At 34.8% G+C, this 72,089-nt stretch overlaps 2 protein-coding genes across 3 annotated transcripts; both read left to right on the top strand.

Annotated features, from left to right (window-relative positions):
* The first annotated feature begins 44,463 nt into the window (after positions 1 to 44,463).
* On the top strand, positions 44,464 to 71,739 carry Pdrg1 (Pdrg1 prefoldin-like subunit). 2 transcript variants are annotated; one of them, XM_085806764.1, is made up of 4 exons: positions 44,464 to 44,615; positions 56,004 to 56,168; positions 56,255 to 56,367; positions 71,409 to 71,739. In XM_085806764.1, the coding sequence occupies exons 2-4, from the start codon at positions 56,038 to 56,040 to the stop codon at positions 71,570 to 71,572; spliced, it is 408 nt and encodes a 135-aa protein (XP_085662890.1). In that variant the 5' UTR covers positions 44,464 to 44,615; positions 56,004 to 56,037; the 3' UTR covers positions 71,573 to 71,739. The 2 variants fall into 2 exon arrangements, with proteins under 2 accessions (XP_085662890.1, XP_085662891.1); XM_085806765.1 differs by having other exon boundaries at positions 44,470 to 44,615; positions 56,024 to 56,168.
* LOC146993723 (G patch domain and ankyrin repeat-containing protein 1 homolog) lies at positions 44,622 to 46,105 on the top strand. Its single transcript, XM_085806763.1, has one exon. The coding sequence runs from the start codon at positions 44,846 to 44,848 to the stop codon at positions 45,875 to 45,877; it is 1,032 nt and encodes a 343-aa protein (XP_085662889.1). The 5' UTR covers positions 44,622 to 44,845; the 3' UTR covers positions 45,878 to 46,105.
* Positions 71,740 to 72,089: the final 350 nt, after the last annotated feature.

The raw sequence follows: 72,089 nt of genomic DNA, 5'->3' as shown, positions 1-72,089 counted from the left end.
GCGACAGGATGAAATATAAGAAATATATTCTAAGACCTTTTCAAAACTATGTCGTTCCCCCGAAAACGCAATATCTCATCGTCACAACCCAGAAGAGTCTCTTTCTCGTCGATCGGTGCTCGTACTCTCTTTGGAAACAATTGAAAGAGGAGATTTCTTTCCAATCGCCGATGATGTTTCAAGAAAAAGAAGTAAAACCCTCCGCCACCTTTACCCATCCCTTCCTTAGATGATAAGAGGAGCTGGACCAAACCGTCATGGCCCGAAACAAAATCGACCCGGCAACGGAATGAAATTGAAGTCATCACAATTGAAGATGAGGAGGAAGAAAAAAAATTACCTCTTAAAAAACGGTCGACTTACCGGAACCTACCTGGCGTGCAAGATCCGCTTCAGAACCCAGAAGCCTCTTCTTCTTCTTCCCCGACTTGTTCAAACAGGCAACCTCTTTTGGACTCCTCACAGACAGAACCTCTTCCAGTATCCTCTTCTTCTTCTTCTTCTTCTCCTCCAACCTGTCCCGACATCGTAGAGGTAGAATGTCAGCCGGGTCCACAAGTTCCAACGGGTCCAGAAATCATGGAGGCAGAATCACAGCCGGGTTCACAAGTTCCAACGGGTCCAGAAATCGTAGAGGTAGAATTTCAGCCGGGTAAACAAGTTCCAACGGGTCCAGAAATCATGGAGGTAGAATCGCAGCCGAGTCCAGACATCCTAGATCCCTCCACTCATCCCAAAGAGACTCCAAGTGTTTCAAGACAGCCTTGTGAGGATTCAGCCCTTCCCGTATGGAATGATTATATGGACTTACAAAATTTGGTGCAACAGGAAGGAGAAGAAAATAATCATACGGATGGGTGGGTCAAAGACTGTTTAGATCATTTAACCTCGAATGAAATTGAACTGTTATGGAATTGCATTTCTGAAATCACATCGGAAATGGGATAAAAACCAAAACAAAAAAAAACAATTTTTTTTAATAACAAATTGGAGGAGGGTCATTATGTCAATTAAAAAAAATATTATATAGAGTCCAATCTTGGTGGTTCACTTCAGTTTTCCAGCATGAGGTGATCCACGTTTCCCGAAATATGGATCCCATTCCAAGAGAGATTGTGTAGAGTCTTCACTTCAGTTCTTTTTTTTGTACCAAGAGGAGAGGGTCCCCAAAGGGCTACCCATGTCCAAAGAGAGAAAGTGTAGAGCGTTCATTTCAGTTTTTTTTCCAAGTTTAGGGGAGGGAGGTCTCAAAATGACACCCCCCATTTTCAAAGAGAGATGGTGTAGAGCGTTCATTTCTGTTTTTTTCCAAAGTTAGGGAGTTTTCAAATGACTACCCATTTCAGTGAAAGAGAGAGAGAGAGAAGGTGTAGAGCGTTCATTTCAGTTTTCCAAGGTTAGGATGGTGGTGGAGAATCCTCCAAAATGGCTACTCATCTCAAAGAGAGAGAGAGAAAGCGTAGAGCGTCCATTTCAGTTTTCCAACATTAGAAGGTCCCAAAATACCGTCTGAATTCAAAGAGAGATCGTGTAGAGCGTTCAGTTCCAGTTCTCCAAGATCAGAAGAAGAGGGTCCGCTTTTCCCAAAATGGCTTTCCGCATTCAGAGACAGCGAAGTGCAGACTTCAGTTTTCTCCCTCCCCAAGAATAGAGGGTCCCGAAATGGCTTCCCAAAGAGAGAGGGAGAGGCGTTCATTTCCATTCTCCAAGATAGGGTCGTCTGCTTTTTCCCAAAATGGCTTCCCAATTCAGAGAGAGAGAGAGAGAGAAAGGGTGTGTAGAGCGGTCATGTTCATTCTCCAAGATAGGGTCGTCAGCTTTTGCTCAAAATGGCATCTCCCCATTCAAAAAGAGATCGTAACCAATTTTTTCCAGTTTTTTCCAAGATGGGGGGGGAGAAGAAAACCTAGGATGGAATAACACGACACACAGAGAGAAAGAGAAAAAAAACGCCATCTTGTCATTTTCTGATAGGGTACCGGTGTTCGAATACTTTTGTGACCGACTGTACGAAGTTCCTTTTTATTTTTCTCAAATACGAAATTTCCCCTCTTTCTATATACCTTTCCTTCGCACCTATGCTTGATTTTTCGCCCATCGGTGCAGAAAGACTTAGCGGGTGCAAAACAAGACATCTGTCTACTTTGTCTGTCTGTCTGTCTATTCACCATTACTAAACACACACCTGTGAGACACTATTTATTGTAAATGAAGACAGTTTCTTCTCCTTTTAACTACACTCATGGACACAATCGTATTTTAGGATATTTTCTACTTCTTTTCCTTTTCTTTCTAAAGGCCTTTTTTTTTTTTTTTTTTTTTTTTTTCGTTCTATTATTTTTGGGCCATTTATTTTAAATTTTATTTTGTCCCATCTTTTCTTTCTGGTCTTTTGAACTCGTACAAGATGTACGAAGTTCCTTTTTACTCTCCTCAAATACGAAATTGCCCCTCTTTCTATATACCTTTCCTTCGCACCTATGCTTGATTTTTCGCCCATCGGTGCAGAAAGACTTAGCGGGTGCAAAACAAGACATCTGTCTACTTTGTCTGTCTGTTCACGTGCTGTCTTTGATGAAATTATTATTATTCAGTGTGTGTGTGTGATTATGGCAAAGCCTCGAGGGCTAACTGCCTAAGAGGAGGGATGCCTTCGTGAAGGACTTTCTAAGGAAACTGGCTCGTATACACGTTACACATGGGGAAAACCACGAAAACGCCCATGCAGCCAGCCCGTTCGCGGGATTCGAACCTCGGACCGAACTTCCAGTGTTCAGCGACTTTACCGCTCGGCCGCTGGTGGGCCTTATTATTATTATTCAAATGGGCTAAGTAATATCTTTTTTTTATTATTATTCTCAATCCATGGACATGTGAGCAAACGACGTGATATGCCCAAACATATTATTTTGCATAGCACTTGTGGGAAAAGCTGATATCTTCCAGATTGAGCTGAACGCGTGTAACTATAGGCATATTTGTAAATTTAAAGATATGCCATGATATTTACATTTTTCAGTAACTATATTATACTAATGAGCTAATAGTCAGTTTAGAGGTTTCGCCAGTAATCTATTGTCACATTTGTGAACAGGTGGTGTGGCTACAGCGGACGTTGCTAGAGCAAACACATACAATTTCGCGATCAGAGCGGACACTTCGTAACTCATCGTGGTTAGAGCTGCACATCTTTTCCCCGTCTTAGAGCAGATAAAGGGTGCAGATAAATAAGTAAATAAATACTTTTAAAAATCGCAAATATAATTTAAAACAGTATTTTAAGTGGCAAATCTCTTTTACCGACGTTTTCTGTTTTTCCACTCGATTATCGAATTACAATGATAAATACATTTTTGCCAATAATATTTAATTATTTATATGTTTTTAAATTGTTATGATATTATAGTGCGAATGCATTTTAAAAATAGCGAAATGTAATAAAAATAAAAACTTTTGTGTAAATATAAAATGTAATAAAAATAAAAATTTCAGGGATTTTGTGGAAAACTGTATTTTAGAGTCAAATATTAGAACAGGTGCAGTTACCATAAAATTAATTAGCTGCATTGTAAGTAAAAATAAATATTAGAAGTAAAATATACAAAACAGATACTAGTAAATAAATACTAGCTATCCTTTATTATAAAGGCATAAATATAATTTACAATTTAGTCCAACCTAGTTACAAAACTTAAAGATTTTAGACATTTTTCTAAATTGTTTGATGTTTCGAATTCTTTTAGGATGTTTTTAATTCTTTCATCCAATTTTACATATGCTTTTTTCCTTGTTATTTCAGGGTCGCCTAATTCTCTGTCTTTCAAATTAAAAGACACTTTTTTGTGTTTCTTCTTTTAGTATTTTAACTAATAAGTGCACAATAGGCTGGTTTCTGCCAGTGATTGTGTTTAATTTAGAATTCCACCTTTCAACAGAATTATTTGTCCTATGATACTGTCCATGTACATTCCGTATTTTAATGGGCATATTTAGATTTTTCATCCACTGCTCGACAAAAGAATCAATGAATGTGGTAAGTTTGTTAATGCTGAAAGCTTTTTCCCATACAATGCTCTAAGTATCATCTACATGTTCTATTGGGAAGTAAGCTAAGGCAGAAATCATTCTACAGACATGTCTTATATCTTCGTTCTCTTTATATTCCTTTATTACACCCATTTCTCCCCATTCATCTTATGTCACAAACATTGATTAAAATGAAAGTTACAACCGGATATAGTCGAACTGGGAAATTCTAACGTACAGCTATTGATGGCTGCGGCTTCAAAATCAAATTTTATAATGTCCGGCTTCTACTTAGGGTACCAACATTTCACTTCCTGAAACATTGCAACGTACGTTGCTTGTGTCTTATAAGGCAGAAATGCAAAAAGCGCTGGATAAATATTGGTCTCAGTTGCTGTACTCCTTAAGTTGATGTTCAAATTTCAAAACACTTACTATTTTATATATTGTTGAAATAATTGATTAGGGCAATAATTGTATTCGTGTTCATTAAAAAAAAAAAAATTCAGTTGCAAGCTGATATTCTAATATCATACCATTGTTTGCATGGAATTCATATTTAGTAGGTATAAAATAATATAAAATTTTCTTTTCAAGTTCATATAAATGAAAAACTTTATTTTGCATATAGTATATATAATTTTTATCTCCTAATTATCTTTTTAAATTATTTCAGGTAAATTATTGCAGGGGGTGGGAGAGAAACGAATTTTGCAAGATTCTCTTCGAGAGATGATATTGAAACAAAACAGTTAATAACGAGAAAAGACCTGCATAACATTAAGAGGGATTTTGGTCTGAGCATTAATTCTAAAGGATTAATTTTAACAGATGATGAGACAAGTGTTTGGTCCTGGGTTAATACGATGTCGCAAATGAAATTCAACCCCATTCTGATGTATAAACGTCAAGGAGAAAAATATGCAACTGTAAACGAAAATCATTTCATGTTAGCAATAATGACAGAATTTAAAAAAAAAAAAAATTGATAGAATTTGGTAATGATAGAATCTGTATTGATTTTACACATCGAATTTCTGCTTATGGATTTGAACTTGTAACATTGCTTGTCGTTGATAAGTATGAAGAGGGTATACCAGTTGCTTTCTTAATATCATCAACAGTATCAGAAAAAATTTTGATAAACTTTTTTAACTGCATCAAAAAGATCAGTGATATCAAGCCAAAGGTTTTCATGAGCGATGATGCTCCCATGTTCTATAATTCATGGGAGCATACATTTGGTTCTTTCCAAAAATTATTATGTGCTTGGCATGTGGACAGAGCATGGAAAGGTCATTTGAATTCTGTGCCAAAACATAAAAGACAAGCAGTGTACAAAACTTTAAAAACTTTAATGTATGAATTAGATGAAAAAATGTTCAACAAAATGTTAGAAACATTTTCTGAGCAACTATGTGAAGATGAAGACACGAGAGAATTCCATAAATATTTTATGACATACTATTTTGAAAGAGCCAAAATGTGGGCATACTGTTTCAGAAAAGGGGCTAAAATCAACACCAATATGTATGTTGAAACATTTCATCGGAAATTAAAATATATTTATTTAGATGGGAAGAAAACCAAACGGGTTGATAAATGTATCATCGAGTTAATTAATCTTGTCAGTGATCAAAAGTTTGACACTTACATAAAATATCAGAAAGGAAAAATAATGAAGAAGACAACAAAAACATTTCAATGTCATAAAGCTGCTGAGCTTTTAAATGCTAACTGTGTAAAAAAAGATGATGTATGGGAAGTTTCATCAGAACTCGGAGAAAATTCTTATAAAATTATCAGAGATCATGTTTGTAATGATTTATGCCTCATAACTTGTAGACTTTGTTCATGCTGTTTAAAAGCTTATAAATGTACATGCCATGATTATTCTATTTTAAATAATATGTGTAAACATATACATTTTGTAATCATGTCTGAAAAAAAGACAGAACCTTATATAGGCCCACTAAACAAAATACCTACTAGGAATAATTATGAATCTTTAACAGTAAGTAAAACATGCATTAGTGAACTTATTCAATCTTCATTTTCAATTTCTGAAAAATTAAACTGTATTGAAAATATGGCTACACAAATAAAAAAGCATTTAAATGCAATTGATTAATTATTAGAAGTTCCTTTGTTAGATAAAGCACATGTTTCAATTTCAAAAGAACCAACAAATAAAAAAATTGTTCCCCAAAAGAGATTTTATTCAGTTAAAAAACGAAAAGTGTGTAAAAAAGTACAGTTTGGAAATCCTTCAACAGCAGAAAAAAATAATACCAAACCTATTTTATTAAATCAATTAATTGTTAATTCAGATCCCAGCTATGATCATTTGTATTGCAGTGAATTGAATGCCAAAAGTTTAAAAGAAAAGTCACTAAATAATGTTTAAGAAAATTATGCTATTTAAGTACTTTTAAAATTTGTGTATTTATAATAAATTATTTGATTTTTATGTAACTAATCTGGATGTCTTATTTTAATTTAATTATGTATCTTATTATAAATTTAAAAAAAATTGTTATAACTGTTCTACTTTATATCTAAGCTATGCATTTATCCTATACTTAATCTACGCATATATTAAATCTATTTATAAAGTCATGTTTTATAATAACTATTCTACTGTAAATGTGAATTACACATTTATCATATACGTAATCATTGCCCAGTTAGGTGATAGGATTGTTGATGTTTCTTTAAATAATGAGTCCAGATAAGCAGGATGGTATGAACAGTTTATTAGGAGAATAGGCACAATACTATTACACACAGAATAAAAATGGCTGAAAACAAATCAAGGATCACTTCTCATATTCCTAAATCACTCTCTCAGGATAAACACTAACTTGTAATTCAGCTAACTGCAAAGTCTGGCACCTGATTCACAAGCAAACTCTCTTGTTCTCAGACCCGTATACTCTGCAGGATGCGTTATGCAAGATAAATGCAAAGTTCGTTATGACACGAAAACCTATTTTCGAAGCCCTGTGACCAATTCATCCAGAAGTTTCTAGAGCCATGCTGCAACAGGCATCTAGGGATAGATAACGTAAAATGCTTATCTTTACTGTCATTAACTATATCACATGACAGTCCTGAAACGTTTTTGGGCTCTATTTCTAGTTCTCCTCCAACTGCGTATCTCGTCAATTGTTAGCAGTTTGTTTAAATCAAAGAGCTTGCACTTCGCTTTCTTTCTTTTTGCTTTTATTACTGAGATGGATATTTAAACATATCTATATTATATAGATATTTAAACAGGCTGTTTAGTGGGCCTATATAATGCAAATCTTGCAGTGTGTCTTTCTATGTGATGAGATATTTAAAAGCACATAAACGTATGCACAAAGATACCGTCGCTAAAGTTACACCATATTCATCATCAATTTTAAGCTAACACAGAATATGCATTCATAATGTAAAGTGAAAAAATATTAAATTCAGTGAAGTAGGATGTCTAGAACTGTTTCTCACCACAGGAGATTTAAGATCTCACTTTTAAGTGAGTTTTAAGTCACTTTAAGATTTAAGATTAAAGACTCGCCATAATTATAATAACATGATAAAATGTGTGAAACTTGGAGTTCCATAAAAAGCAAGGTTTGTAATGATCTTTTCCTTATTTTGTTCTTTAGTTCAATTATAAATAAGCAAAATATATTACGTGACTTCTGTATATAGCCCTTAAACTTTTTATATTCAAATTAAATAGCTTAATGAATACGGTGTTATTCATTAAAGCTATTTCAGCACACACATTTATTTGAAAAAACACCATATATATGGTATTATTAATTTAAGCTGTTTCAGCACATAAATATACATTTATTTGAAAAAATTAGCATACATTAATTACTATAAAACTTATAATTTCAGAACACTATAGTTTTAACAACTAAGATTATTTTTCTGTGTGGGTGCAATTTGTATATTTTTATTCTAATGTCTTATAAAAATTTAACAAAAAATGCAACTTATTTTTTTTTATCTACTGCCATGTATAATTTGTTGTACTACTTGTTCCTTAATATGGAAAAGTTGTTATAAAAGTGCACAGTATGGCTCATAATTTGATTTCAATGTCTCACTTTAACTTTTTTTTTTTTTGTCTTTTGACCAGGAGAATTTATTATGAATTATTATTATTGTTTTACATATATTATTATTAGTTACTGATGAAGATCAATAATGGTTTTGGTTTGGTTTATTGAATTATGGCTATCTGCCTAAGGGAAGTGATGCCTTCGTGGAGGACTTTCTAAGGGAAATTGGCTCGTATACATGTTACACATGGGAAAAACCATGAAAACGCCCATGCAGCCAGCACGTTCGCGGGATTCGAACCTCGGACCGAACTACCAGTGTTCAGTGTCTTAACCGCTCGGCCTCTGGTGGGCTATATGAAATAATGAAAATTTGCTTTATTTCCAGCATAAATGCAAGTGTTTATTTTAGGAAAATAAAGCTGAATAAAATTTGTATATTTTTGCTAATTTTTTGAAAGATAATTTTTAACTATTTCATTTGTATTATGGAGAATAACGAGGATGAAACAAGTAAAAACCTTCATCAGATAACAAATAAGCGAAGATGCCAAATTTGAATATTAAGCGATAAAAAATTTAGAGAGCACACTACTCATACTTATCTCAGATGTTAAAAATCTGTTGGTTTATATAAAAAGTTGACTAATTCTTAATACAGAATACTATAACAATGCAAGCACTGACATAGTTTTCATAACCCTACCTTTTAAAAACATTATAATTTAAAGATATACAGGGGTGTTTGTGGGACCCCAAAAAATCTCCTGAAACTTTTACGGACTTACTAACCGACATTTTGGAGTTTCGAGAAGGGGAGGGAGAGAAATGAAAAATTACTATTATGAAGTATTGAATGACCTAATTATAAAAGTTCAATGAATTACTTTTTTTGCAAAATTAATAACCATAAATTTTCAAACATATAAACTACTACATTTTATGTAAATATTTTAAACTACCTGAATTAATTCTTTAAAAAAAAATTATCTAATTTCTGCTGCTTTTTTTTTATTTTCTGATGTTTGTGGGCTTGTCTTTCTTTTGTGGTGAACTTCATAATTGCAGGAAGGTTGACTTTTATTTTCCTCATTTACAGTTGAAGAAATTTCCTCGAGAACTGCACATGCAGAGGTAGAAGCAGTTTGCTTTTCTGCTAATGTAGAAGGTTTTTCAGAGACTTTTATAGGTGACTCATCTGAAATACATGTTTTTAAGTCCTCTTGATATGTTTTCCAACTTCTGTTCATATTCAGTAAGAGATCTTTGTGAATTGGATCAGTCATTGGATTTTTTGAGCCATATTTCTCACATGAGGTTTCTTTAGAAGCCATTAAATCATATTTAATAGTCTGCACTGCATCTAGGGAATCAATCTTAAGAGAGGTTCTATAGTCAGTGACAAGTGTATCCATTAAGTTGAATGCACTTTCCACTAATGGGCCATGGAAGCAGCTAAGGCAGGCTTTGGCCAATGTAGGATACTTATAATCATTTGTGAAATCATCTTTTAAATTAAAAACTTTAGACCAATATTTATCAATTGTATACTTGACTTGATTTCCACTTTCATCAGATGTGTAGAGCATTTCTTTGGTGATATCAATATCACTCTGGTATAACCTTATTTCAGCTTCTACTTTTGACTTTTCATTATCACTAAAAATATGGGACATAAAAGATGATAATTTTTCAAAAGCTAATATTGTACTGGTTTTACCTCTTAGCTCTGGATCTAATGCTGTTAAACTAATTAGATATGAATTTTTAAGGGGTAATTTCTGTTTCATATGCTGTGCTGTATTAGTATAAGCTTTCATCAGAGAAATTTGGAATTCTTTTGCTATTGGATGATTTTTCAATAAACGAAACGAAAAATTTACACGTGCATCAATAAATGAAACGAAAATTTTACACAGCGGAGAAAAAAAAGTTGAGAAGCGATCAATGACAAATAGCTAATACGGCGAAAAATCCCCCTTCTCTACTTATTGGCGCTACGCCAGGAGCGATAAGACCTTTGAACTCAGAGTCACGTGATCGCACATCTGGTCGAACGAAGTCCTACTTGCCGAAAAGAATCCAGAAGAGAATGTCCGAGAACCGGGGTAATGAGTCATAACTCGCGATGAGAAAAGAACAAAAAAGAAGTTTTTTCCCCCTTTTCACGCATTATCACTGCCTTTGGAGAAAGAAAGGAAAGGTTTTCACCACACACACTGACCTCGCGTTTTCTGCTTTCGAAGCAAACAAAATTACCCAGATCAAAATAAATAATTCATTATTATTCCTACTTCCTTTTGAACAACGATCCCCGGAATTTCTGGGTATCGAAGTTCAAAATCCCCGGAATTCCGGGTTTCCCCGGAGCAAAAACACTCCTGGATATATAACTGTGAAAAGTATTTAAGATTATAAAACCTGTAGCTGCTTTTCCTGAAAATACACCATAAAGTACCACATTTAACCAATTTGTTACAAGCTTGATACCGTGTGAGCAAACTTCAAACTGCATATCAGTTAGATTAAAAATGAAGAACAAGAACTGAATATGAATAAGCTACTAAATTTTTAAAAGTCTATAATATAAACAGGCTAAATGAAATAATGCATAAGTGTATATTTAAGTATTTATGGTATTAATTTTAGAAAAACACCTATTGACTCAGGAAAGTTTTGTGAAATTTAAACCAAGTACTGAAGTTGCATTCATGCCAAAATGAAACCACGCTTTTTATATGCTCATATTTTATTGTGGAATGTAAATACAAGTAATCGGGAATACAATGAATTCACAATATTAAAAAGCAGCAATATTAAAAAATCACAGGTGAAGATAAAGAATAATCTTACGAACACTCTATAAAACTGCTTTTAATTTTTATACAACATATGAAATTACCTTGAATTATAGAAGAAAGGTAGTTGAACAAATATGAAAATGAGATTTCATAACCAGGATAACTTCATGCAAAATTAAGAAAGCAGCTGCTAGAAATATTGATACTCTTCTGTTATGAGGATTTATTGTATGTATGTATATACATGTGCATGTCTATTTGTGTGTGTATGCATACATATATATTTTGCACATACAAAATATATATATCAATTGTGGCCAATGTGCGGCTCGCAAGCCTTATACGGCTCTTGCAGGTAATTTGTGCGGCTCATGCATATAAAATATGGTAAACTAAAACTATTCAGTGTCCAAAAGGAAGTAATTAATTAGTTTAGACTCTTTTTACAAAGTTATCAGGGATTTCTTTCTATTTAAAACCTCCTCCACTACTTCTATAATGATGTAAATATGAACTTGTGGCTTTTACGTGCTTACTAAAATGAAGTTTGCCAACCCTGATATATACATTTCTGAATCTGGTTCCGATAACAGAACAGGGCCAAAATATCTTGTGAAAGAATATATATTGAAATGCCTCACATTATTTATTAAGTGAAATGGATTTGAAAGAAAAAAAAAAGGTACAAAAGTTGTATCTTCAAAATAAATATGTTAATACAGTCAAAAGTCTTTAATCCGGACTCGTCGGGACTTCGGCGATTCCGGATTATCGATTTTTCCGGATTATAGATCATCAGTTTAAATCTGGTAAGATGGCATGCAGAAATTATAAAATTAAAAATATGAAACCGTAATTTATAAAATAATGAGCAATTATGATCTAAAGGGTATCCAAATTTACCAAAAAAGAAGCCTAATATTTATTTGTTTACATTATTAAACATTTCTTTTAACGCGCGGATGCGTAAAGCATACCTTACTCATAGCCGAAATTAGAAAATTGCAACCAGAAAACTATGTGATTTGTATTCGTGATATTTATAATGACGAGGAATTTGATTTAAATCATATCAAAGACGGAGTACATCGAAATTAAATACTACATTTAGTAAGGAATTATAAGCCGACTAAAATAAAAACATCTGCCCTGAAGATAACGATAGTGTTGACAGATCAACTTCCAGTTCATTGCGCGCCGCGACGTGCCCCCCTACTGCGCAGAGCAGCGTGAAATTGATAAACAGATTTCGGAACGGTTAGATAAACAAAGGATATGCTTTTATCCATTTTTTGTAGCAATTCGTTTTTTGTTTGATGGACATCGAAACATACTTTCGTTTTCTAGATCCTTTGGGAGCTCCAGCATCGGAAATTCTATTTGACATAATCGAAAGTTCAAGCTTACTTTTAGAAAATTGCTCTTACAGTCTGCAAAAAATAATAAGCCGGATCCAATTTGAAGATTAAGGAACAACGCAATTATCAACAATAACTGAAATAGATAATTAGATAATTTTAGCTTTTACCGTCCGTTATACATTAAACGCGCACGCGAAAACGTATTCTGCACTTGCGCAGATGCATATGCGCAGTCGTAAATGTCTTGCGCGCACGAGTAAAACGCCTATGCGCATGCGTCAATGCGGCGCATGCGCAGAAAAATTTTAGCTTTGAGGTCCGGATTATAGATCATTCCGGATTTTTGACTGTATGTAATTCCTTAACATGAGAAAACATACTGACAAATCATCAATAACATAAATGATATTCTAATGGAAATTATAAGTAGATACACTTATAACTATTAAACCAGTTTGCAGTTATAAAATATAGCAATTTTAATTTTGACATCAGTTGCAAAATAAAAGTTAGCAGAAATATACTTTAATTCACAATGGCATTACCATAATATTCCTGTCATTGCAACTTACTTATTATAATACAAACCCAAAACAGTTATTTCAAATCAATTTCTATATAATTCCTGTGTAATATAGTACTTCAAATATACTGTTTGGTATGTCTGTTCACACTTGAATTCTTAATTTTGTTTTATAATTCTTTAGTTATGACCGGAGAAATGCATGCAAATAATTCCATATGTTATAAAATGCGTTATATATTCCATTTTAATGTGATCATATCTTTACTTTGAACATCAAAATATGATTTTAGTCTTTGAAATATATTCATCTCATAAAGTGGTAAACAGCACATCGCAAACATATGAACTACAATATAATATAAACAGTGTTAAATAAACAAAATGTTGTATTAACATTTCGGCCTGACTCTGGCTCACTTTGAAAAAACTGACACCACTTCTGAACCTTAATGTAAATTTTGGTTTAATCCTAGTATCCGGTGCACACAGGATTTGGCGACTTTATAATGAGCAGTAAAAGCGGGACATTTACGATGAGTAGTTAACGACAGTAAAAGCGGGACATTTACGATGAGTATTCAAAGAAAATGTACAGTTAAACATAGTATATACTATCTATATAGTATATATACATATAGTATGTGTGTATAGTATATATATAGACGTTCTTTGAATCATTTTTGGTGTTGGCGATAATTTTCAAAGTCGCGCCAAGGCTGCACCGTATACTAGGATTTTACCTAAATTTTTAAGCAAACTGTTGCTCCTTTTAATATACCCCATCTTACTAATGAATTATTTTGGTAATTCATCACAAACGATGCAACTAGCAACTGTGATATGGCGTTTTTATTTTGGCGATTCTAAATATTAAATTTTCGCCAAAAGTGGTAAACTTACACAGCTAAGTTCTAGTGTTAATGCTCAAGGTCCAATGCTGACGTCCAAAGTAAAGAAAACCACGTAATCTTTAATAACCAATCAGCATTAGGTTACGCATTTTCCTCTTCTGGTCTCGAGCAAAGCTGTTTCAAAATTTACCTTAAAATGGACATAATTCAATGCTGTACACATTAGAGCAATTTAGAATATCCAAAGTGAAAATGGAAAAAGCAATATTTTCATTTCCATTTACGAAATAACAAGTTGAACATTATTTTGAAATAACATTTACGAAATAACTGTTGACAAATTAATAATTAATTTATTTTTTATTTTTATCAATACATTAAATTACGTTGTTTGCAATATAGAGCATAAAAAATGACAGCTTTACAATAGTAATATACAATATGAATAATAAAATAGTATAATGGTTTAAGCAGTAGGTTAAATGAAAAGAAATATCCATGAGGAATATGCACACAATGTTTACAACAGAAAGAATATATATTTCACACATTATTGTAGCATACTAACCATGAATACATAATAATATGAAAAAAAAAAATAACCCTCAGCAATTCACACAAAGTAGCACATACACCCTTTGCTTTTAATTTAGTTAATTACATTTCTATTAATGTTTCCCCTTTTGTAGTTTTTTCAGATCTGTGTTATATTTACTAATTTTTCTATTTTTTTCCCGAAGATGAATTTTTTAAAAAAAAGCAGAGGCAAAAGATACAATCTTCTTTTTAACATCATTTGAATGAAGTTCACAGCACAAAAACTGAAACACTGGTAACTGTGATAACACATTTTTCAGATTTTGCAAAATGTTACATATTGGCAAGTGGTGGGAGAAAAAATTATTTGCTTTTTGAAGAAGTTCAGCAATGCATTTTGTCATGCTTTCTGACGAATGTGTCAATCCTCCTTCCGTTATATCCTGATTTTTATATTCTTTAAGGTATAAAAATAGAGTATGCTGCAGCATTGGCTTTGTTCTGTCTGTCAGTGAAATACTGCATATATCACACTCATTAAGATTCAAGGAATATAATACCTTTCTGGATAAATATCCACTCAGATAAGCAACAACATTTTGTGACAAATTATCAAGTCTTTCAAAACATGCATCCTGACAAGGGGAATCAAAATCAATGACAAGAGAGTCATCAAAATCATCATTACTTGTAATTTGTCCTTCTTTCACCTCCTCCTTCTGTACTTCATTTTCCTCAATTGTAGTTGATGGTACTGCAGACAAAATGAAAAACATAAATTTATCCCCATCTGGCTCACAATTTGAAAACTTATTTGTGTTACGGAAAGAATTTACACATGCAATCTTGAAAAGTGAAGAAAATTCACAAGCAGATGGATTTGTGCGATTGCCCCCACTCCCTCGGATACGACTGAAAAAATTTTCAAGACAATCCTGATTGCACCTCTTTGTCATAAAATATTCCCGTTCATGTAACATTTCTTCAGAAAGTTTTAGTATTGCTCTGAGAGTTTGCAACCAGCCTATTCTGCTACGTGGTCCTGAAGCATGCTTTCTTGGACCATCTTGGTTTTGTGCAAGCGGTTGCAAAAAAACCCATGATTCAACATATGCTATCATCTCTTTGCAAAAATTAATATGTGCAGAACCTTCTTTCACTGCACAATGGAGCTGTTTTCCTCTTAAAGTATTCTTTCGAGTTCCATTCATGGAGTCAAACAAATTGTCAATCTTTAGAATGAACTCTACTGTTGGAGCAGCACTTGCTTCTATCAGTCCAGACAAAATACACAGGTTCATTCCTGCTGCTACTGTGTGGCTGAACACTCGTGCAGCAAGAGCAACTTTCATGGAGTTTAATCCCATTGTATTTAAGTGTGCATCAGTCATTTTCGGTGCACAGCGGATAAGCAGTGTTTTATCTAATTCATGGAAGTCTCGAATGTATTTGAAAGATACGAATCCTTTACTTGTCTGCAGGTCATACTTCATAAGATTCCTCCTCAAATTTTTCAAAAGATGTGGTGGATCAAACAAACAATAAATAGTCTGTCCATTAAAATCAAAGAATGGTTTAAGAGAATCCACTCCTAAAATTCTAAACAACCTACTATTATTTCCCCCCCTGGTCACAAACCAGAGCTTTAACTACGGCATTAGCATCCGATAATTTTGTTAAAGCTTCTGTGAGTATTTCTCTCAGTCTTTCTGCATTTATTGCATGGTTGGAGAAGTAAAATCCAAGTGGAAGTTTCTTCTTGCTGGTTAAACTTCTCAGCATTAATACTAGTACATGATTTGCAATTGAATCACTGGGAAAACCACCTAAGTCCTCAAATCCAACTATGCGATCATTTTGTTTATCATGCACTAGACAGGGTTTCAATGACATCTCATCAAAGATCAATGCAAACATTCTTTCGTGATTTTCCTTATTTTGTAAAACTTGTTTTAGTGCTGATATGATATTTGCACTGATTCCTGTACATGACAATTTTGATGAGACAAAACGTTGAAGAGTTCGTTCAGCTGGAAGTTCAAGGAACTCTTTCAAAACACGATAAGCTGCCCGACTTTTGCTGTAGATGCGGTAGGCATCGATTTTATCTGAATGCGTAAAACGTCTTCTTTTTGTTTTCTGGGTATTCAATGTTACCTGGCGTTGAATAAAAGAAGATAATTTTTTACTAACTCCTTGACTGGAAAGGGTTTTTTCAAGAGAATGAGCTGTAGAAAATTTCTTCTTAGATGACACAAATTTTAATTTCAGCCGTCTTGCCATGTCACGATATTTTTTAACTTTTTTTGACAATTGTGATTTTCTGGGTGTGTATTTTTTCCCAGAATAATGTGACTTCGGTGTGCTACAGCTCACTGGTGTTGAAAATGACTGCTGTGGAATGAGAGACATTAAAGATGCATTACAAGTTGAAAGTTCAGTGCAGCAGACATTTTGATAAAGATTATTGGGTCCTTGAACATTGGATATTAATTCCTGTTGAAAATCTGACTGATGATGTTCAGAACTTGGCACTGTGATATGATTTATCTCGGGCATTTTATCTCGAACTGAACCATTTGTCACAGAATTTGGCACTGTCATGTGACTTAACTCAGGCACTTTATGTGGAACCAAACCCTTTGTCACCTGGAGTTTTGTAGAACATGGTACTGCATTGTGTATTAAACGATGTTTAGTAGTGATATTAACGAAGCACCAGCCTTCAAAATGTACCATACATAGATAGGCTCTTTTGTGTAGGTCAGAGGCAGGAACACCCACAAGCTTTTCATTCTGCGAAGCCTTGACCCAAGCTTGACATCTAAAACAAAAAAAGATGGAAAATAAATAACTATACATATTAACTGCATTAGTTTAATGTATAATATAAATTGCATTAATTTAGTGTTCTGGAGATAACCCTAATACTGCCCCCTCTCCATGAAGCAATTTTACTTTTTTAAGCATCTATGAAACACCAGCATACTTTTAAATAACAGATAATGAAATATTGATTAATGTGAATTATCCCTCTCCCCTACATTTAAATTGAAGCCTGTATTTCCTGAAAAGATGAAAGCAAAACTAGTGTCTTCATTGAACAATTAATTATAGGTTTGCCCCCAATCCTCTCCATGAAAATGTCATACGGACTAATACGATTTTTTTTTCCTCATATCAAATAACAAAAATTAATAGAAAAAATAAATTTGACAATATTTTTTTCAATCTAAGGGGACCAAAACAGCAAATTTCATGGCCCACGGGAATCATCACGTTCACACAGTAAGAGTCATTTACTTTTTATCACTTTACTTGGATAAAACAACTTCATTATTCTATTGATACCCATTCTCCAATTACGTAATCGTTTACCTGTAATTTGGACATCCATATTTTGTTTACTATTGTAAACAGTGCATTTTGCCTACACCTTTATAATTCGTAAACTATTCCTAAAAGTAGATTTACAAACTAAAAGCATGTTCTTTTATCAATCATTTCACCTTAACAATCAAAGATCATTTTTTTTATTATTATTATTATAATTCACGCCAGTAGCTTAGTCTAGCATGCAGTTAATGTAAAAGTACTGTAATGTGTTTTGTTTCAAACATTTCTCTCTTAACACTTTTTGATTATCCAGATCACACACAAAAAAAAAAAGCAATACATTAACAACTTTTAAGTTGCTTCAAAAATAACACCATTACTTTTAACAGGGTTAGGTGGCTATAATGTGCCAAACCTAAAGGAACTGTAATATAAATAACTCTGGATGTGCAATATTGCGGGAAGAAAAGGTCTAAGCTTCACTTTTTTTTGTTTCTGAACCGGCAAATAAACGCCAAACAAATAAATGGGCGATTCTGCACTTAAGCCGAATTTTTAAATATCAATTTTTGTTTCCGAGTTTGAGGTACTTTATAAATTTTTCAGCAAAAGTTCAGGATGAGATACAAATAAATTACATTTAACGAAATAATTTTTTATGACAAAAGTGGAAAGAAAGCATAAAATAATTTAGTACTAACCTTTGTTCTTCCTTGGGAAATCTGTAGAAATGTATTCCATCACTTTTTGATTCAATCTTTCTATTACAGCCTTTAAATCTGCAGTAGCGATAAGCCATTATGTCAGAAAAATGAAAATAATAATGAAATTAGGTCTGAAAAGATCCGTTTGATAGAAACTGCAAAGAAAAATGTACGTGAGTCAAATCAATGCAGAAGCTCTTGAAACCAGCATGGGCATTACGTTCAAAAACAACTGTAAATGGGGAGCATGCGTAGTTCAATTAATTGTGTTTCCACAGCGCAACCACCAGGAGCGCTGCGATCGCGACAAAGCGCAGGGGCGCAGGTTCGTCCATTGAGCTGACGACGCTTTATTACATATACAGCTTTGGTCTCGAGACGCCTGTTGCCGTTATCGCTAGACAAGCGTCTAGCCCTTCAGATGGCTAGTTTCCTCCTGATTCCTCCTTGATCGTTTGCGCAGATTCACGCGCAGCGTGTTTACCCCAAGGAACTGGGCGTGGTCAAAGCCGATTTTTTTAAAACGCCACGCCTTTAAAACGTTACGAACTTGGTGCGCATTACTGAATGTAAATTAATTAATTTTATTAGTTTTTCTGAAATAGTTTTCTTTTTAATTGGTATATATATTTATTTGTTTAGATGTTTTATTATAAATCTATACATAAAGGAAGAATTCCTGATTTATTCATTTATTCACGTACAGATCATCGCCCGAAGCTATTAGAGATACAGATATCAAAACTTAGGAGCTTATTACTTTTGTATCGAAGATGTTATTTAAGAAGCGATTTTTTAAGATTTGGCGTGCAAAACATGTTTTTATGTTTTTTCATATAAGGAAGAAACAGATGTACATAAGATTCTTGCTTTAAAATGTATGCAATATGAATACATAAAAACCAATTTCAAACGTTTTCAAAATTCGGCAACGAAGGGGGGGGTAGAACGTGTTCTTCACATATTCCTTCATACCTCAGATATCCATAAGACACACTTATGAATTATTGCTGTAAAATGTAAGGAATACAAATAAATGCTGACATCAACATGTGTGGGGAGGGGGACTGATTGGCATAAAATACAAGTTTACATAATGTACAAGTAAGCCTTATTAAAGGTGCAAACCAGATATGTAAAGCTAGTTAGTATTAAAAAAACTTAAGGTTTCTATTATTTAATGTTATTAATAATTAAAACCCCAAAATAAAAATGTAGCAGCATGTGGCAATTCACAAAACTGTTATGAGTTTATTACCATGTTCAATTAGTTTTAAACAATTCTATACATAATAAAATGGCCAGTGCACAACATGTGAATGTACATGGGGTTGAATAATTAGAAAATAAAAAACTTGACAAATATTAAATAGCAAGTATTGAATAGTAGAAAATATTGCTTACTGTTCAAATTTGGACAAATATTAAATAGCAAGTATTGAATAGTAGAAAATATTGCTTACCGTTCAAATTTGGGATTGAATCAGTTTCACCAAAATATATTTATCTACATTAAAAATGTTTGGTAATAATCTATTGACTGAATACTTTAAAAGTCAATGAATGATTGATTGTATGGACAATATTTGGTATTGTTGCACTTGGGGGGGGGGAAGAAAGACAGTAATGCAAGAAGGATGAACAAAAATAGACTTACTCATTAATCACAGAATATATCAGCCTATCACGAGGACCTGAGATAAAGGTTCAAAACCCTGTTCTGACCTTCTACATCTGTTCCTGATCATTTTAAGGATTAGAGTTGGAATTATCTTATTATTAAAGAGAAGTTCTAAAGAAAGAGATAGTATTATATAAATAAGAAAAAAATATCATCTGACACATATAAAACACTTACAGGCAGTTGAAAGATGTTTTAGATGATAAAAATGAACAAAAGGAATTGTGAATAGGTACTAATGACTATTGTTAAAATATATATTTTTCAATAGATGTATTAAGTTTCTTCAGTGGAATTATGTGTAAAATTTTTGTGATCCAAAATAATTTTTAGAATTGTATTATTGTCTTCATTCTGTGAAGTTATTGTAGAAGTTTTTGTCAGTTTCCTTTTCGTTTTGTATTTGAGAATCTTTTGGGTATTATATTTTTATTAGATGGAATATCTTTATTAGCAGTTGGGAAATGTATTTCGGGTAGAGTAGACTTTAAGGTACCCCTTGTATTTTGGCGAAGTTGTTGTTTGATTTATCGCCAAGTTGTTGTTTCATTTATGGTAGCCTGAATAGTTGAATGTTATGGAAACCCTATTGTGACGTAATCGGGTGCATGCATGATTCTGGGAAATTTTTAATCGTGGGATGTTTTGTAAGCGTTTTTGTGGTGTGTGTTTAGACGGTAGAATGGCCAAATGTAGTAAGATTAATTTGAAGTTTCTGTACGATTTGGAGCAAAAGGGGAAAAGAGCTTTAATTGACTGGTGTGTAAATGAAGGTTTACTTAGTAGCCATTATAAGTGTCCTGTATGTACAGGGTGATCAGCGAATAAGCCCTGATTTCAAAATTAAATATCTCTACAACAAAAATCGCTAGAATTATGCGGTAAACTGTACATTTATTAGCAAAACTGTAAAAATAGTGTACAAAAGTTTAGAAAATTTAGTTACGAAAATCGTTAACAGATGGCGCTCTGCATTGAAAATTATTTCTGAAAGGAGTCAAAAAAATAATTAAAAAAATAAAGCAGCCCTTGCAATCAAAATACAATTTTTTCAAAATGTTCACCATTCGAAACAATGAGGTGGCGTAAATGAACAATGAAATTTGACATCACGTCTTGCAATGTCTCGACGGAAATGGAATAACATAACACTAATGAACACTAATGAATGAATATAACACTAATGAACGATTCAAGCTCATCTAGAGTAGCAGGATTGTTTCGATAGACAGTGTCTTTCAATGCGCCCCACAGAAAGAAGTCACATGGACTCAGATCGGGAGAATATGGAGGCCAAGCTATTCCTGTGTCAGTAAATTGAGGATAATCTAACGCAATTACTCTATTCTCAAAGTATTCATGAAGAAAGTGAAAAGCTTTATTTGTTCGATGTGGTCGAGCCCCATCTTGCAGGAACCAGTCGATACCTGGTCGACCCTCCAACACTAGTTGAGTGCTGACAAATTGTTCTAAAATTGTAACGTAACGTTCAGTAGTTATCGTTTCTCATATGAAAAAGGGTCCGATAATGCCTCTGGTGCATACCACAGCCCATGTTATAACTTTAGGCGAATGCAGTGCTTTTTCTTCACACAATGAGGATTTTCAGTACACCAAAAGCTCCAGTTTTGTTTATTAACGATTCCATTCAAATGAAAATGTGCTTCATCTGTGAACCAGATGCAGCTCCCATCAAATCTGTCGTTGTTGATCATTGTTAGAATCTGATTCGCAAAGTCAACCTTTTGTTGCACAGCTTTCATGGGTATGGCCTGATGACTTTTTTATTGGATTTTGTATGGAAACAGCCGTAGGCTATTTTTAAATATTTTTTTGTGTGCCCGTTCAAACCTGTCTCTGATGCTTTTCCTAGGATTTTGCTGAACAAATCCAGAAGCTTTGGTTGCATTTTCAGGAGTGACTATAGTTTGCTTAGGCCCAACGTTTCCCTTTCGATCATCAGCCATGCTGCCAGTCCATTCGAATTTCGTGAAGAGCATGAGAATGTTTTTCGCATCGGGTCCAACTGGAACATTGAATCGTGGAACTGGAATGAAATCTGCAACGTGTTGCCATAGGACTGTGTTCTAATGGGCGAAATTCCAGAACCAAAATACACATTGTTCAATGAAATACATTATTTCACTTTCTACGCTAGCGTCTTTTCACTAGCCAACAGTTGTACTGATCACTTTCGACTTCGAAGCACATTTTAAAGGCTATTGTTAGGTCATTGCGATTACAGCGCCATCTGTTAGCGATTTTCATAACTAAATTTTATAAACTTTTGTACACCATTTTTACAGTTTTTCTAATAAGCGTACAGTTTACCGCATAATTCTATTGATTTTTGTTGTAGAGTTATTTAATTTTGAAATCAGGGCTTATTCGCTGATCACCCTGTAGGAAGGATATGCGTCTAGTCGAACGTAAACACCGCTTAGATGTATGTGAATGAGTTTATAGGAAGAAAGGTTCAGATGGTCACTATGTGAAGCGTACGATCAGAAAGAGTACTTGGTTTGAAAAAAGTCATTTGAGTATAATTGATATTTTGATTTTTACGTGGCTCTGGGTGTACGAAGCGAATTCAAAAATCATGGTAAGCGAATATTTGCTTTTGGTAGTGCTTAAATGTATAACATGTTTTTCCTTTTTTATGTTATTTTATTGTTTGGTTTAAAATGTATTTTATTGAGATTATGTCTTTTTTGTTTGCCTATATTGTAGAATTTGGTACTCCTTTGACTTTTTAAGTGAAAATATATCGATGTGTACGTGGACAAAGTAAAGGGAGAGCGCAATGCAAGTTTGTGCAATTCTGGGATTTTTTATCAAGTGAAAATAGGTCGATGTGTACATGGATAAAGTTAAAAGAGTGCGCAATGCCACTCTTTTAACTTTATCCATGTACTCAATTTTTGAGCAATTCAAGGAATTATTTTTAAGTGAAAATAGGTTGACGTGTATATGGATAAAGTCAAAGGAGTGGAGTGCGCAATGCCATTTTTATGCAATTCAAGGATTTTTTTTTTAAGTGAAAATAAGTCGATGTGTACATGGATACCGAGTTTCTGCAATTGTTTGTCTTGTTATTTTCGGCAAAAATCGCCGCTTCGCAAGCCAAAATTAACGAGTCAAAGAATTGCACAAAATCGGTATCCATGTACCAGCAAAAATCACCGAGGGGCACCCTAAAATATACTTTTGCCTGTATTTCTTGTGCATTTAACATATCATATATTATCTAGTTGTAGTGGTGCTGATTTTAGAATCCTGTCTAACACGTCACATTGTTTGTCAGATTTTAATGAATCTACTTATTCTAAACATGTTTGATTTAGTTCATTCTTTGTGTTCCAGTGAGAGGGTCTGTGATTTTTTTTTTTTTTTTTTTTTTTTTTTTGGGCTACTTAATTCAAAATTCATTTTTATCATCTATAATAAGTGGATAATTCATTATGTATTGTAGTTGTAGTATAAGTAGCAGTATTTCTAGTGTGCTGATGTCAGTAATGTATTTAACAAGTAGCAGTATTTCTAGTGTGCTTTCACATAATCTACATAACTTATAAGGTATTTCTCCCGCCTTCTTGGAGTGGTGATCTGCACACTGGGCGCATATTCCAGAGGTCCACAGTTCGATTGCCGGCGAAGGCATTGCTAATTTTTCATTCTCTCTTGCTTCCAATGTAAAATTCTAATGTCTGTACAGTGGCACCCGAACTAAAAGGGTGTTAGATGATTGTTCTCCACACCCAGGATTTGGCGATTAATTCCCCTAAAAACCTCAGTCGCCCTTTAAAAGGAGGAGTATATAAAGTATTTCTCCCACCTTCTCGGCATGTCTTCATGGTGTGATGTGTATCCAGAGGTCCGTGGTTTGATTCCTGGCAAAGGCATTGCATATTTTTCATCTTACCTGCTTCCAAAAAAATACCTAATGCCTCTACAAACTGATGAATCAATACAGCTGCATATATATCAATGAATGCATATCAGTGCACTGTATGTGACATGTACAAGTTTTGTTACTTTCATGTATAGTGTATATTTCTGCATTATGTGTTGATGAAACAGACCACCCATTCTCAACTACATATAAACAGTGTTTCATTTGTTTTATGTTTGATTCTTAAATTCCAAATCTTACTTGTTAATTTACCTTTATTTGCTGTAATTAAGCGATGAATCATTTTATCTCTTGCAAATCTCATAATACCATGTATAGTGTTATCCAATCTCTTAACATTTTTTCCATGAAGGTAAATATATTTTAATGTTCGGTGCATTCGTTCAATGTGCATGTTTGTGTTAACACCACTGTGAAGTCTAAAACAGTATGCCCAGCTAGCTGTATTTTGTAAATAATATGTTTCAAAGTAATTTGCAAATTCAATAATGTCCGGATCTTCTTCAAGTAATTTTATTGCTGCTTCTTTCAGTGTATGAAAAGTATGAATGTCTTGTTCTTCTAAGTGAGACCTACCGTATTTGACGGCATATAAAATGCACTTTTTTTCCTAAATTTGGTCTCTAAAAAGTTACCTGCGTCTTATACGTGAAGGTAATTGCATTCAATAATTGTTTATTTGGCTTTTAGAAACGTGAGAACTAAAAGAAACCATGCTATTGAAACTTTTTTCCTTGTGTGTGGCCATGTAAATAAGGGTGCGTCTTATATGCCATCAAATACAGTAATAATTTTATATGTTTTTGCCTGTTTTTCAACACCATTGATTTTTTTTAAAAAATTGTTTCTCCGGGTTCTATCACCATGCCATGCACAAAAAAGATGTTTCTGTAGTAAACCCATTTCAGACTTCCAAGCATTAAAAAAAGATTCAGCCATATCAGACATAAATATTTGTGGTTGTATTTGCCCAACTTTTTCTTTAATGCATGAAAAAAAAATTGATAGCACAGGTTGGTCACATCGATTAGAAATTAAAAATGCACACAGGAATCCTTGGTGCAAATCATTTATTGTAAGTTAAGTTATGAGTTCAAATCTGTATGCATTAACTCCATGTGTACCATCAATGCATATACAAGTCAGAACTAAATTTTTTCACTATCTCTCTTTGTGCTTCTGTCATCATTATCAAAAGAAAATCATTTCCTTTTAGAAATTAATATTGTGTACAATATTCATTCATGCTATGTTGATCCCTGGGTTTTATAAAATGAAATGCATTGATGTTCAGAATTTTGCATTTCAGGTACCCGTGTATCTACACAAACCCAATCATTTTCATGTTTAACAGAATTAAAAGACAAATTGAAAGATTTTTTGATGTTATGTAAATCTTGTTTTGTAAGAAAAGGAAACCTCTCAAGCCGGGCATCTCATAGAGAATTTCTAATTTCATCTAAAATATTATCCAGAGAAATTTTTGCTGCTATCTTTGATGCAATATTTTTTATTTCATCTGTTGTTAAAAATAAGTGACCTAAATCATTCCGATGCCCAGTATGTATTTTCTGATATGACACTACACGTTTGCCATCTGTATGTTCTGTTACTTTTAATGCAGCTGCACAATATGTATTTATTTTATTGCTACCAAGGGTTTTTAAGTGACACAAACCTTTACTTTCTGATATAAAATTTCCTGAACAGTGGCATTACACCATGTATATTAAATATGCTTACTCCATAAGAAATTTTGACTTCGTACTATTTTCAATTTCTGCCTTCCATGCCAAAAAAATCATTAAATGAATTAAATTCTAGTTCAGTATGATTCAAATCAACATCATGAACATTATTGAAATGAAATATTATTCCTCGCTTTTAAAAATTAGCATAACATACAGGAAGAAGTATGAATTGTTAGAAGTATGAATTTTATTTTGATGATATTTCCAATTTTTTAGGTCACTAAATTTCAGATGGCAGTCCTCACATTTGTAGTTTGGTGATTGACCACTTTTTAAAGAATCATTAATGTAGTATTATTAGAGTGTAATGTGTTGGTATGGCGTTTCAAACTGCATTTATTATGGTACGTTTTTAAGCAATCAGAACATACAAAATTACTCTCAGCCACACTAAAATTATTTGCACAATCAACCATACTATTAGAACTTGGTTTTCAGAGACTTAATTAATGTAGTATTATTGTACATATGCATGGCGTTTCAAATCGTATCTATAGTTGAAAGTTTTAAACAATCACGGCAAACAAAATCACTCTCAGCTATACTAAAATCATTTGCACAATGAACCTTATCACTCACAACACAATCAGAATTATCACACAGGATTACACCTTCCTGATTTTGATTCGATTCAGAATCAAAAATACCTTCTGGGGAAACAGAAGTACTTGGCCATGAAATAGGCAGTTTTTCTTGATTTTATGCAGAAGATATAATAATCGAAGCAAAATAAAAAAAGAGAACTGCATCATCAATCACACTTTACCACAGCAGTGCAAACAGTAAGAGTAAATAACGGTAAATACGACGCGCCTTCAGGGAAATGACGACATGCGCAGTAATCTGCGCAGATGTTCAGGGAGGAACCGGGAGGAAACTAGCGTCTGAGGGGCTAGACGCTTGTTTATCGCTAGTAGTGCTGTAGAAGTAACGAGAAATTGTGTACCCGTATGTATTCGTTACTCGGTGAACCAGTACTCGTTACTTTCGTATCGTTACTCGTTACTTTCGGTAAAATCGATCGGTATTCGTATCCTGAGCCTATTTTATCGGTATATGGCCCTATGCGATAGGAAGTTTCGCGTCGTATTTTTGGATACAAATAATTCACCTCCTTTTGTGGTGTCTCAGAAGTCAGAAGCGCCTATGGAAGGCCGTCAGGAAAAAATAAAATAAAAAATAAATAACGAAATAAAATAAATATTACAATAATAACATTAATTAGTAATTAAAATACTAAAAAATTACTTGTTAAAAAACTTAATAATTAAAATAATAAAAAATAGTGATTAAAGTAATGAATAATTAAAGTAACATAATAATTATCAACTGAAATAAAATACTTAATAAAATAATAAAATAATACTTAATAATAAGTAAAATTTAACAAAAATGTAAAGACAAATAAAAATTAAAATAATTCTTAAATTTATGATGAATTGTTAAATTATAAAGTAAAATACCAGACCTTGTCTTATTGGCTTAGTACTTTTTCGTCCTTTCTCATTTCATCCCAGCTCCAAAAAGTGTCATTTCGTTCGCTGCCTTTCCCCGCCAATTCCCTCTTTTCCGTTTCATCCGCTGTTTGAAAAATAGGTGTTTACTTTACGATAAGACGAACGTCTGTTTACTTCAATTAAAATGGTTTAGAAGAGATGACTGTTTCTACTTCGACTTAGCTTTTGATTTCTAATACTATTTATTATTTTATGCAGACGAATTATGCTGAGCAGAAGAATGAATTTCAGACGTGCTCAGAAGGTGTTGTATCTGAATATAATATCGTGGTCTAAAGGTGATGTTCACTACGAATGTTTGTTTATGTTCTCAAAAATACAGATTTCTTAGAAAGTGACCTCTTAGAGATGTCGTAATTAGATGATTTGCTATAACTATTTTCTAATAGTTAACGGAATTAATGTAATTTAGTGTCAATAACTCGAAGAAGCAAGTTTAAATACGGTGCAACAAAAATACAGAAGTATTTTAAATGACTAAAATATTCATATTTTGTCAATGTCAAATTTTAAAAAGAATTAATTTTGGACAAATTATGAAATCTAACTTTTAATGTTGTCTTCTGGTTCCTATATTTATAGCTGGAAATGTTTTATACTCGTTATGAAAAAATAAAAATACAAGAAGTTTGAGTCCCGTAGACAGAGATTGACCGGGAAATTTAATTTCAAAATTTGCAGTGTTTGATGCCATTTGTAACTTGCCTTCGGGTATCGCTTAATTAAGTTAGAATAATTCGAGGAAATAAATTTAAATGAAGTGCAGCAAAAATAAGCATAATTTAAAAAGTTATGCGGTAGCCATATCAAATTTCACTTTTCATAATGACAATAAAACTTTCCCAAATACAAATAAAGAAACTGGATTGGTGTTGGTGTATTTAATTATGGCAAAGCACACTAGGGCTATCTGCCTAAAGGGAGGGATGCCTTCGTGGAGGACTTTCTAAGGGAAATGGCTTGTATACACGTTACACATGGCGAAAACCACGAAAACACCCATGCAGCCAACCCGTTCGCGGGATTCGAACCTCAGACCGAACTACCAGTGTTCAACGACGTTACCGCTCGGCCGCTGGTGGGCTAAAGAAATTGGGAGACCGCATTAAAGATTAGATTTTGTTATTTGTCCGTTATTCGTTATTTCGTTTGCTGCTGCTCCCCATTCCTTTCATCAGAACCGCTAATGACGAAAGGGTGAATTTCTAGTAAAGCATGTATATTAATGTTCATTATACATTTGTCACATTTTTGCTTTCTTTCAAAACAGCGATAATGTGATTCTATTGCTTTAGAAATTAATAAAATGGACCCTATGTTATAAAAACCTAATTATATTCAGATACACGCCTTTTGCACATGTTTGAAGTCCATTATTCTAATCAGAATGCTTACAGAAAATATTGAATCAATATTAGAAATCAAAAGCTAAGTGAGAATGAAGTAGTAAGAGTCATGTCGTATAACCTGTTTTAATTGAAGAAAACAGGTGCTTGTTTTATCGAAAAGTGAACACCTATTTTTCAAACAGCGAAGAACCCACCAGCGCTCGAGCGGCAAAGTCGCTGAAGACTAATAGTTCAGTCCAGGGTTCAATTCCCGGCTAACGGCTGGCTGCACGGGCGTTTTCGGGGTTTTCCCCATGTATAACTTGCATATGAGCCAGTTTCCTTTAAAAAGTCCTCCACGAAGGCATCCCTTCCCTTAGGCAATAGCCCTAGTGTGCATTGTCGTAACCAAATAATCCGAAACCGAAAAAAAGGGAATTGGTGGGGGAAGGCAGCGACGAAACATCGTTTTAGAAGAATAGGCTACATAACCAAATTTCTATCTATACTCTGGTAAACAGTACACTATTTGCTCATCAAGGGCCTAAATTTAGCTAATGCTTGGCTTGGTTCTTAAATTTCAATTTCAGCCACAGCCCCCAAACCAGACGATGTCTGGTATTTTATTTCATTACTTAGTTGTTCATCATTAATTTAAGAATTAATTAAATTTTCATTTGTCTTTACATTTTTATTGAATTATAATAATAATCATTTAATATTCTAGTTGTTAATTATTTTATTATTGCATTAGTTATTTTATTTGTTTTTTATTTAATTTATTTATTTATTTATTCATCTTTCCTGATGGCCTTCCATAGAGCTCCAGCACTTCTAATTTTAAAAATTAAGTCCTGACTACAACCAACGATTGCGAAAATAAAAACCAAGTAACTTACTTAGTGATAAATAAATAAAATAAAAACCAAGGCTTTTATTTTTGCCTTACTTGGCTTTTATTTTATATTTATATACATATAAATGTGTGTGTACTTTACATTTAATTACAATGATATATATATATGTACTTTACATTTAATTATAATTTATTTAAAATATACATATTTACGTTTTGTAGTATTATCGATTGCAATAAAAAGGGAGGTGCACATCTAGATGTTATAATGGGCTCATATACAAAATTTCTAATCGTTTTTGAGTTATGTGAAATGCATATATACGTACTTACACATCACGAAAAAAATCCCTTTCAAGTATCAACTTAATCATAATCATTAGTCATAAGTATCAGCTTAGAGTAAATATTACATTAACAATCCGTTTCTGGGGAAAAAAAAAATTGTGTTTGTACGTACAGACGTCACCCAAAAAATAGTTCACATGGATTCCGTAATCGTCAAAAATGGATATTTCCGTTGAAATATGATACCCCAAAATTTTTCTCGATTACAATACTTACTCCTAAGTAAAGAACTTATATTAACCTACATATTCTTATTTAAACAATACCTAAGTGCAGTATATAAATAATTCAAATCAATAAAATCTCCCTATGGCACGCTCAAGAAAAAAAATCAATAATCATCTAAATTTTCAAATTACAGACATAATATGTGCTATAAATCTAAATGTAAAAAGCAAATACAAAATAACGCTTCACGCTATCAAAATTGATCATTTTCTTAAATATCAACAACTAAACAATATTTCAACTAAAACACATAATGTAAACAAAAGTTTGCCCGATGAGTTAACCAAAAAAATTCGAAATTATCAATGAAAAATGTGGCACACGGGTATTGTTAGCAAATGTATCATTCGTATTCAAACAGCAACCGCATCATTCGTATTCGCATAGAAACCGCATCATACGTATTCGCATAGCAACCGCATCATTCGTACTCGAATAAACCGCATCGTACGACAGATGCGAGTAACGAAATGAATTTGTGAGTACCGAATCGGTACTTCGAGTCAACCGTTGTACCCGTTACTCGGTAACGAATACATGCGGTTTGCTACAGCTCTAATCGCTAGCGTGCATATACGCTGCATGATATGTTTTTGTAGAATGTTCTTTTTTTTTCCACTATGTAAATTAAAAATAAATGTGATTGATTGAATAAGTAGCTTATTTGTGAATACACAGAACGCAACCTTGTCGTAATTGGTGACCTATGGACGAAAAATAAGTTACGTTAATTGGTCACATGCTTCGCTAAGCCTTGCTGTGGTAAGCCTATCCCACTGTGGCGACTTCGCTTTCTGGATAATTACGATTATTTTGTTTCTGCTTTCCGGAACTATTTCCACACACTAGCGATGCCTCCACCCGATCAGCAGAGCCAAGTAGCGAAAGTTGCACTTTGCATTCCACCTTTCTGGAAAGCTAACGTGCGGTTGTGGATCGCATAATGTGACAATGCCTTCATTTACAGCGGAATTACGAGTGATGAAACGAAATTTTCTGCTCTTATAGCGAATATAGATGCGGAAACTCTGTCGCACGTCTCGGACATTGTACTAAACCCTCCGGACTCGGACAAATATAAAAAACTGTCTGAGAGGCTCATCAGTGGATTTGAAGATACTGAACACCAGAAAATTAAAAAACTCCTCACTGAACTCCAGCTGGCGATGAGTGGCCTAGTCATCTCCTGCGGAAAATGAAAGAGCTTTCTGGGAAACAGCTTAATGATGACTTTTTGCAAAATTTATGGATGCAACAGATGCCAGCCCATATCCAAACAGTTCTGTCTGCTTCTTCTGAAACACTTGATCAGCTAGCAATTATAGCTGATAAAGTCGCTGAGGTTGTTCAACCTAGTGCAATCTGTGCTACTTCTGGAGCTGGAACATCCTTGGATCCCAATGCCATCACAACTGAAACCCTAGCCAGGCAGATCGAAGAACTTACACGCCAAGTTTCTGAACTTTCCCATGATCGGAGGACAACTAGGTTCCGGATTCGCTCAACCTCTCGCTCCATAAAAAGTAATACTTCCAGTAATGTGTGTTTCTATCATAACCATTTTGGTGATAAGGCATGCAAATGTGCTAAGCCTTGCGCGTACCAGCAGCAAAAAAACCTGTAACTCCCGTCATAGCTGGGATGACGGAAGTATCCAAAAAGGCCCAGTCGATTATTTCTTCACGACAGGAAGACTGGTCAAAAATTTTTGATCGATTCTGGTAGTGAGATCTCAGTGTTACCTCGTTCTCCTAAAGATAAGAGAAACTGTTGTGAAACATTTGCCCTTTTTCCTGCCAACAATTCTAAAATTCCTGCATATGGATTTGTGCGCAGACAAGTCGACTTGGGTCTCCGGAAGCCCTTCTCATGGACATTTGTGATTGATGTAACTTCTCCTATCATCGGTGCAGATTTTTTGAAACATTTTAATCTTCTTGTTGATTTGAAACAGCAGTGTCTTATAAATCCTGAAACTTCACTGTTTACTTATGGCAATGTTGCTCACAAAAGCCAACCTTCTATTGTCACAGTTTCTGTTAATTCAGATTATGACTCCTTGCTTTCTGAGTTTCCAGATATAACAAATCCTACTCTAATTAAGCAGACTGTTCCTCATAACACAGTGCATCATATCTTGACTCGTGGACCACCTGTGACTTCAAAACCGAGACGACTCCATCCGAAGCTGCACGAAGCAGTGAAATCTGAGTTTGAATTCCTCCTGGATCAAGGGATGATCCGTCCTTCCAAGAGTCCATGGAGTTCACCATTGCATGTCGTCCCTAAGCAGGATTCTACAGTTCGTCCGTTTGGAGATTACCGCAAGCTGAATTCTGTGACTGAATTTGATAGTTATCCTATTCCGTACCTTCAAGACTTTGCTCATTCACTCTACGGTAAATCCATTTTCTCAAAAGTAGACATCTTTAAAGCATTTCACCAAATTCCTATTGCAGACGCTGACATTCCTAAAACAGCAGTGACAACCCCATGGGGTCTCTACGAGTATACTCATCTGTGTTTTGGCTTAGTGAATGCACCCCAAACCTTCATGCGCTTTATGCACGAGGTCCTAAGGGGTCTCCCGTTTTGTTATGTTTATCTTGATGATATATTATGTTTTTCAAATGATGCAGTGGAGCATAAGAAGCACTTGCATGCTATATTTCAAAGACTGAGTACTTATGGTCTCAAGTTAAATGTTTCAAAATGTGTGTTTGGTGTCACTGAGTTGGAGTTTCTTGGTCACCATATAAGCCCAGAAGGAGTTAAACCCTTGCAAGTCCAAGCAGTCCTAGATTTTAAGTTGCCAGAAACTATTGGTAATTTGCGTAAGTTTCTAGGCCTAATGAATTTCTATCATAGGTTTTTGCCTCATGCAGCAGATAACCAAGCTTTGTTAAGTAACATCCTAAAGGGTTCTGGTAAGAAGAATTGGAAGAAACCAATTATTTGGACTTCGCTTGCAACAGAGGCTTTCGAAAAATGCAAACAAGCACTAGCTAATGCCATGTTACTTGCTCATCCTTCTCCAACTGCCCCACTTGCCTTGCATGTAGATGCATCTGATCATGCTATTGGTGGTGCATTGCATCAGGTTGTGGACTCCAAATTGCAGCCCTTAGGTTTTTTCTCGAGGAAGCTCAGTACAGCAGAAACTCGGTACAGTGCTTATGACCGGGAGCTCCTTGCTGCTTATGCATCCATTCGCCATTTCAGACATATGTTGGAGGCTAGAGACTTTGTCCTCTATACTGATCATAAGCCTCTGATATATGCTTTCCGTCAAAAGAATGACAAGTGCTCTCCACGCCAGGTGAGGCATTTAGATTTCATCTCGCAATTCACAACTAACATACAGCACTATCCAGGGCCTGAGAATATTCCTGCAGATGTCATGTCCTGTATAGCTGCCTTAACTCTTCCTGCAGCAGTTGATTATTCTGAAATAGCTAAAGCACAAACATTGGATGATGAGTTGAAGTCCTTACTGTCATCAGACACATCCCTGCAGTTACAAAAAATTACTCTCCCGGAATCAAACATTGATCTATTCTGTCATGTATCGACTGGCAGAGTTCGTCCCTATGTCCCAACACAGTTTCGCCAGGATGTTGCCTCATTACACAACATGGCGCACCCTGGTAGAACACAACACATTGTGCGGTCACGATTTGTTTGGCCTAAAATGTTATCAGATATAGCAGAATGAACCAAGTGTTGCATCCCATGTCAAAAGGCTAAAATTCATCGCCATTCAAAAGCACCTTTGGCAAGTTTTAAGCAGCCTTCTCAAAGATTTGACCATGTTCACTTGGACCTTATAGGCCCTCTCCCTCCCTCAAATGGTTATTCTTACTGCTTGACTTTAATTGATCGTTTCTCTCGATGGCCAGAAGCTCAACCACTCAAGGATATCTCTGCTCAAACTGTTGCAGAAGCATTTTTCACGTGCTGGGTCTCCAGGTATGGGGTGCCCTCTACTGTGACAACTGACCAAGGACGCCAGTTTGAAGCTTCACTTTTTCGCTCTCTCACTCATCACCTGGGAATTCAGAGATCCAGGACAACTAGTTACCACCCCCAGTCGAATGGGTTAATAGAGGAATTGCATCGACCCCTTAAGACTGCTATCAAGTGCCATGCCACTGAGCGGTGGACTGAAGTCCTTCCTGTGATTCTTCTTGGTTTTCGAGCTGCTTTGAAAGAAGATTTGGGTTACACACCAGCAGATTTGGTTTTTGGCACCACCATTCGTCTGCCTGGGGAGTTCCTGGTTCCTGTTCAACAACTGGTTGACACCACAGATTTTGTCAGCCACTTACGTGCACATATGCAAACACTTTGCCCCATACCACCCAAGAGACATGGTGATAGCAAAACCTTTATACACCATGATTTAGCCACAGCTACCCATGTTTTTCTTCGTCATGATATGGTGAGACGCCCACTTCAACCTCCTTATGATGGACCATTTTTAGTTGTTCGTAGAACAGAGAAGGTCTTTTACCTAGACATAAATGGCAAAACTGTACCTGTATCCATTGATCGTGTAAAGCCAGCGGAAGCACTTCCGCAGAGAACCCGGTAAATGTAAACATCGCCAACTTTGGCGCTAATAGTTCAAACTTGGTAACCCATCGGATTTATCCTATTCGCTTGTTCGAAGTTTCCAACCATTCCTCTTGCGTTTATTTTGTTGAATTAACACTGTCGTTGTTCGCATTTGCAGATTTATATTATTCTTCTCTTATTTATTATTATTTTTTCTGAATTTTTAACAACGAATAGATAGAAATATTTTCTTAGATACATGCCGGTTCTCGGTTCGGGATGAATGCTAATTTGTAACACGGCTGTTCACGTTGTGTTTTTAATTAACAGCTCTAAGAACCATGAGGTTTCCAAAGTCTAAAATAATTTGATTTCGTAGACCGCAAAAATGTGCATGTGCATTTTAAATGATTAAGTAATGCTTTTATTTTTATTATTGGTTATTGTCATCTAAAATTATGAGAATAAATCAATTTTTATAAATAAAATTTTAACAAGATAATATATTGTTAATGCTTTTCTAACAATAACCTTTCAGAGGATGGCAGGTGTGACATAAATAGATGATTAAATTGAAATAAAAAAATATTATTAATTATCTAAGATGACAGAATAGTTTGATGCATCACCATGGTCATCAAAATTAGCAAACCACTGCTGGTGTAAGGAACATATTGTTTTCTGTGTGAACTGGAATTTAAGACAAATTTTGTTCGTATATCACGTTTAACTGGTTAATTTCAGTATATTAATACTAATTTATATTTTTTAAATGAATTTTTATTTCCGTTATAAATGCTTATATATTGTCTTATGCTTAATAATATATTCCTTTCTGTGCTAACTTGAATTTAATACAAATTTATTTTCGTATATCACGTTTAGTTTTACATCTACATGCATATTATCTGTGAATTTTTACTACCATATGCTTAATATACTGTTTTATCTGCTAACTTGAATTTACATGCACTAAAAATCACGTTTACAAAATATCACGTTTACAGCTCGGCTCATCGTCGATGAACCGTGAGCTTGGCGAGTAAGAATGCAAAGATGCCAACGGGTTCTCTGCGGATGAAAACCCAAGCCAGCTTATGTTCTGAACAGGGATAAACCAATCGCTCCACCACCAACTTCACCTCACCGTTTGCAGGGCACTCTGGTACATGATTTGCCACTTAACCCAGATACCCCATCAAATGAGTGTTCATCTGATATCACCACTTCAGCACAGCCTGCAACAAAGGTGCAACCTAAGACTACACGTTCTGGGCGTCATGTTCATTTCCCTGTACGATATCATTGACACTGGGAGGGGAGTATGCAGCAACCATGCAATGAACTTTTAAATTAAATGTTAACTTTGTTTTTTTCTTGTATAGCAGTGCTGCAACTAAACTCTGTACTTTTCTCTCAAGTGAACTGATTTGTTGTAGTTAGTTCTTCCTCGTGCTTGTGCTGTTATTGCTAGCGTGCATATACGCTGCATGATATGTTCTTTTTTTTTCACTACGTAAATTAAAAATAAATGTGATTGATTGAATAAGTAGCTTATTTGCAAATACACAGAATGCAACCTTGCCATAAATTCTTTCACTACATTTTCACCAATTTCCATTCCATGCTTTGAATTTTTTCTTACTATTAATTCTGCCATAGGAATCTTTACTACATTTTGAAAGCTATCATTCAAGGCATTACGACATGTTTTATTACTTTTATGGCTTATACTACAAGCACTATTTTTTTCTTCTGCATCCATGTCTACTAAAATCACTTCTGGAGAAATATATACGTCATCTAAAGTTTCATTAGCATCATTAGAACAATTATTCTCATTTGTCTTCAATGAAGCCAAATCATCTGGAGTTTTCTGGATAATTTCTGTAGTATCTTTCATACAGTTATTAAATTTATTCTTCTTTTTTTTCTTGCGGCATGAATTCTTTGCACTAATTAATTGTAATTGAGAAAATGAATCACTTGCTGTTGTACCATCCTTACGTTCACATTCAAGTTCTTCTCTTCTACAATTTATATCATTTTTCATCTGAATCATCTATTGGCATACATTCATCAGTTGCAGAATGTTCTTTTGTGATTTTTTTGTTTGCTACATCCGTAGCAAGCAGCCGTTTCTTTTTCCTACCTTTATCAGTACGTAACTGTACAGAATACCTATCCAAATTTTCATTCCGAGTATCAGATGTTTCATTTCTTTCTTTATTATTCACATCACATTCAAATATTTCATCATCATTACAAGAAAAGTCCTTCTTACTGTGTTTTTTTCTCTTCACACTGCTTTTTGTTAAAGCATAATCTGAACCGTCATTTAAAATTTCACTGCCATTAAAATTTTTCATACTTATATTTTCATGTTTCTTTCTTTTTACTTTTTTTCTTACATTTCTTTTTATTTTCATCTGAAAGTGTCTGTACAAGGTTTTCATTTTTATTAACATTACAAGCTTTAGCATCTTTCACATGAAGTTTGCAGATATCTACACTTGCAGTTTTTGCTGCAATATTTGAGAATTCTGCAGCAGTATCAAAGTTACTATTAGTTATAATATCTTCACCTTCATGATATTCATGTTTTTCATTATGACATTTCTTTCGCTTCTTCTTCAAATGTACATCTGTTTCAGTTAAAGTGAAATCTGAATTTTCCCATGCAAGATCAGTATTATAAGAACAATTTGTCAAATCAAAAATTTTCTTTTTTTTACATTTCATCTCTTTTCTACATTCATTTGCTTCTTCATGCTCATCTAAAGTTTTATCATTAATATATTGAATTTTTTTTCCTTTGGATGAACTTACAAAGTCATCAGATAAATGACTTTCTAAATTTTGGTTTAAAAATTCACCAATACTGTAACAATGTTTTGATCCTAAATCACGATTTTCTATGATATTTTTCTTGTGTTTCTTTCGCTTATTTTTATGTGATGTATCTTCTGAAAAATCTGCTATGGCATTACTTTGTTTTATATCACATATGGCAGAGTCTTCATTTTGGAAATTTGGAACATGACACTTACTTTCTCTTACAGCATCAGAGTATGATTGAAACATGTTAAGTGTTTTTATGCTGTCAAGAAATGTTTGTTTTTCCCTATTAGTAACATTCAATTTATAGTCCTTACTTTTCCTCTGTTTTTCAGCATCAGGGTATGACTGAAACATACTAATTGTTCCTATGCTATTAAGAAATGTTTGTTTTACTCTCGTAGCAGATTTCAATTCATATTCCTTACTTTTCTTCTTATGTTTTCATTTATTTATTCCTGAAATTACTTCTGATGAAATTACATCTGTGCTTTGGTTATTAGACAGAACAGGAAAACTTTCATTGAGGAAATCAGGACTGTCCTGGCACTTAATTTCTGCAGCATTATTCAAACAATCTTTACACGTATCATTCATTGTACCCACATCCTCAGAATATTTATTACGATTGCGCAATTTTTTCTTACCTAAAGTAGAAGCAGTATTCATTGTCTCTAACATTTTATCTCTTTCTCCTTCAAAGCCACAAGCAAAGTTTTCAAAACATTTACTGTGTTTACGACGACAGACAGACAGATGTCTTTTGTTGTACCCGCTAAGTCTTTAGCAGCATTATTCAAACAATCTTTACACGTATCATTCATTGTACCCACATCCTCAGAATATTTATTACGATTGCGCAATTTTTTCTTACCTAAAGTAGAAGCAGTATTCATTGTCTCTAACATTTTATCTCTTTCTCCTTCAAAAGCCACAGCCCTCAGGGGCTCACTTTTGTGAGTACGGGTGTGGCAATCCCGAGGTACCCTAGCCCTTCAGGGGATCATCTTCTTGGTGAGACGGGTGTCACGATCCTGGAGCCCCAGTGATCTATCCTCTTTTCCGTCTCCTCTCCTCTTGGCTGGATCTTTTTCCCTTCCCTTCTCCCTTGTGGTTTCTCTCTACGGAGTTTGGGGCTTGTCACGAGAGGCTGGAACAGACCTTGTCTCTAGTTCTCGAGTGGCGAGAAAACTGCCCACGTGTTTGCCGTGCGTGGAGACCCGTGTCGCTGGAAAGGAGGGTCCTGGTAGTTGAGGGGCGAGGTACTGTCCCCAACACACTGCTTTGGCCTCTGCTTCAGCTAAACGGGAGGCACCTTAGTCGTCCTCACGGGTGTCAATCGGCTGGTCACTAGTCCTTGTGTCAGTGGCTTGGGGTCAAGCTCTCGGGAGTACCTGCTTTCGGGAAAGCCGACTGTGGGGCTTCAGTTTGCGTATAGGTCCGGCTAGCCCTAACACAGGAATCTGTGTTCCCTTGTTGGGCTCCGTGGTGGGCGGGGCCGTCGGACCCGAATCTTTATTCTTTCACTATGGCTTCTTCTCATATCTACTTAATTAAAGATTTCGAGGTAACTCCAGTCATTCAAACTAGTTCTGAAACGTCTACAGCTAAACCAGTCACTCAACCTAGTTCTGAAACGTATACTGCTAAACCAGTCACTCAACCTAGCTCTGAACCATCTACTAATAAACCAATCATTCAACCTAGCTCTGAAACGTCTACTACTAAACCAGTCACTCAACCTAGTTCTGAAAATTCTGCAAAAAAATTACGGACAGATGCAAATAAAAAAAATCATAACAATAGTCCCCGTTTCCTAGTCATCTCTAGTCCTTCTGGCGAAATGCATAAGATGTCTCCTTTCGTGATTAACAAATACATCCAGTCTTGTATTGGTGAGCCGAGAAATATAAAGCGTCTCCGCTCCGGAGACTTCCTTATTGATACAATCTCAGCCACCCAGTCTGCTTCTTTACTTCAAATAACTAAACTTGGGCAAGCGAATGTCAATGTAACAGCACATAAGACACTGAATTATTGTCGTGGCGTTATATCGGAATTCGACCTTCTGTATGTTCCTGAAGAAGAGATCGCTTCCGAGCTATCCGACCAAAATGTCTGCGGTGCTAGGCGGATCAAGATGCGTAAGGAAGGTAAGTTGATCGATACGAAACACGTGATCCTTACCTTCAACACGCCTGATCTGCCTAAGAATATTAAGGCCGGATATTTAAATTGTCCCGTAAGACCCTATATTCCCAACCCTATGCGATGCTTCCAATGCCAGCGTTTCGGCCATTCTAAGACGTCTTGTCTTGGCAGCCTCACATGCGCCCGATGCTCACAGATTGGCCACGATTCTGAAAATTGTACCGCTGCGCCTCTTTGTATAAATTGCAAGGGTGAGCACCCAGCATTTTCACGCCTCTGTCCAAAATGGAAATTGGAAAAAGAAGTGAAGACTGCAAAGGTTACGAGGAACATCTCATATGCCGAAGCCAGAAGATTAGTCCAAAGCACACAGCTACGACCAAATACATCTTACGCCAATGCTCTTAAAAAATCTCGCTCAGTTGCTACCCAAACATCAGTTAGTATGCAGACGCCACCAAACAAAACTCAACAGACTACAAACAACAAGAAGAAAGAAAACCCAACCCATACAGTACAAAATAAAGAAATAGTAATTCAAAGCAAACCCAAAACTACCACACGAAAAGAAACAAATAAAAATAGAAGTTCCAGCAATAGCTCTCTTGATGGAATGGTTTCTGAATCTGCGGATTCAGACGGTATGGAAGTAGAAGAGGGTCTGGAAGTTCCCAAGCATCTACTTCCACGAAAAACCAAACAAGAGCACAGAAAGAACAAAAACTATTCATAATGGCCACCCTCGTATCATGGAACTGTCGTGGTTTCCACCGAAATCTGCTCGACATCAAAGCTATAATCAATGTTCATCAACCTTTATGCTTCGCAATACAGGAAACAAATCTAAAACCGGAACAACAAGCAAAACTTCGGAGGTTTTCTTTCGTCAGGAAAGACAACATTGCAGGTGAGCGTGCCAGTGGAGGTGTAGGTCTCCTCACCTCACTGGATTATCCCTCAAATGTGCTTTCTTTGACGACATCCCTCCAAGTTGTCGCTACTCAAACAAATTTTGATTTTGTTGCTACAGTCGTTTCTCTGTATTTGCCTCCAAATGAGCATATTGATCAGCAAGATTTAAATGGTCTTTTAGAGCAGCTGCCTGAGCCTTTCATCATAATAGGAGATTTTAACGGCCATAGTCCGCTCTGGGGTAGTAAGGATACTAATTGCCGAGGAAGACAAATTGAGCAGATGATCGAAGATCATAGCCTTTGTCTCCTCAATAATGGGCAAGATACTTACTTCCATGAGCCTTCAAAAACATTCCATGCTCTCGACCTTGCCATCTGTTCACCATCTCTGTTGCCTTTTTGCACTTTTAATGTGGGTAAAGATCTTTACAACAGTGATCATTATCCCATTCTTGTGTCTCTTGCACGAAGAGGAGCAAACCCCATGTCGAGATCCCCTCGATTCATACTGGTCAGGGCAGACTGGGAACTCTTCTCTTCCATTGCAGAGCTCACAGATGAAATGGTAGAAGATGCGCATATCGATGACGCTGTTGAAGCTGTTACTAATACTATTATTCAGGCAGCTATGCTCTCCATTCCTAGAACATCAGGAAAACTACTAAAATATTCAAAACCATGGTGGAATCGCGACTGTCATGAAGCACTGAAAAAACAGAAAAAAGCATGGGGTATTTTTCGTAGATATCCTACTCTGCGAAACCTCATAGCCTTTAAAAGAGCCAAAGCAAATGCACGAAAAGTAAGAAGGCAGAGCCAGAGGGATTCCTGGATTTCATATGTGTCGTCAATAACATCCTCCACGCCTAGCAAGCGGGTTTGGGAAAGAGTTCGAAAAGCATGCGGCATATATAAAGACCACTCACTTTCCTTTTTGGAAAAAGATGGCCGAGTGATTAGCTCCATAGAAGAAATTGCGAATACTATCGGTGAGACATTTGCTTCCGTTTCTTCCAGCAGAAACTATACACCTGCATTTCTTTCTATGAAGCAGCACTCTGAAATAAATCCCATCGCATTCAACTCTTCCAAATCTGAGCCTTACAATAGAGACTTTACTATGCTTGAATTAAGGAGTGCTTTATTGCAGACACATAGGTCTTCTCCGGGTCTTGATGGAGTGAATTATGAAATGCTAAAGCATCTGTCCTGTAAGTCACTGAATGCCCTTCTCACTCTTTACAATAGGGTGTGGAAGGAGCATGCCTTTCCCAGTGCATGGAGGAGAGCTATTGTCATTCCTATTCCTAAGCCAGGGAAAGATCCAAGGAATCCCTCCAACTATCGGCCAATTGCCCTTACGAGTTGCCTCTGCAAACTGTTTGAAAAGATGGTAAACAGCCGCCTAGTCTACTTCTTGGAAAAGAATGATATTATATCGCCTTATCAGAGTGGTTTTCGAAAGGGAAGAACAACTGTAGATAACATGCTCCTCTTAGAGACATCTATTCGAAAAGCATTTGTAAGAAGAAGCCACCTTGTCTCGATATTCTTCGACATTGAAAAAGCTTATGATAAGGCATGGAGATACGGTATACTCCGGGATCTTCACGAGAGTGGCTTGCGCGGCAACCTACCAATTTTCATTCAAAATTTCTTGAACACTAGAACTTTTCAAGTAAGAATTGGCTCTGTTTTTTCGGATGTTTTTAAACAGGAAGAGGGTGTGCCTCAAGGCTGTGTGCTCAGTGTAACCCTGTTTAGTTTAAAAATAAATTCTGTATTAAAAGAACTTCCTCCCACCATCTTGGGATCTCTATATGTTGATGATCTGCAGATTAGCTGTCGAGGAGCAGACATGAGATATGTAGAGAGGCAACTGCAGATGGCTCTGAATAAGATTCAAGAATGGTCAGACAAACAGGGATTTACATTTTCGAAACAGAAAACTGTGTGCGTGCACTTTTGTAGGAAGCGAGGTCTCCATCCTGAACCTGAGTTATATTTGAATGGTACAATTATTCCAGTTGCGCCTGAAGTAAAATTTTTAGGAGTGACTTTCGACCGAAAATTGACTTTCCTTTCTCATGTTTTAAACCTGAGAAAGAAGTGTCTAAAAACACTAAATATTTTAAAAGTGTTGGCGAACACCTCCTGGGGTGCAGAGCGTTGCTCCATGCTTCGCATTTACAGAGCGCTCGTCCGCTCTAAACTGGACTATGGCTCAGTTGTGTATGGATCCGCTCGGTCATCTGTTTTGTTAAAACTGGATCCTGTTCACCATCAAGGTCTGCGGATTTGTTCAGGAGCATTCAGGACTTCTCCTGTGCAGAGCCTATATGTTGACTGTAACGAACCATCACTTTATCTGAGGCGTGAGCAATTGTCCCTTTTACAATATTTTAATATCTTATCCCAACCTGAACATCCCAATAAGCTGTGCTTACTTGATAATGAGTGTAACACTTTATTTGAAACACGTCCATCCTGCGTTCCTACCTTTCCTTTAAGACTTCGCCCTATCATTGAGGAACTTTCCCTCTCTGATATGCGCCCCCAAGCAGTACAGAACTTTGAAATTCCACCTTGGGAAAATTCACGGATTCAGCTTCTTGATGTTTTCAAACATCACGTGAAGGCAAGCACTAACGAGATCGTTTATAGACAACTCTTTGCTGAGCACAGGCACAAATATAGCAGTTATTATCCGATATACACAGATGCATCAAAGACAAATGATCATGTTGGGATGGCTTTTGTATTTGAAAATTACATAGAGGGCAGATGCCTGCACCATGCTTTCTCAGTCCTAACATCTGAACTGACTGCTATATATTATGGTCTTTTGTATATCTCAAAGCTCCGCCACAAAAAGTTCATAGTTTACACAGACTCGTATAGTGCTCTTAAATCCTTGGAAGCTTTTCCCAACACTCAGAATCCTGTGGTAGTGGATGTTCTCAAAATTCATATAAATTTAACGATTCGAGGTTATGAAGTCCTGTACTGCTGGGTTCCTGGACATGTTGGAATAAAAGGAAATGAGCTTGCAGATATCGCAGCCAAATCTGCTGTTGAACTGTCCAGTCGCCTTATCCCTTTTAGAGATATCTGCAATGTCATTAAGGGAAAGGTCCGAAAAAAATGGCAGCAATTTTGGGATGTTCAGCATCACAACAAGTTGAGAAACGTCAAGCCTAGAATTGAGCATTGGGATATTGTTGGAAATCGTAAGGAGGACGTTCTTTTGACTCGCCTCAGAATTGGTCACACTCGAGTCACACATAACTATCTTCTCAAAGCTGAAAATGAGCCTGTTTGTTTTAATTGTAATGTTTGTTTATCTGTTCGTCATATTTTAATTGAGTGTCCATGTTTTAATAGTCTTCGCCAGAAATATTTTAATAGCTGTGACTTACCTCTCGACCGTTTAATCGGAAGAGAGGTGAATTGTAATTTATTTTATTATTTAAAAGAGATTGGCTTTTATTACCAAATGTAATTTGTTTTGAAGACTGTGTCTTGAATTTTAATATGTGCTTTTTAACTTGTGTTTATATGACTTCATCCTTTGGATTTGGTACATTTATCTACTTGTTTTTATTGATTGAATTTTAATGTCATCAATTGTAATCATCCCATCTTGTGTTTGGCGCGTCATAACCATCTCTGGTTTTTGCGCCATAATCACTCACTCACTCACCCCCTTCAAAGCCACAAGCAAAGTTTTCAAAACATTTACTGTGTTTACGACGACAGGCAGACAGATGTCTTTTGTTGCATCCGCTAAGTCTTTCTGCACCGAACGACGACAGACAGACAGATCACATGTGGATGTTACATGTTATGGTTACAGTGATAGAAACCGTCAAAGCCGCTTGGAGCTTATATACAGCTTTGGAGAACGTGTGATCGGATCTTTTACCAGGGCTGTAGAGATTATCACAGTCATCCTTACTCAATTCAACGGATGCCGAAATTCTTAAAGTATTTATTAGAAAATGTTTATTTCCTATTCAGAGTCATTTGTGATTGCAATATAATATAACTGAAGGTCAAATGGGAATTAGGGGAATTCATATTAATTATTTTTTTTCGATAAGTTTTCATATGAGCGGTCAATACGGTGCACAATAAAAAGAATTTTTTGCTAGTGAATAATTTTATGGTTTGATAAAGTGATTTCGACACTTAGAATTAATTTAACTCGGTTTGGCAATACGTTATGCGTTTATTATTACAAGTATTTTCCAAAAGCGAAAAGCTGCTTGGTTGCGAGACCTTGCTTCTCCATTATTGGACGTTTAATAAGTTTTCTTTTTATAAGAAGGTAAAACGAATTTTATTAAAAAAGGTCATTTAAGACTTTCTTTATATTTTTTATATAATGATGTCGAATAGAGTGAATTTAAATTTTGAAGCTAAATTTCATGAATACTGAATCTCAATTATTTGTTGTATATATCGCTGAATAATTATTTACAAAATGCTAATGCTTTGCAAAACGATTTGAATTTTCTTTTGAATGCAGAGTTTTTAACTTAATCTTGATTAGAAGGGATGGAAGGGTTTCAAACACGACAGTCTTATTTTCCTGACAAAATGATTATTTTTGTAACTCCTGCAGAAGCGGAGAAGGTCGTCGAACAAAGGACAAAATCTGTTATCTCGGGTGTTCCCGATGGAAAGGAAGCAAAAGAATTTTACGATAATATCGTTTCCTTGCCGTCTACATCGACTACGTGTCTTCAAAACAAGAAATCTGTAATAAAATCCAATGAAAAGAATGCATTACCTAACCATAGCAAAAAAAGAACTTCCATACAGATATCGAAACAGAATAATTTTAAAGCAAATGCAATTTTCCGTCATGCCCAAGATGGTAAGCTAAAGGAAGTACAAGAATGTATTTCTGGTGGCTGTTCTGTAAATCAGTCTGATATGTATGGTTGGACTCCGTTAATGTGTGCTGCCTGTGAAGGACATTACAATATTGTTGAATATCTGCTGAAGACGGGTGCGGATTTGAATATAAAAAATACTGAAGGGTTAACTGCGTTGGACATTGCCGAAAGAAAAGGCAATTTAGCTGTTGCAAAGCTTTTGAAAATTGGTATTATTAAAGAAGAAGTGGAATCTCGTGTTCTGGAAACTGAAGAAAGTGAAAACTATTGTAATGACTGTAAGATTTTTTATAAAGAATCCACTGTTTTACACAATAGAAGTATATCTCATTTATTCAGTATTGAGAAGAAAAATGATTCTACATTTTATCATATTCCAGAAAGCAATAAAGGTTTTCAGATGATGTTGAGAAGTGGATGGGACATGAACAAGGGTCTTGGTGTAAATGCAGAAGGTAGAAAATTTCCAATCAAAACTGTTATTAAGGATGATAGGTCTTGTATTGGAAGAAAAAAACTTGTACCTAAAATTACTCATTTCGGTCCATATGATAAAAACTCAGTTAATAGGCATGGTGTGCAGGTAGAAAGAAAAGTAAGAGAAAGAACTTTGAAAAAATGGCAAAGAGAGAAATTAATAAGGAAGGAGCGACGGAAAGAAATAGATTTTAGGAGACAGTTTTTGTGATAAGCATTTTGGCGTGTAAGAAAAAGTTCAGAAATTCGTTGTGTCGATCATAAAGAATTTATTATATTGATATTTGACAATCATATTTGAAAATTTTCAGAAGTTAATGATAAATATTATATGTGTCTTTTTCTAGTTGTTTTATTTGAAAAGTTTATGTGTTGCAGTCTTGTATTTTGTATGATGATTAAAATATTCATACCAATAAATTTAATCATAAAATCAAAAGTGCTTGGCATTAACAAATTTAATGTATTATCTTTTTTGACTGAAATAAGTATTGTAGTTTTTAACTTGACTGAAATCAGTATTGTAGTTTTCTTATGTTCAAAAATTAAAGATAACTGTAAAATTGTTATTAATTTCCAATTAAAATTCCATCTAATATGATTATAGTACTTTGTGTTGCTGAATACAAAAACATAATCTACAATTTTTTATGTACAGAATATGCAAATGAGTTGAAAGTGAGCAAATTGTGAAAGGAAACTAATTCTGTATGAGGGGTGTTCAAATGAAAAGATACATTATGTAACAACCAAACCAGTTGAAATTTGAATATGCTGCTTCGAGATAACCTATTGGGACATTTAAGAATGCAAATTTAGTGTCTGGCATGGCCATACGCATGCGCAGTCCGCAGGTGAGAAACGGGCAGTTGTGTGCTCCATCCAATTGATGAAGCAGTGTGTGCGAGGAGATCGTAGCATTCATATCACAGAATTCCATGGCTCAGGAAGAGCAAGGTGTCAGTTTTTTGACAGTAGAAGGGATTAAATCAGCTGATATTCGTTGCCATATGCTGGGGAAAATTGGTCTGACAAGTCAGTGAAAAAGGGGAGTGTCCGTTTTCATGAAGGACAGGAGTGTTTGAGTGATTGCTGAAGACCAGGCCAGGCAAACATGGTAATACGTCCAAACTCTTTGATAAGGTGAATGACCTGGTGAGAAATGATCGGTGCGTCACAATGCAAATTTTGGCAGTAGTGGTGAGGGCTAGCATTGGAACAGTTGTGCATGACAGTTTAGGTTACCAGAAGGTGTGCTTGCAGTGGGTTTCCAAGAAGCTCAGCTAACTGCAAAAGGAGCTGCATATGGGGCTAGCACTGCAAAACCTGTTCCGATACCATGAAGACCCTGTTTGACGAGAGTTAGTGCTAGTGACAAAGTGGGACAGCATACAGTGGAAGCATCCGTTGTCACCTCCCACTAAAAAAATTCAAAGCTGTGCCCTTAGCAGTTAAGGTAATTGCTCACTGTTGTTTTTGTTGTCTGAGGTCTGATACTCATCGAATTTTTTTTAGCATGGATAAACATCAATAGTGACGTATACTGTGAGACGCTCTGTAACTTACACAAATCCATCAAGAGCAAAGTCTCTGCTGCTCATGGTGGGAGTTAATCTGCTCCATGATAACGTTCGTCCACACATAGTGTGACCTTGGCCAAGTGGGAGTAGCTTGAGCATCCAACCGGGTATGACCCTGTGTGATTTCCGTATGTTTAGTCCACTAAAAACACATCTCAAATACTTTGTTGATGAACTGAAGGACAAAATCTGGATCCTATCGCAGCCACAGGGTATCCTTCAGGTCGTGAAGCTGTGGGATATTGTGCTCATGTCTGTGGTGCACCCCTACACTATGACTGATGCAGGGCTTCTAAGCTTTGGTCTCCAGAGAGGGTGTTTTTTGTGTACATCCAGAGCATCCTTGACAGCTCTTTGGCAGCATTTCCATACACGACAGTTCCACGCCAATCGAAAATTGGGTACACTTCCGCATAAAAGAAATATTGTTGGATGAGCAATAGCAATATTGAAAAAATTACATCTTTGTTATTTTTGATAAATTGCAACAGTGATTTTGATTATGAATTTGTTTTATAAGATTCTAAAGATTGTAAAATACCTTGAGGTATGTTTAAAATTTCAAAATATCGTAAAAATGTAACACATTTTTAAAACTCAATATCCTTATAACTAAGTGGTATAAGCGTGAAAATTTGTATACTTCTTTCAATGCCCTTGATAGAGTATTCACTACTTTTATTTCATATTCCAGATATCAAAATGTTTTAAATAAAATATATTTTTTGTCTTCCACGTAATATTGTAATGTACTTTTTAAAAATTTTTAGAGGAAAGGCTTAATAGTTACTCATTTTAAACTTGTCATTTTATTATTATAAAACTGAAAGATAATCACTTTGGGTTCGTTAAAAATGAAAGTAGCATTTAATTCTGTGATCCCTGTCAAAATTAATTAATATGCAGACAGATATGCTAATAAGTTAACTTTTTCTTCATTTGTAGCACATCTTTGCAAAAAATTATATACAGTTTTACACAAACGCGGGGAATCGAAGACAGAAACATTTGCCAGTTTGGTGGAAATACCATGATGTGACCATGTAAACATGCCACACCATCAAGAGAATTTGAAAATAGAGTGATCAACGGTGGTGGAAACATTTGTGTATTGAAAAAAGTCCGATCTTGTATGGTCCTCTTATTCATTCCAGATTGTTAAATAAATGTTTCTCATGCAAGTGTTTTCTTCCTGGAAATTCGAGGTTCATGCTTAATTCTTAAATGCGTTCTGATGACAATGAATTTAATGTTTAAATGTGAAATGGACAGTTTATTTACTTCCTTGTACAAAGTAAAGGAAGTATCGTAATCGCGAAAAATTCCGGGTACCATATTTCAGCAGAAATATCCATTTTGACCACTATCAAATGCAATTTAATGATGTTTTTGCTTGACATCTGTATGTAAGGACTCTTTATTCTGTTCTTACATACAGAAATGGAAGTTATAAAACTGATTTAAAATGGATTCAGATGAGATTTTTTCGTTGCCTTCATATGTATCTCGCATAACTCAAAAACAATTATCCTTAGAACATTGAAATTGTGTATGTAGGACTGCTATAATATGTAGTTGAGCGTCTTCCTTTTTAATTGCAAATTGTCCCACCAAAAGTATATATATATATATATATACACTTTGCTTTGCTATATTTGCTTGCTTTGGTGTTGACACAAAATTTAATTGCACTTGAAAAAGAAAGCCATGTTAGTCTCCTCAAAATTGACAGGCCTACCAACAGGTGAGTGATAAAGTTGCTGAAGTCTGGTAATTTGACTAGGAATCAAATCCTAGTGAATGGGCTGGCTGCATGGCCATTTTTATGGCTTTTCCCATGTGTAACATGGATGTGAGCTAATTTCTTTTCCCTTATGCAAATTCTCCTGTCTGTTATGCAAATAGCCCTTGTATGCTAAACCAAAATATCAACATTGATCAGAAGTTTATATAAAATTTATGCTAGTTTTTATGCATAATTTTGCACCAGCATGTTTCTCTTCCATATATATATGTGTATGTGGCATATAAATCAATATATATGGAAATATATATTTCATTTCAATAGCATGATATGAAAAGTAAAATACAGGGTGCAAAGAGGAAGAAGTAATGAAAAAGAACAACACGTATATCTGAAATCGGTGTATGTATATATAGTTGAATTGTATTGTAGATAACAAAGTTGGAAAGCATTACTCAGAAAGTTTTAGTACACATATGTGTGACTGTTATTTCTAGTTTGCGCTATGTTTAAACAATATTCATTCTGTCACATTCTTGCCACTAGATGGCGGGCATCTCTTCCTTTACTTTTTCTGTAATTGAGTTCCGAGAACCAGTCGAGATTGGAACCGCTCTGAGGAGCGTAAAGACTCAGAACTAAAAAATGTACTGTCTTAAAATAATTATCACCTACCTTGTAAATAGTGTATATTAGCTTTTTATTTCAATAAATAATTAAAAGTCAAGATGGCTTGTTAGCAGTAATAGAAACTCTTACTGAAAACGTGATTATTAGAAGCCTGGTGTCGTGAACACTGAAGATGCAGCAGGTAAGGAATTTTACATTAATTTTATTGTAAATAGAAAAACCTGATGCACACCTAAGCTTCTTAATTGTAACCTTCGGACTTTTTGGTGGCATAGAAGTTTCGGAAAAACATAAACGTTATAGAATAAAATTGGGTAGCGTAGATAAACGGTATAATTACGAAATCAATGTATTAGATGAAAGAAAAATATGTTCTTCGGTCCCTAAAATCAAATATATACACTGGATTAGGGAACTTAGAAGAAGAGGAATTTACGTCAGTGATGTTTTTGAAAATGGAAATTGCAGATTATTCCAGGAGAACCCCCAAGAGATTCATTTGTTGTTAGGGGCAGATGTTGCTGCAAATTTATTTACAGGTAAAATCGAAGTTCTTCCTTGGGGAAGATTAGTTGCTGTAAGCACAAGACTTGGGTGGACAGTCATGGGGAAAGCGAACACTGACACAATTATGAAATAGAAAATTCCTTTTCCACGCTTTCGTTATCTTTACATATTTCTGATGCCACGCTGTCAGAACTGTGGAGGCTTGATATTATCGGAATAACAGATCCAGTTACAAAGAAGGCTAAAGAGGAAAGGGATTTGCAAGCAAAATTGCAGTTCGAAAATTCTGTATCTCTAAACGAAGAGGGGCGTTATGAAGTCACACTTCCGTGGGCGGAGAATCATGTACCACTCTCTACCCACAAGGATTTAGCTTTGAAACGTCTACAATCTACCACCCAGAAACTTCTATCTCAAAATTTATTTTCTTCATACAATGCAGTTTTTAATGACTGGTGTAACTTAGGAGTGATCGAAGAAGTTAAAGAAAATATTGCGGGGTTGACTATGGACATTATTTACCGCATAGACCGGTGATCAAAGAAAATAGCTCAACACCAATTCGACCGATGTTTGATGCGTCTGCGAGGAAACAATCGTCTCCTTCTCTAAATCAGTGTTTGGAGTGTGGACCAAATTTGATAGAACTAATTCCATCTATTTTGTTGAGATTTCGGGAAGGCAAGTTTGCTGCTATAGCAGACATTGAGAAGGCTTTCTTACAGATCAGTGTAAGGCCTCAAGATAGAGACTGGCTTCGGTTTTTATGGTGGAATGATGTGGAAGAAAGGAAAACGAAAGTATTTCGTCATACTAGGGTAGTATTTGGGGTTAAGAGTAGTCCTTTCCTTTTGGCAGCTGTTATAGAATTCCATCTACAAAAGTACATGAAAAATTCTTCATATGATACGGAGATGATAGCTAAACTCTTGCGTAGCTTCTACATAGATAACGTTGTTGCCAGTTTTGACAAAGAATCTGAGATGATCCAGTTCATCGAAAAATCTCGAGAAATAATGAATGAAGGAAAGTTTAATCTTCGAGGTTGGTTACATAACGGAGATAACTTGAAACAGGAAACTATTTCACCTGTATTGGGTCTGTTATGGAACTCTCAGAAAGATAATATAACTTTGAATCTGAATTGTCTAGAAGATTTTGAAATGGGTATAATAACGAAGAGAACAATTCTTGCTGTAACACACAAAATATTTGATCCTATTGGACACCTTGTGATTTTAACTTGATAAGATGGGAAAATCAAAACATTCTACATGCACGAATGTATCATGTGCGTGACCATTTCTATCGCCTCCATAATTTGGAAATGCAAATTTTTAACATCAGCCACAAACATTTGAATCCCACAGGAGAAATCTAAAGGCATCAAGTCTAATGCATTCCATGGAATGAAATTTAAAGGAGCTAAGTCATTGTAGAAAGGGAAAGAAATTTAAAAGTATTAAGTCATCACTGAAAGAAATCTAAAGGAGTAAAGTCTGCTTCTTGCCTCTCTTCCTGGTAAAAAAACGTTTTTTAGTTCTTTTTTCCAGTTATGTAAACCACAATCCAATAAACACATTAGTTTCAGATGTGCTGTTCTTTTTCATCGCTTCTTTCTGAGAAAAACAAACTATAGTTTAAACAGGAAAATTCTACATATTATGCATTTTCTCTTTTATTATCTTAAATTATAATTAATGTTAAATGTTGAGATAGCTTTTCTGTATTCTTGAAGAATATAGTAATGGATATTCTATATATAGAATTAATATATACCAGTACTTAATATATTGAATGATTTGACCATATATAAGGACAATAGTAAAAGAATAATGTCCAATTTTTTGAAAAATTTTTAAACCTCTCTTCGTTTTATTCATTTCTCCTTCTTGTTTTGATATGCAAAGGTATGCCAGTGATTCAGTAGATGCAATCAAATTGAAATAAATTAGGTGTTTAAGAATGTAATATGTTAGTTGGCAATAGATGTTTTATCAATATTATTACATTTCTTTATAAAAGTAGTCAAGTTTTAAGAACCCATAAAATGAAGTCATTTGGTATGTTATGATTATGTTTTGATACTACAGTTAGAAATATTGGTATGTGCATATTAACGCAATCTGACGATTTTTTACAGATGAAAAGGTAAAAGTTACTTATTGGATGCTAGTTGGTGGATTTTGCACCCTTTTTTTAGAATGATTTCCAAACTATCAATATTTATTTACGATAAATATTGATAAACGATATCAACATATTAAAAAAAACTTTAACAAATTAAAATACAAATTTGAATTAATAAATAAGAATTATATGATACATTAAAAAATGCAAAACACTGAATTGTTCTTCAAATCTTTCTGTAATTTTTTGCACCATAAAAAGACTTTCTGAAGATTTTAAAAAAATCTACAGAAAATTGTGGAGACTTGGATTTTTGCAAACCTTGGCAACAGCAGCTATCTAGGAAATGCATTTCCACGTTGTTCAGTTAGAAAAGTGGCACAAAAATTCTGTATTCCTACAGACATTTTACTGCAATTTCTCCCAGTACTGGCACATTCTACAAGCTCATATTTTAAAGCTAAGGTTAACGCAAAACATATCACGATTTGTTAATAAAAACCATTGGAACGTGGGAGAAAACAAAAAAGAATGCATACAAAAATGGCACAGTTATTTAACTGAAAGAATTTGTTGTGCACATGGTTGGCAAAGTTTGGCACATTTTGAAAATGTTACAGCTTCTACTAAGGTAATATGTAACTACTAAGCATTAACCCTTTGAAGGGCACCAGTTGTTTGTCAATTTTTTAACCTTGGAAAAAATGCTAATTTCTCTACACCAAATGCTATAATCGTAAGTTTCTAGTGTTTCCTTTTGATTCTAAATGGAAGCACCACCCTATGAATGCTCAATATTTTGCAGTTATGAAATTAATATACCTTGTTTCAAGGTATCATGTTTGAAGATTGATAACTTCTATTGGAGGGAAAGAAAAAATTCAAAATCTGTAAATATATGACGTACACATGCTGAACCTTTTATATTTACTGCATTTCAATCAAAACTGATAATTAAAGAAGATTATTTATATGTTTTTAATACCGGTATATAATGTACACATGCTGAACCTTTTATATTTACTGCATTTCAATCAAAACTGATAATTAAAGATTATGTATATGTTTATAATACCGGTATATAATATATACCGGCGCCTCTACTGAGGGTACCTTGCCAATAGATGGCAGCACCAGGCTTCTCTTTCTCTACTATGTGAGATAATAGCATTTCTCTACATTATAATAGTTTATGATGTAATAATTTGTTTATGATTAACTTACAAGCTGTTTAGGATTCAGTATTATGTTCATGAAGGGATGAGAAGTTTACTGACCCTGCACTAGGACTGAATACAAGTATATTTGTTTCTTTTTATTCTTTTTTTTACTCTGTGCGAGTTTCATTCATCTCTATATATCTAAAATTGTAACTTCAGCACTTCACCCTTTCCCAAGAGAAAGACTGATCGATTTCAAAATTGCCATCTGGGGTCAAAATTTTACACAATTGCAGGCGTTAAATGTGGCATGTTAGCACCCAAACGACACGCTTTGCTTCGTGTTTTCCAAAATCCTAGAATCCAACGAAAATGAAAGCAGGTGATTAACAACTGATTTATCATTTGGGAGTCACACCTTCTTCCCTTTGTGTGGTGTGATAAGATTACACAAAGAGAAAGCTCACTTAAAAATACTGGAAGTGCACTTATGGACCATCTCTTAGTGTAATCACAAAAACTGCTGATTTGAAAGCATGCTTTTATTCTTATCGTCTTTTTAAATTTCAGGTGAAAGACTATGGAACGGAAGAGAAATTTAGGTTTAAGGTTACAAATAGGTCGTTTTTGAAATAAATTTCACAGTTTGTGAAATTAGGGAAAATATTTTTTAAGGCTCGTTTTAGATGCAAACTAGAATTTATCCAAAAGTTGAAAAGGGGCCCCTAGGAGGCCAAAGGGGTTGAAAATCGAAATAAGAGCTTTGAAGTGTATAAAATAATAAAGTTGTTTAACGGTCTTTCTTCCTGAACAAAAAGACATATTACAATCTATATTTACAAAATATAAAAAAAGGAGTCCTTACGGTTCTCGATAATCTAAAATGCATTTGGTGGGGGATTCTTGGTATCATAGCATGAATCATGGTTTTTTTACACATTACTAGAGCATAAAATATGACTTCAAAAATGCAACATACTTTATCATCTGAGTCCTAGTGTTTCATTTTTTTATTTTTATTTTTTTATTTTTTGGCTGTTATATATCCTTGTAATATTATACTAATTCAGTTGCAGCATGATACGATTTACACATGCAGTGTCATATTTACTAATTTTTTTATAAAATAGTAATATCGAATTTAAATCAAGTTCAAAAACTTGTTACGCATATTTTACATAAGTATGTTCAGCCGGGTTGCATCATCAAAGTGCATAAAAATATAAATTTTATTTTTTAAATTTTGAATTTCTACCGAAATTTTAAAAGTTTTTGTCTTTAGACATACATAACTATATTCAAGCACCCATCTCTACAGATGTACATGAAAAGTACGCAAAATTAATTTAAGAAACAATAGCTGCTACCTGGAAAAAAAAATGTTTTAAAGGGGCACTGGTATAAAATATATACCGGCTCTCAAAATTTAGGATTTGGCTCTAGATTTTTTTTAACTCTCAATTTTGTGTCCTTAGGGTCCATTAGTTCATGCAAAATTTTACCGCAATTTAAATTATTTTATGTACCGCCCCTCAAAGGGTTAATACGTAAAGTTTTCTTGCTTATTCTTATGCATAAAATATACAAAGAAATTTGAAGATTTTTAATTTAAAAAAATCAAAAGTTCTAATTTCTTCATCATTTGCAGACAAGCATAAATAATTGGAAAATTCAAGTATGTTTCATTAAAAATGATTTATAATTGTATATTATTCATGTAATTGGTGAAAAATTATTTTAAATTTATTAAAACAAGCTTCCTTAAATCATTATTCTTAAGAAAAATTCTAAACTTTGTTTATAAAGGGGGAAAATATTACAAAAATTTAATTGTACTACTTCAAATATCTTGTTGTCCATCAAATATTTTTGAGCTTTTAGAATGCCATCTTATCTCATTTTGAAAAATGGATTCATATTTGTAAAATGCTTTTTTAAAATCTCGTACATACCCCTGGGTGTATACACCGATTTGGTATCTTATCATGACACATATTCAGGGTATTGTTCCCTGGTGACAGGCAGGGGCATTATCAGAGACCAGTCAGACTTCCAAGTGTATAATGGTGTTTGCAGTGAGCCCTCTCCTTGGGTTGGTCTCTGAGACCCGTGGAGTGGTGAGTGCCTAGTTCCCAGTTCAACCCCAGGGAAATTGTAAGAGTTCATTAAAAAGTCTAAAAGGATTAGGCACCTGCTGGATTAGACCATTAAAAAGGATTTAGGCACCTGCTGCGTAGTAAGCTGAGTTGTAGTGATTTGTTTAAATCTCTTATAAGAGTTGTCAGTGGACATGACCGGCCCTCTTGCCTAATACAAAGATGGATCTCGGGTGTCACCTTAGTTGCAAGAAAGGTTTATATGTAAGTTATCTCATCCAACAGGAAACCAAATATTTAAACAACTTCAAATACTGTAATTTTGAATAAATGAATGCAGTAAATTAGAAAATATTAAATTTAATAATATAATATTTTTTCATACTTATATGTGCACTAAAAAGTACATATTGATGAAGCTAATTTGTCTTATTTTTCAGTATATTTAATTTTAAGAATTTATTTCTGATATTTTGAATATTCCTTGTAGTTACTGTATTCATCTCACAGGCTTCAGAAGGTGAATGGCTACAGAAGCAAAATACTGTTTAGACTATTTTGCTAAAATAGAGGAAGCTGCACAAGATATTATTAGTGACAGAGAATGCATAGTTGAATATAGCAGGAAAAGTAATTCACTTAGAGAAGCTAAAAGGTAGAATTTTGCTATATTATTTAAAATTAAACAATTTACTATATTGTGTTGTTAAAAGTTTATTTTTAATAATTTTTTTTCTACAGGGCTCTTCAGGCTGATTTAAAGAAAGATATCCCTGTTTCAAAGACATGGGTCTTGTTTGGAAACATGTTTATAAAATGTCCAAAAGAAAAGGCTTTTGACATTGTTCAGAAAGGTAAAGTATGATATTGCTGTAAATTGACAGGGAATTTTTAATATACAGTCAAAAGTTGTAAATTCGCACACCCATAATCCGGAATGATCTATAATCTGGACCGCAAAGCTACAAACTTTCTGCGCATGCGTCAACCCGACGCATGCGCGTAAGACCTTTACGGCTGCGAATATGTGTGTGCACGTGCACAAAACACATATACGAATGCCCGTTTAATGTATAACGGACGGTATAAGCTAAGCTAAAATTATCTAATTCAGTTAATGTTGCAGATTACGTTGTTCCTTAATCTTCGAATTGGATTCGGCTTATTATTTTTTGCATACTGTTAGAGCAATTTTATAAAAGTAAACTTGAACTTTCGATTATGTCAAATAGAATTTCTGATATATATTTACTAATATGTAAAGGATCTACAAAGCGAAAGTATGTTTCGAAGTCCATTAAACAAAAAGTGGAATTGCTGCAAAAAATGGATAAAGGCATATCCTTTGTTTATCTTTAACGCTGCGGTGCGCAATGAATTGGAAATTTCGATTGACAAGTTAGTCGGTATTCTCGGCACAGCAATTACGGGTCTTGAACAGCGAAACTTTGTAACTGAACAAGAAATTATGTCTGTTTATAGAATTAAAGAGAATGTATTAACACAAAAAACGAAGCAACTTAAACAACTTACATTGAAAGAAATATTTAATAAAGTAAACAAATAAATATTAAGCTTTTTTTTTTTTTTTTTTTTTTCAAATTTTGATACCCTTTAGATCATAATTATTCGTTATTTCATAAATTACAGTTTCATATCTTTAATTTTATAATTTTTGCATGCCATCTTACCAGATTTAAACTGATGATCTATAATCCGGAATCACTGAAGTCCCGACGAGTCCGGATTAATGACTTTTGACTGTAGTATATAGTTTAGTTAAACTATGCACATTTTTGGCAGTCAAAAATTAAAACTATATTTACTCTTTTTGTTGCCAGTTTATATACCTAATTTAAAGTTATTTAATTTACCATTCCTTCTCTATATTTTAAAGTTTCTCCCCTCCTGCAGAAAGAAAAAACTTACATAAACAAATATATTTCTGTCTACCATATAGCAACATAACTGTCATTAAAATTAGGAAAGCAGCAACTTTATGTTTGGCGTAGTTTTCAGTCAAGACGCTAGCGATTTTGAGGGCAAAAGCCATAGTTGTATTTATACCCAAAAGAAGTAAACCAACCCTGTTGGCAGAAATAGTAACAAAAACTGAAAAATTAATAGAATTTTAAACCATTAGGATGGACTGAATTGAAATTAAGCCATTAACTAAACAAGATAAATCTTTATGAAGGTGAAAAGCTTCAAGAAAACCCAATTCATCAATGGAAGAAGCTTTTTGGATAATTTTTTTAAACCCAAAGTCGAAATTATGATTAAATTTTGAACTATGATTAACTATCGAAGACTTGCTAATTTCACCTTTTAGCACAAAAAATTCATATTCTTTGGCGTGAAACTTTAGTGTTCTTTTAGTTTGGCTGAGATATTTTAAATCACACTGAGGTGAATACGAAAAAATATCTAAAAATTAAAGTCAGCAATGGAATCTTCATTGATAGGCGAGAAAATGACTTGAAAATTGAACTTCTTGAGAATTCATGCAATTTTGTAATGACAGAGGGATGAAATGGAAGCATAAGGTTGTTAATTTCTAATAGCGGAATGTATTCTTTGACTGTAAGATGAAAATTTTTTAAAGGCTTTATCAATGACCATGAGAGAAAATCCTCAGTCGGTGGCAACTGATCTCAAATAATTGAGTTCATTCGCAGGCAAAGGTTCTGAGGAAAACTCTGAGAATGCAAAATACATAATAGTAAAAAGAAGCCATTTTTTGCTTAGTTATTTGGCATGATTTAGCTTGGGGAGGCAAACAAACAGAAAAGACTTTACGGTTAACAGAAGCACTGAAATCAGATTCATTGCAAATTGCAAGAATGTCAAGGAAAGGAAAAGTATTGTCAGATTCAGTTTCAAAAGTGAACTGGATGACTGAACCAGTTGAATTTATAACATATAAAATCTGGGATAAATCTTCTTTATTATGTCAAAAAGTATCATCTATCCAGCGAATGCAGAGACAAAAAAAAAAAAAGTTTCTCAAATAATTTTATTTTAAAATGTAAATGTCAGCATGTACAGGACTGGCAGGATTAGTTTGGAAAACAAAGTGGGTTTGGTTCATAGAGGATTTAGTAAGAGAAATTAACTCAGTATATATGTAAATTCAGTATATATGAAATGGAATTCTCAAAGCCTAGTTTCAAGACATTTTAATGTTAATCTTTGACTGGAATATTAATAAACATCAAAAGAAACCATAATGGATCTCAGGAGAGAAATATCTTTAAATTTATTGATGACTTAAAAAGAATTTTTTTACAGTGTAAATGTTGTTTGAAAGTAAAGGAGAAAATTTTTGGCCAAAAGATATGATGCCTTTCTTAAGTTGGAAATTATAGGCCAAAAAGAAATTCCAATTTTATGGACTCTGGGGAGAGCATAAAACCTAGCACAGTTAGCAATATGTGTAATGACTTTTTTAAAACTGAGTTGGGGGCATTTGAGAAAATTTAACAACTGTTTTAATTTTTGTGTGGTCAGAAGTTGAAGGATCTTGGAGATCAAGCAGTGTTGGCCTTCATTTATCAGTTTTGTGACTCCATTAATGTATATGTGTTTGTCTATAATAGTAATCTGTGCACCCTTATCAGCTTTGGAAATTACAATGTTTAAAAATTTTTCATCTTGCCATCAAAGAAGATATTCTGCTGTTAAAAGTAACATTTAACAACCTTGTTGTGCTTCTATTTCATCCTTCTGTCAGTTCCAAAATCGCACTGATTCATCAGAAGTTTGATTTCTATGTCATTTTCTCACCTATCAGTGAAATCCATGGTTTGATTCTTAAAGGTTCCATTTCTGACTTTTATTGGATTATCTATCATTTGCATATGTGAGTAAAGCACTGGGTGATTTGATTAAAATTTTCTTTATAGGGAAAATGTCTCATTAAGTAAGTGAACAAGATTGAATTAAAAACTCTGCCACACCATCTTTTACCAGTTTATTAGTGATATCTTTGTTCCTGTGTTCTTTGTGGCATGAAACCCGCTGAAAATGAATATCGTTCTAATTGGAATATTTTCTAGTTTGTTTCTGATTTTTGCTTCTGTGTTATATTTTTCATTTTTCCAGTTGCTCAGATGTTGAATAAAACTCTGATTATGCAATAATATCAAAAACATTTTGTCACATTGAAGGTGTATTGCTGGTTTAATGTTCATTTATTATTCATAATTTGGAATAAAAATAATCTTCATATCCGCTTTTTAACTTGATAGTGCCATTATTAGTTTTAATGAGAACTTCACTAGCAATGAAGACATTTTACTTTCTCTTACTGCCAGTATAGATTTGATTAGCATCAATAAGTGTATTGTTGATGACTTCAAGAACCCTGATGGCAGTTCAGAGTTTTTGTTAGTGCGGCTGAAAAGTTCATTGTGAATATGTTGTTAGAAGACTTTTCGTGGTACCATGCAAAGTGGTTTAAGGAGTATCATTTTACATATGGGCTGAGAAGATTCAGTTTTTTTTTTGCTTGACGGAAGAACTTCCTTTCTCCAGCTTTTAATACTTTGTCAGCAACTGCGAAATATGTAGACAAATTGTGAATCCCCATAGCTGATGAGTTTATTATAGCATTTAGCAAGATTCTTAAACTTACACACTGTAGATATCTGTTTTGAAAAGTACGATTTTGCCGGAGTAACTGTGACATAGGTAATTCAGGATATAGACAACAGTAAGTTGCAATCTCAAATTTTTATAAATTTGAGATAGAAGCAAACTATAAATCTGATTTTAAAGTCATATTCTAATATCTAAACTAATCTAATAAATGTTGTGGTTGTCAAGTATTTCTCTGGTTTTCTTCACTAACAACTAGATGTGTTTGACGCTAATGATCTTAAGATCAAGAATAAGGCAAATTCTGTCTTTATTCTGCTGATCTGTGTACAAGGAAAACCTTTCATAAGCAAAAGGTGTTAACACATGTTTAGAACTATTTAATTAATACTTAAAATACAGATATTTAAGATTTAAATATTTTATCTGATGAGCTTTTTATAAACTGGCAGTTCTCCATCATGCTTTCTACAGTGGAAAGGTCTTTTATAAATTTTTCAGACCATTGTTTTCTGTTCCTCTTTAAATGCTTTCCTGAGTCAATTTATAGTGGTAGGTTTGTACTCTGAACGAGATGTTTTCCAGCAGACCAAAGCACAATAAATGTGAAGTGGATTTTCCAGAAACATACAGTACCTATAGTAGTCTTCGTTTATTCAAGGAATGCAGTGGTAGATTTTGAAGTATGATTGATTGTTGTAAGCAAACTCACTCTTCATCAAGAATCGTAATGTATTTTTATTTATCTTCTGTTAAATGGTATTCATATAGGATATTTTCGAAGTTCAGCCTTTTGCCTCGATAAAAACATCCTCACGGGTGTCAATCGGCTGGTCACTAATCCTTGTGTCAGTGGCTTGGGGATAAACTCTCAGGAGTACCTGCTTTCGGGAAAGCTGACTGTGAGGCTTCAGTTTGCATATAGGTCCAGCTAGCTCTAACACAGGAATCTGTGTTCCCTTGTTGGGCTCCGTGGTGGGCGGGGCCATCGGACCCGAATCTTTTCTCTTTCAAACATGGCTTCACTTTTCATCTTAAAAAACCTGACTCAAACGAAACTAACCAAGAAATAGAAATTATTGACAAATCCATTACCAAGAAAATCCGTACCGATGCAAATGCCAAGGAAACTACTGAAAATCCACACTTCCTTGTTGTCTCTAGTCCTCCTGTGAAGTGCAAAAGATGTCTCCTTTTCTAGTAAGCAAATAGATTCACTCATGCATAGGTGAGCCAAAAAAACATTAAGCACCTCCGTTCTGGAGACCTGCTTATTGATACTGTTTTGGCCACCCAGTCTGCTTCACTTTTGCGTCAAACCAAACTTGGACAAGTACCTATAACTGTGTCAGCACACAAAACACTCAACTTCTGTAAAGGCGTGATCTCGGAAATTGACCTTATGCTCGTTTCAGAAGAAAAGTTCGTTTCCGAGTTAGCTGACCAAAAGGTTTGTGCTGCTAAGTGGATCAAGATGCGTAAGGAAGGTCAGTTTATCGACACAAAACACGTGATCCTGACCTTCAAATCGCCTGATCTACCAAAGAATATAAAGGCTGGGTATCTGAACTGTCCCGTAAGACCGTATATTCCCAACCCAATGCTATGTTTCCAGTGCCAGTGGTTTGGTCACTCTAAAACATCCTGTTGTGGCAACCTGACGTGTGCTCGATGCGCGTCCGTTGGTCACGATAGTGATAATTGCATTGCTGCAGCATTGTGTGTAAATTGCAAGGGCGATCATCCAGAATTTTCTTGTTCCTGTCCAAAATGGAAAACAGAAAAGGAAGTACAGATGGCAAAAGTCACTAGAAACATCTCCAATGCAGAAGCCAGAATGCTGGTTCAGAGCATGCAGCTTCAACTAAATAGATCATATGCTAGTGCCGTTAAAGCAACACAGACCGTTGCCACTCAAACTTTGATAAATACACAGACTCCCCCCAAAAAAACCCAGCAGCCTGCTAGCCAGAAAAAGGAAACTCCGACTCATGTCGTACAAAGAAAAGAAATAGCAATCCAGAGCAAACCCAAAAATGAGCCTCCAAAAATAGTAACCAAGAATAGAAGCAATAGTAATAATTCATTTGAAGATATGATATCTGAATCTTTAGATTCAGATAGTATGGAAGTAGAAGAGGGGCTAGATGTTCCCGAGCATCTACTTCCACGGAAAAAAAAAAAAGCAGCACAGAAAAAACAGACATAAATCATAATGGCCATCCTAATCTCGTGGAACTATGGTGGATTCCACCGAAATTTTCTTGACATCAAAAGTGTAGTCAATGTTCATCACCCTGTGTGCTCGGCATTACAGGAAACAAACTTGAAACTGGAACAAGAAGCAAAACTTCGGAGGTTTTCGTTTGTAAGAAAAGACAATCTTGCATGTGAATGTGCCAGTGGAGGTGTAGGTCTGCTCACCTCACTTCACTATCCATCAGATACACTTCCTTTGACAACATCCCTCTAAGTTGTCGCTATACAGGTATATTTTCATATTGTGGTTTCCGTTATTTCTCTTTACTTGCCTGCTTCCAAATAAGCACGTTGATCAACAGCATTTAAGTGATCTCATACAGCAGCTGTCTAAGCCCTTTATAATAATAGGGGATTTTAACGTCCATAGTCCACTCTGGGGAAGTAAAGACACAAATTCCTGAGAAAGACAAATTGAGCGAATGATTGACGATCATAGCCTTTGTCTCTTAAATAATGGGCAGGATACTTACTTCCATGAGCCTTCAAGGACATTTCATGCTCTCGACCTTGCCATCTGTTCACCATCTCTGTTGCCTTTTTGCACTTTTAGTGTGGGAAATGATCTTTACAACAGCGATCACTATCCCATTGTAGTATCTCTTGCACAAAGAGGAGCAAACCCCATGTCAAGATCCCCTCGATTCATACTTGATAGGGCAGACTGGGAACTCTTCTCTTCCGTTGCAGAGCTCACAGATGAAATGGTAAAAGATGTGCATATTGATGACGCTGTTGCTAATTCTATTATTCAGGCAGCTATGCTTTTGATTCCTAGAACATCAGGAAAAATACTAAAATATTCGAAACCAAAGTGGAATCACGACTGTCATGAAGCACTGAAAAAAACAGAAAAAAAGCATGGGGAATTTTCTGTAGATATCCTACTCTGCAAAACCTCATAGCATTTAAAAGAGCCAAGGCAAATGCACGAAAAGTAAGAAGGCAGAGCCAGAGGGATTCCTGGATTTCATATGTGTCGTCAATAACATCCTCTACTCCTAGTAAGCGGGTTTGGGAAAGAGTTCGAAAAGCATGCAGAATATATAAAAACCACTCACTTTCCTTTTTTTAAAAAGATGGCCGAGTGATTAGCTCCATAGAAGAAATTGTGAATACTATTGATGAGACATTTGCTGCCATTTCTTCCAGCAGAAACTATTCACCTGCATTTCTCTCTATCAAGCAGCACTCTGAAATGAATCCCATCGCATTCAACTCTTCCAAATCTGAGCCTTACAATAGAGCATTTACTATGCTGGAATTAAAGAGAGCTTTGTTGCAAATACATAGGCCTTCTCCGGGTTTTGATGGTATAAATTATGTAATGCTAAAGCATCTGTCCTATAAGTCACTGAATGCCCTTATCACTCTTTACAATAGAGTGTGGGAGGAGCATACTTTTCCAAGTGCATGGAGGAGAGCTGTTGTAATTCCTATTGCTAAGCTAGGGAAAGATCCAAGGAATCCCTCCAACTATCAGCCAATTGCTCTTACGAGTTGCGTATGCAAGCTGTTTGAAAAAATGGTAAACAGCCACCTGGTCTATTTCTTGGAAAAGAATAATATTATATCGCCTTATCAAAGCGGTTTTTGAAAGGGGAGAACGACCGTTGATAACATGCTCTTTTCAAAGACATCCATTCAAAAACTTTTGTAAGAAGAAATCACCTTGTCTCAATTTTCTTTGACATTTGAGAAAGCTTACGATAAGGCATGGAGATACGATATACTTCGGGATCTTCACGAGAGTGGCTACCAATTTTCATTCAGAATTTCTTGAATATTAGGACTTTTCAAGTAAGGATTGGCTCTGTTTTGTCAGATGTTTTTGAAAAGGAAGAGGGTGTGCCTCAAGGCTGTGTGCTTAGTGTAACTCTGTTCAGCCTAAAAATAAATTCTGTATTAAAACAACTTCCTCCCACCATTTCAGGATCTTTATATGTTGATGATCTACAAATTAGGAGTCGAGGTGCCGATATGAGACATGTAGAGAGGCAGCTCCAGATCGCTTTGAACAGGATCCAGGAATGGGCAAAAGGACAAGGATTTATGTTTTCGAAACAAAAGACTGTGTGCGTGCATTTTTGTAGGAAGCGAGGTCTCCATCCTGAGTCTGAATTATACATCAGTGGGTCTATGATTCCAGTTGCACCTGAAGTAAAATTTTTAGGGGTGATGTTCGACCGAAAATTGACTTTCCTTCCTCATGTCATGTCATAAATTTGAGAAAAAAGTGTACAAAAATTTTTAATATTTTAAAAGTTCAGGCGAACACCTCCTGGGGTGCAGAGCGTTGCTTCATGCTTCACATTTACAGAGCTCTTGTTCGCTCTAGACTAGACTATGGCTCAGATGATGTTCGACCGAAAATTGACTTTCCTTCCTCATGTCATGTCATAAATTTGAGAAAAAAGTGTACAAAAATTTTTAATATTTTAAAAGTTCAGGCGAACACCTCCTGGGGTGCAGAGCGTTGCTTCATGCTTCACATTTACAGAGCTCTTGTTCGCTCTAGACTAGACTATGGCTCAGCTGTTTATGGATCCGTTCGGTCTTCAGTGTTGTTAAAAGTGTTCATCATCAGGCTCTGCGGATTTGTTCTGGAGCCTTTATGTTGACTGTTACGAACCATCACTCCGTTTGAGACATGAGGAGTTGTCTCTTTTACAGTGTTTTAGTATTTTATCTCAACCTGACCATCCGTATAAATTGTGTTTACTTGATAATAGCTGCGACCTTTTATTTGAGGCACATCCATCCTGTGTGCATTCTTTTCCTGTCAGAGTTCATCCCCTCATTGAAGAATTCTTCCTGTCTGATATGTCCCCACAAGCAGTACAGCATTTTGAAATTTCACCTTGGGAAAATGCACAAATCCAGTTTCTTGATATTTTCCACAGTTATGTCAAAACTACTACTAATGAGAACATCTACAGACAAATTTTTGCTGAGCACAAGCATAGTTACAGGAGTTATGTTTCCATATATACGGATGGATCAAAGTCAGCTTGCCATGTTGGGATGTCATTTATAATTTGTGACCACATGGAAGGCAGACGTTTACATGACGCTTCCTCTGTCTTAACCTCCGAACTGACTGCCATATATTATGCGCTTTTGTACATCTCAACGCTGCACCATGGAAAATTCATTGTATATACGGACTCCTACAGTGCATTAAAAGCTTTAGAATCCTTTTCCAGCACTGAGAATCCTGTGATAGTGGATGTTCTCAAGTTGAATATTAAATTGACAAGTTGTGGATATGAAATTCTGTACTGCTGGGTCCCCGGACATACAGGAATAAAGGGCAATAAGCTGGTGGACATCGCAGCGAAATCTGCTGTTGAAATGTCCGGCCGCCTCATCCCTTTTAGAGATATCCGTTGTGTCATCAAAGAGAAGATCAGAAAGAAATGGCAGCAACTTTGGGGCATTCAACTTCATAACAAGTTGAGAATGGTGAAGCCTAAAATAGAGCATTGGGATACTACTAGCAATCGCAGGGAGGAAGTTCTTTTGACTCGCCTTAGAATTGGTCACACTAGAGTGACACATAACTACCTTCTGAAAGCTGAGAACGAGCCTGTTTGTGCAACTTGTAATGTTTGCCTCTCAGTCGATCATATTTTAATTGAGTGTCCATATTTTAATAGTCTTCGTGAGAAGTATTTTAATAGCTGCGACCTGCCTCTCGACCGTTTAATCGGAAGAGAGGTCAATAACAATTCGTTTCACTACCTGAAGGAAACAGGTTTCTATTATTTAATTTGAATTTTGTCCTGAGATTTTATGTTAAAATTTTAATGAATCACATGTTTTAGGATTTTATATCTGTACTGCATATCTCATTATCTGATCATAATCAGCATTTTCATCCCACCATTTCATTATCTTTTTACTTGCCTCGATTTTAAACATGTGCTGTTGTCTTTAAACTTTTTTTTTTCTTTATCTAAAAGCTATAGTTTTTATGTTGAAAAATAAATCCTGCGTTTGGCGCATATGGCCTCTAGAGCTTTGCGCCATATATCTACTACCACCATCACCACCACCTCGATAAAAACTGGCAAACACCCCTCCCCCTTTTGTAAAGATTTAAATCTTTCTTTATTATTTTTTTGTTGGTGCAAATGATTGTGATTGATTTATGCACAATAAAGTTTTTTTTTTTTTTTTTTTTTTTTTAACTAAAGACTTCTCTCTGGAAACAATAACTACCTTTTATAATATTCATGTTTACTCTTCTTTCCATGTAAAAATGATGATTGATAAAGCAAAAGATCAGTAATGGTCTTTATTTTCAAATTGTGAGGATGTGATTTTTATTTTACATATTTTTTATTTGTACAAGAGCCATTTTGATGTTAATGAACTTCCAATCTGAGACCAAAATTCTGACATTTTATTAACTTTATGTGATACTTTATATTATATTTTTAAGTCAAAAGATAGGAAATTAAATTATTTTCAATATGATAAATTGATAAACTTAATACTTTTCTTACACTCATATATTATATATTTTAGTGTATGAAAAATATTGATAGTCTTTATAAACAGTTGTATATATATACATATATACATACACTATATGTAAGATATTAAAATATGAAGAAAAATTTATTACAAAATTAAACGTGATTGGAACAATCCTTTAAATTCTTAATTCTAACTGCACACATCCTTTCTTCAAGACTCCATATTGCACCATGTTACATCATACTTTCCCTGCAGTAACAATGTGAAATCTTTTGCCCAAACGCTATCCAGAAGTAAAACAAAGAATTATTAAGATTATAAATAGTACTTCAAATAACTATTCATCCTGTTTTGTTCATTCACTTTTGAACTTGTGGACATTTTCCCATTGATATACCCACACATATGACATTCTGTGGACTATTGTAAAACATAAAATATGAAACAAAATTATTAAACTAAAATGCATTGGCAATAGACCTTTAAATACATAATTTTAATTAAACACATTCCCTCTTCAAAAATACATATTACACCATTTTATATCACTCTTTCCCTGCAGTTTCTCTGCACTGGGAAAAACTTCACTGCTCAGGGTTAAAACAAAGACTTTCCAAGCTTTAAATAATGCCGTGCGAGATTTTTCAATCTTTACCACATCAGCAGCAACTATGTCAATTTACTGCCAAGTGGCTTCTGATCAAATTTGCATGAGGAAAAAAAAAAAAAAAAAGCACAAAGCATTAAGCCAACAATAAGTACTACTGCAGTTATTGCAGATCACTCATCTGCCTGAGAAAGTCATGTCTCTTCGCTAAGCTTCTCTTTCTGTTACATAAAATGTAAACTGTGTGTATAGAAATGGTGGAGCATGTTTAGCATCCCTAATGTTCTACCAGTTTAAGCAAAAATGTATTTTCTGAATAAATTTTCCTGTTCAGAATAAAAATATTATTTTAAACATCAAGCCAGTTGTGATTTTCACTCCAGTCCGATCTGTGCAACATTTTTTTCTCAGCCATGACTAAATAGTGAATTGGTTTAATGTCCTTTACTCAGCTCTCTGCTAAAGTCTATCAACGTACTACAACTGCTTACCTCTAAAATATCACATAAAATAGTAACGTAATTAGACTTAAGAATTTAAAAGACCATTCCAATTAAGTTTAATTTGGTAATGAATTTTTCTTCATATTTTGATATCTTGCATATTGCATCATGCTAGATCATGCTTTCCCTGTAAGAATCGCAGTGCAAAACATTTTGCCCAGTCACTATCCAGAACTAAAACAAAGAATTTCTAAGCTTATAAATAGTACTGCAATTCACTGCACATCCTCTTCCACAAATCTTAAGAAGCTACACCAGAAAAGTAAGAATGCACGAGCAAGTCCATTTAACATTAAGTAAATGGTTATCTCGGTAATTTGGTGAGATATCACCAAGCTGACAACTTTTTAAGTGAGAAATCGCCAAAAGTCGCTAAATTAGGCGACATTTTGGTCTGGTCCCTGTACTACCGTAATAAATATTGTAACTGAACACTATATTAGCTGCAACCTTAACTCTCATATTGCTTTCCAGTTATTTCGAGAAGCAGAAAGTACAAGAAATATCTCCAGCCAGTTGGAAACTATATAAGGCTACACAGAGACCATCTACTTCAGTTGCTTAGTTATTGTTGTTGCAAGTTGTTAGTTCCATGTGAACTAAGATATATCCGAGTTAACTTTCTCCAAAGATGCGCTTTGCATTCCGTTGTGTTTAACATTCTTAGCAGTTTGAAGTGTAACTACTTACTCTTTGATACTGTGAATATCTGTCCAAGAATTTCTGTGTAAAGTTCCAGAACTTTGAAGTGTTTCTTTTGATAAAAATAAATTTTATTAACCTATCATCGGACCTGTGTGTATTCAATTTATTATGAACCTGTACGCATACAACACTTTTTGGGTTCAGCAGCGGGGTTGAATGCCTGTGACAAGAGCAATGGAGAAGAAATTAATGACTGCCTTTGCTGCATTCCAAGAAAAGACGGAACGCACCATCAACTCTGTTAAAGTAGAGATGAAAGCTGGTTAAGAATTCATTAGAAGGCTAGATTTCAAAGCACTGTCCATGGCATTAGAGATGTGCTTCGGGAAGAAATGCTTAAAAGACTACAGCAGGCTTCAAGTAAAATCCCGTCAACAGAAGCCCATGGAAGCACTCCAGGATCTCACAACGGACGTTAAAGGCTGCCTAACCTCACCTTTTCAGAGAAACCAAGAGGAACAAGGAAATACTGTCCCTGCGGTACTTCATCGATGGCATTCCAGCTCCTGAAATATAGAAAGCTTTATGAATGGTGGATATCAATTTAAAAAGCGCTGTAGTGTACGCCATGAAATTCGAGGCAGCCCAGCAAGAAAACCAATCAGAGCTGCTCTAGTCCACGAGCCAGTGGATCAAGTAATGGCTTATTTGGATGATCTAACCAGACAAATCAATGTTTTGATATGAGAAAGGAGTGAGAAGAAACTGACTCTAAAGTGTTGGAAATGCAGTAGTCATGTAGGAAGGAATTGCAGAAGACCCCAAGCCACGGAAAATAAAACAGATAATTTGACCAGACAAGTCAGTGTCTTGAGATGGAATAGAAGTGAAAAGAAACCAATTCTAAAGTGTTGGAACTGCAGTGTTGAAGGCCACATACAGAGGAACTGCAGAACACTCCACGGCACGGAAAAAAGGCCATTTCCCAGCAATGACACAAGAAATAAATTAATGGTCATATCGCAGAGAGGAATTGGAAGGATAATGAGAAGCCCCATTTCAAAATGCTTCAGATTTTTGTAATGAGTGGCAGCAGTTATGGACTCTTCATCATGGTACATATCAATGAAGCTCCCTGCAATATAACCATCAGTACATGAGCCAATATTACCATCATCCGAAAAGATTTGGCTCAACAACTGGAAGGTAAACTGATCTGGGTACTGTACTGCATTACTCATAGATTGTGTTCGGCAAAAACATTAACTTCACCTCTGGAAGTTATTCCTACCATCACATGGTGTGTGTGGCAAAGATAACAGACCATTACATACTCGGATTGGACTTTCAAAGTAAATACAATTTTTCCTTGGACTTTAAAAATGGACACAACATTATTCAGAATTAGTGATGAAGGAATTAGATCTCTCCATGAAATCATAGTTCAAGATATCACAATATCGGCAAGAACAGAATTTCTACTTCCTGGATCTATAGCCAAAAAGATAAATTTCCAGTATGGTGTAATGAAATATCTCAAAAACTGTACACCCTGTGAAGAGTACTAGTAGCCTCGACTCTCGTTGGCTTATCAAGGACAGTTATTTCGGCGAGAGATGCTAACGTCAGTTATAAACTGAAAATCGTCAGGAAAGGTGAAGTGGTTGCAGCATGTACTCCAATGACCAGCATTAAATGCAACAGTAACCCTCTGGAATCCATGTCTTCAGAGAGCATTACATCAGAGTTATTGCAGAATGCACAATTGTACGATGAAGAGCGTTACCAAACGTGTCATTCAAGAATCTCAAGATGTCTTCTTTCACTCGTCTTCTGACGTGGGTGGAACCAGTTTGACACAGCATAGAATCGATACTGGTGATTACCTGACGAGTAAGTAACATCCAAGACGTCTGCCAATTGCTGAACAGGAAGAGGTAGGAAAACTTCTAAAGGACATGCAAGAAAGCGACGTCATTGAGAAGCAGAAAGTACTAGAAATATCTCGTCAGCCAATTGAAAACTACGTAAGGCCAGAGAGAGAGAGCATCTACTTTGAGTTGCTTAGATATGATTGTTGCAAGTTGTTGGTTCTGTGCGAACTGAGATATATCCGAGTTAGCTTTCTCTTTAGATGCACTTTGCATTGCATCCTGTTTAACGTTCTTATTAATTTAAAGTATAACTACTAATCGAACTCTGTGATACTGTGAACGTCTGTCCAAGAATTCCTGTAGAAAATTCCAGAACTTTAAAGTGTTTTTTTTTTTTTTTTTTTTTTATTAAAATTAAATTTTATTAAGCTATCATCGGACCTTTATTATGGTCTTTAAAAAATTACTGGACGAAAATGGTCAATATATTCTTCAGTAAAATATTCATATATTATAAGAAAATTGTCCCGCCCCCAAAAGAAAAAGTGAAATTATTTTGCAAATCACACACTACATATATTGTTTTATTCTAAAAGGAAGGGGAAATAAAATTTAATGACAGATACAGTCTTATGAAGTAATAATATGGAAACTGATTGTCATACTCCAGTGAAAATTTAAGTACAATTTTCATACATCAGTTAATTTAGCACTCTTTCTGGAGATGATTAAGTCATGAATAAATTCAATTTTCCTTTTATAATTTGTTGAAAGTTTATTTCAAAATCAGTTTAAATACTATTTCTTTAGGGAAGATCATCAATTTAATATTTGTTTGGAAAGGGAAGTAAAAATCTGTATAATTATGCAATTTCTTTTCTTAGTATCTGAAAAATGTAACAATTCCACTTTTTTCTTTACAGATCAGGCTTTGATTGATGAAGAAATCAATAGATTAAGGGATAATTTAAAGCCAAAGGTTGAAAATTTGAGAAATTTAGAAGGCAAACCTCCATCTAAGTTCAATCTAAAACCCCTCAGCAAAGATGAACTTAATGCAATGAAAAGAATATTAAATCCTGTTTAAATGTACAATATTTATTTTGAATTTTTCTTTTGTATATTTTTTGGTTTTGAATGATTATATACATAGTACATTCAATATCTGTACAAATATGTTAAGCAGCTGAGACAGTTGAAAATATTTGTAAATTTTGGTACACACTTTCAGAATAAATTCTTATGTAAGATATATATTCAAAATTTTAGAATTTTTTAGGAAATACTTATTATTTTCTTATAAAACTGTATTATCCTTTCTTAAAATACAATGATAAACACTAACAATGTGCAAGGTATGTAAAAAAGTTTACAGACTAGTGACACAAATTTTAAACTTATACAGTAATTAATTAGAACAATGAGTTATTTTTTAAATGGCTTACTATTTAAGATTAAAATATTTAAGTCCAGTAAAATTCTGTTTGAATAATCAGCAGAATTTTGTGCTTCATTTTGTATGTAATTCATTCAAATTGTATGTAAAACAATGTATAATTTTACGCAGAATTTCAACACATGGTGCCCTTGTATCCTAATATTTA

This window comes from Stegodyphus dumicola, chromosome 12 (assembly GCF_044657685.1).
Source record: "Stegodyphus dumicola isolate Sdum_Otavi_A_Nest chromosome 12, ASM4465768v1".
Lineage (NCBI taxonomy): Eukaryota > Metazoa > Arthropoda > Arachnida > Araneae > Eresidae > Stegodyphus > Stegodyphus dumicola.
The sequence above is the reverse complement of the archived record's forward strand: the minus strand, read 5'-3'. Positions and strand labels throughout refer to the sequence as shown.

Bases quoted from the DNA above. Each gene is read 5' to 3' on its own strand.
- Pdrg1 (XM_085806764.1), top strand. From the start codon at position 56,038: ATGGCTACAGAAGCAAAATACTGTTTAGACTATTTTGCTAAAATAGAG. The intron at 56,169-56,254 runs GTAGAATTTTGC...TTTTTTCTACAG, and splicing joins TCACTTAGAGAAGCTAAAAG to GGCTCTTCAGGCTGATTTAA. The intron at 56,368-71,408 runs GTAAAGTATGAT...TTTTCTTTACAG, and splicing joins TTTTGACATTGTTCAGAAAG to ATCAGGCTTTGATTGATGAA.
- LOC146993723 (XM_085806763.1), top strand. From the start codon at position 44,846: ATGGAAGGGTTTCAAACACGACAGTCTTATTTTCCTGACAAAATGATT.